Source organism: Anas platyrhynchos, chromosome 14, assembly GCF_047663525.1.
Source record: "Anas platyrhynchos isolate ZD024472 breed Pekin duck chromosome 14, IASCAAS_PekinDuck_T2T, whole genome shotgun sequence".
Lineage (NCBI taxonomy): Eukaryota > Metazoa > Chordata > Aves > Anseriformes > Anatidae > Anas > Anas platyrhynchos.
This window is the reverse complement of record NC_092600.1, coordinates 5,872,075-5,932,203: the sequence shown is the minus strand read 5'-3', so window position 1 is coordinate 5,932,203 and position 60,129 is coordinate 5,872,075. Positions and strand designations below refer to the sequence as shown.

At 58.6% G+C, this 60,129-nt stretch overlaps 4 protein-coding genes across 11 annotated transcripts; 2 read left to right on the top strand and 2 right to left on the bottom strand.

Moving 5' to 3' along the window:
• Window positions 1-5,044: 5,044 nt before the first annotated feature.
• Window positions 5,045-22,369, bottom strand: NDST1 (N-deacetylase and N-sulfotransferase 1). 2 transcript variants are annotated; one of them, XM_072023359.1, is made up of 15 exons: window positions 22,221-22,369; window positions 13,471-14,392; window positions 12,647-13,129; window positions 12,280-12,367; window positions 11,883-12,037; window positions 10,639-10,824; window positions 10,257-10,385; window positions 9,939-10,121; window positions 9,530-9,626; window positions 9,263-9,386; window positions 8,899-9,073; window positions 8,509-8,679; window positions 7,806-7,915; window positions 7,147-7,249; window positions 5,045-6,978 (listed from the first exon to the last, which is right to left on the bottom strand). In XM_072023359.1, exons 2-15 carry the CDS (start codon window positions 13,978-13,980, stop codon window positions 6,859-6,861), a joined length of 2,634 nt encoding a protein of 877 aa, XP_071879460.1. In that variant the 5' UTR covers window positions 13,981-14,392; window positions 22,221-22,369; the 3' UTR covers window positions 5,045-6,858. The 2 variants fall into 2 exon arrangements, with proteins under 2 accessions (XP_071879460.1, XP_071879461.1); XM_072023360.1 differs by lacking the exon at window positions 22,221-22,369 and adding an exon at window positions 14,709-14,729.
• A 6,187-nt stretch (window positions 22,370-28,556) lies between these two features.
• Window positions 28,557-31,527, top strand: RPS14 (ribosomal protein S14). Its single transcript, XM_027468563.3, has 5 exons — window positions 28,557-28,697; window positions 29,880-30,030; window positions 30,334-30,495; window positions 30,701-30,777; window positions 31,416-31,527. The coding sequence occupies exons 2-5, from the start codon at window positions 29,882-29,884 to the stop codon at window positions 31,481-31,483; spliced, it is 456 nt and encodes a 151-aa protein (XP_027324364.1). The 5' UTR covers window positions 28,557-28,697; window positions 29,880-29,881; the 3' UTR covers window positions 31,484-31,527.
• A 4,495-nt stretch (window positions 31,528-36,022) lies between these two features.
• Window positions 36,023-40,223, top strand: CD74 (CD74 molecule). Of its 2 annotated transcripts, XM_038186398.2 has the most exons (9): window positions 36,023-36,182; window positions 37,441-37,616; window positions 37,828-37,919; window positions 38,009-38,071; window positions 38,260-38,355; window positions 38,487-38,577; window positions 39,090-39,278; window positions 39,518-39,589; window positions 39,749-40,223. In XM_038186398.2, the coding sequence occupies exons 1-9, from the start codon at window positions 36,112-36,114 to the stop codon at window positions 39,754-39,756; spliced, it is 858 nt and encodes a 285-aa protein (XP_038042326.2). In that variant the 5' UTR covers window positions 36,023-36,111; the 3' UTR covers window positions 39,757-40,223. The 2 variants fall into 2 exon arrangements, with proteins under 2 accessions (XP_038042326.2, XP_038042327.2); XM_038186399.2 differs by lacking the exon at window positions 39,090-39,278.
• A 660-nt stretch (window positions 40,224-40,883) lies between these two features.
• TCOF1 (treacle ribosome biogenesis factor 1) lies at window positions 40,884-59,821 on the bottom strand. Of its 6 annotated transcripts, XM_072023355.1 has the most exons (18): window positions 59,648-59,821; window positions 58,919-58,974; window positions 56,769-56,911; window positions 56,052-56,158; window positions 55,433-55,793; window positions 54,544-54,644; window positions 53,825-54,049; window positions 52,921-53,190; window positions 49,097-49,265; window positions 48,783-48,943; window positions 47,093-47,251; window positions 46,467-46,713; window positions 46,150-46,235; window positions 45,190-45,409; window positions 43,778-44,338; window positions 42,296-42,396; window positions 41,884-41,923; window positions 41,351-41,442 (listed from the first exon to the last, which is right to left on the bottom strand). In XM_072023355.1, exons 1-17 carry the CDS (start codon window positions 59,756-59,758, stop codon window positions 41,888-41,890), a joined length of 3,114 nt encoding a protein of 1,037 aa, XP_071879456.1. In that variant the 5' UTR covers window positions 59,759-59,821; the 3' UTR covers window positions 41,351-41,442; window positions 41,884-41,887. The 6 variants fall into 6 exon arrangements, with proteins under 6 accessions (XP_071879457.1, XP_071879458.1, XP_038042323.2 ...); XM_072023356.1 differs by having other exon boundaries at window positions 40,884-41,923; window positions 46,150-46,232; XM_072023357.1 differs by having other exon boundaries at window positions 40,884-41,923; window positions 56,052-56,155.
• Window positions 59,822-60,129: the final 308 nt, after the last annotated feature.

Below are 60,129 nucleotides of genomic sequence, written 5' to 3'. Positions count from 1 at the left end.
GCGAGGGGGCTGTGGAGCCCCCGGGTGCGCACTGGCGAGGCGGGGAGGAAACCAGAGCACAAAAATGCGATAACCAGACGCGAGCCCCGGCCCTGGCGCGGCGCTGCTCCCGCCGCCGCGGGTCAGCCCCGCAGACTGTTTATGGAAAAGCCCGAGTTTAGCGCGAAATCCATCTCCCGCTTCCTGTTGATCGCCGGCAGCCAAGCGCCGCGCTCGCCAAGGGCTGCAGCGGCGCAGGGGGGGAGCTGGGTGAATGAGGGAGGGGGGCGCCGAGAGCAGGGCAGCACCGAGCCCCCCGCAGGTCCTGCTGTGGGGAGGACTGGGGGGCACTGGGAGCTCAGGACAAAGGCTCTGAGATGCCTGGGGGGGCCGGGCAGCCCCCCAGCAGCGGGTGCCTCGCAGCGAGGAGCCTGCAGTGCCAAGGGCGTGCGCCCAGGGCCAGCACCGCCACTGCCGAGGTTGTCCCAGGCAGGAGCGGAGCCAAGCGGGGCCGAGCTGCGGATGCTGCTTGCTGCCTGAGTCATCGGCCGTGGCCAGCCCGGAGGAATGGAGCGAGGCAGAGCCGGGCCTGAAATCCTGAAATCTGGCCTCTTTTTCTCAGAATCCATGCGAAGAGGATGGGAAAAACGCTGGGGGAAGGGGAAGCACCGAATGCGCCAGGCTGCTCAAATCTCCCGTCCTTCAAAGAGCCCCGACTGGAGATAGGGGCAAAGGTGGGGGGCTCCAGCTGATGGGGACAGCCATGGGGAGACCCCTACCCTCACCACGGGGCTCCAGAGACCCCCCAGTGCCCCCTGCTGCTCCCCACGGGGGCCGTGAGCGGGAGGGGGCCGGCAGCCGGGTTGGGGAGCGGGGTGCTCATGTGGCCACCAGCTGCTTGGAAAGCATTCCCTGGCTCCAGGTCAGAAGTACAGATTTTTATAATTATTAGCCCTCGGTAATTTACCATAAAATATTTATTCTGGCTCACTCCGAGGCGTTTGAATCGTGTTGGGTCTGCGTGTGCATGTGGAGGCTGGGTGCTCTGCTCCCAGCCCCGAGGAACACGCACGGGGCTGTGTGTGGCCCCGGGCAGAGACCCCCAGCAGCAGCCCGGGGTGGGGTCCAGCCCCCCCTTCCCGGTCCTATATGTCCCATATCCTCTCCCCATTTCCACAGGGCCCCCTGCAGCCCATCCTGGACCCACAGCAGCTGTGGGAACACCTCCTTCTCTGCTGGCCTTGGGGACAGCGTGTGGCAGGGCTGTGGCTTCGCACACGGCCAGGACCCCGCAGCGGGGTGCCCGTGTGGCACCGGGTAGGGGAGCAGCGAAGGGGCAACGAGGAGAAACCAGCCCAGGAAGGCTGCTGGGGGCACAGGGTGGGGTGGGGATGGTGGGGAGGGACGAGGTGGGGAGGGGCCGTGTGTCCCCCCCCAGCTGGAGGTGAAGCACAGCGTGGGCTGCCGAGTGCGCCTGGGTGGTCGCTGGGGCAGGGCTGGGGGCGTCGGGCTTTGGGGATGGGCTGGGGGGTCTGGGGGGGCTGAGAGGTGCTGAACCCGCTGTTTGGGGCAGGGGGGACGTCCCCCAGCACCCCTCCTGGCAGGATGGGGCCCCACGGGCAGGCGCAGCTCTGTGAGCCCCCGCGGTGCGCGGGGAGGGACTGGAGGGGAAACTCAACCCAGATGTGCGACAGCGGGAAAACCTCGGCGATGCCCTGCCTGCACCTAGGGCTGGACGTGCCTCTGGGCAGCCCTGCCTCCAGCTGCAGCTTCGCCTCCCTCGCTCCCCGGGTGCCCCGCCGAGGAGCCGGGGGTGCTATGCTGCGGAGGAGGTGGAGAGGGACCCGTGGGGATGCTCCGAGCCTTGGGAGCAGGCAGCAGGGATGCGAGCAGCCCCTGGTTAGGGGATGACGCACGGAGATGGGTGTTTGGGGTTTGGTTCTGCAGGCCAGCAGTGCTGGCTGGGTGACCAGGTCGGCCCCACAGTGTTCCCTGCCTAGCAGACAGCCGGGCACGGGACGCCGTGCGCTCTCCTGCTGCCTTCCTGCATTATTAAAGCAGCATCTCCTACCAGCCCATATCTTTTTCGATGGGCACTGCACCTCCCAGGAGGCTCCCGGCTCTGGCTGTGCCAGAAGGTGCAGGGAGCACCCACGGCACCTGGCGCAGGGACACCTCGCCCCCAAAAAACCCTCTCGTGCCCTGTGCCGGCGGTGCAGGACGCAGCCCCCAGTGCAGGAAAAAATCCGTGGACATTTTTCAGATACCAGGCTCCGGCGTCGCTTTATAGGACATGTAACTACGTCACTTGGAGTCACGGGACATCAGAAGAAATATTTTGCATGGCTCTCATTCAAGGAGAGGCTCTTCTTTAATCACCCTCTCTAAACAAGCCCAGCCTCACTGTAGGTCCCCTGGAAAGCTCTCCAGGCACCGGGCACCTTCCGATGGCTTCTTCCCTGGGATGTTTGGGTCCAGGCATGGGACCTGGGGCCCCACGGGAGGCTTTGGGATGGAGCTGAGAGCGGGGCTGCCCCGGAGCTGATGCTCCAAGTGGGTCCCTGATGCTCCAGGGTGCCCCTATTGCGCCCTGCGAGGGAGCAGCTGCCGTGGCTGTGCCCGCTGCAGGGCTGCAGCCCGGGCAGGTTTGCTCTTGCCCTGCTCGATGCTTCCACGCAGCTCCGGAGGCCGGTTCCTGGTGGCAGTCACTCTCATTTCCACCAACCGCGGGCTCTGCAAAGCTTGATTTCAAAGCTGGCACAGCAGCACATCCACCCCGGCCCCCTGCACCCCTGTGCCGGCTCGAGGTGCTACAAAGCCCATCCCCAGCCCCTGCCTTCCCCCTCGCCCCCCAACGAGGCTCGGCAAGACACGTTTATGGGTTTTTCTAACTCAAGCAAGGCTGTGAAGCTGCAAACTCCCTCCTTTAGGAGCGGGACGTTAAGGCTCTCCCTCCCCGGGCTGTGCACCGTGCAGCTGAGCCGCGCTCCCTGGTAGCAGATGGGGGAGCAGGGGGCCATAAATCACCCAGCTCGCCAGCCCTCTGATCAGGCAGAACTCCCGGGCAGAAACCCGGGAATCTCACGGCTTCTCCCTCTCCTCCTGCAGCTCCCGCTCCCCCTCGAGAACCTTCCGCGGGAGCTTTTGGAGCCGGGCTCCTCCGTCCCCTCCTGCCAAGCCCCGCTCCTGGCGGCCAGAACGGCAGCACGGGGCTGTCGGGAGCACTGCGCTTCTCCCGGCCAGAGCCTGGCCCCAACGCGGCTCTGCCGAGGCCGTGGGGTGCCCGGCACCGTGTACCAGTTTTTTGGGCACCGCTCCTGCAGCGGGGATCCTCCGGAGCACCCCTGTGCACCCCCGAGCACCCAGGGAGGATGCGGGATGCACCACGGCACGGCCAGGGGATGCGTCAGGACGCGGGGATGTGCCAGGCACGGCTCAGGGTGGCCTCGTGGAGGGCCTGAAGCCCCATGTGGCTCACCGAGGGCATCGAGTGCCCGCAGGGGGAGGCTGGAGCACCTCCGGGTGCAGCGGTGCTGGGTCCCCCAAAACGCTGGCCGGGGCTCCCGCTTCTCCCCGCAGCGCCCCGCCAGCCCCAGCCGCTCCAGCCCCTGGCCCCTGCCCAGCCCGGCCCAGATTTCGCCTCGTTTGCACATTTTCCACAGACGCAGGAGCTGGAAAACACCCCCGGTGCCAAAGGGCCAGGGGAGGTCGGAGCCTTCCTCCTGCCTGCTGCCCTCCTCCTCCTCTTCCTCACCCACACGCTGGGGCTGCTGCAAGGAGCTGAGCCCCGAGGCGCATCCCACGACGCCCCAGCCGCCCCGTCCAGCTCCTGACCCCGTTAATTAACAAGCAATTAACTCCGGGCAGCAGCTGGTCCCACCTGCAGCAGGCTGGGTGAGGCGGGGGGGTGCACAGCCCCAAGCTGGCAGGGGACAGGGGGACCTCGTGCCAACACTGGGGCTGGGCCACCTTCTCCAGAGCAGGTCCATTTTGGGGAGAAAACCCCAGGGAACGGGCACAGGGCGCGTGGCTGGGATTTGCTCCAGCACAGCCGAAAATTAAAACCCTAAAGCAGAGCGGGCAGCCCCGGGGCAGGCGGTGGCCCCCTCCACTCCGGCCCCGCACATCGTTTGTCACTCGGACAGGTTCAAACAAACCCCACCGCTGCCCGGCTGGGATTAATTAGGCTCCGGCTACGTTTCCTCCAGCTTTCTGCAGGGGCCAGGGAGGAGGGGGAAGGCAGCAGCCAGGCGGGCTGGCTCTGTAGGAAAAAAGGCCAGTGGGCTCCCCAGATGGAGCCCCCAAAGCCCCAGCGCTTATGGCCGTGAAGCTGTGCTGTGCGGGGCAGGGTTTTGGGGTCCGGGGCAGGATTTTGGGGCACTGCAAGCTGTGCCCTACCCCTGCCCAGGGGCTGCTGCAGCCGTCTCTGCCCGGTGTGTGCATCATCAGCACCCCAAAAACCGTGTTGTGCCCCAATTTGGGAGCAGGGGGAGCACAGGGTGGTCCCAGCTCAGGGGACACGAGGCTGGGGAAGGGGACAGGGCTGCGGGTGCTCGCTGCGGGCTGTGCAGCGCGGCCGGGTCCAGCGCTAGACGGCTGCTGCCACCTCGTGCATGGAGCCGTGAGGCTGCTCCCAAATCCACCTCTTTCCTCCCCAAATCCTCCCCAAGCCCTCGGGCTGCCTGGGGCCATAACCACCAAAGCAGATCTGTGCCATGGGAATGGGACCGGGTCCAAAAGGGCCGGGTGCCACCTCCCAGCACCCCCAGCCTCCATCCGAGCACCGGGGACCCCCACGGGGCCCAGACCTCAAGGAAAACGAGGACGGGGGCCTCACTCCCTTCCTGCTTATGCTTGGGGGAAAAAAGGGACACGAGGCCCCGCGAGCCCCAGCACAGCCCTGGCTCCCCCCGCCTCCCCCAGCCCCTACACGGGTGCTGCTCCTGCCCAGCACCCCAAAAAAGCTCCAACCCCAGGCAGAAATTTTGGAAACCAGGAGCTCTCCTGGAAACGCAGGACGTCTCCTTCCAGCCAGAAGAGCAGGGAACGAGGCACAAGCAGCGGCTAAAACCAGCGCACCCCCTTTTATTTTTATTAGCAGTTCATCAGGACCTTACAGCAGTGACTGGCACGCTCTGAACGCAACCCCGGGGACGGGCTTGGACGGAGCCGAGGAGGGGCAGAGCGGCCCCTGCAGAGCTTCATGCACAAAGAAAAGGTTTGGGGGCCCCACAGGGAGCAGGGCTCCATCCTCCAAAATGTGAAATGAGGGGGGAAGAGCCCCACGGTTCTGCTGCTCTCCCCTCACTGCCTGCATTTGGCTGGGTGCTGGGCACGGCGGGGGCTGGCTCGGGTCCCCAGCACCCCAAATTCATCCGTGCGACCCCAAATATCCCTGGGGCTGCAGACAGCACGCATCCTTCCCTCCTCCCCATCCTCTCCCGTACCTTTGGATGCTCCTCCGGCGATGCTGTGCTGCCCGGGAGGGGGGCAGGCAGCCCCCTGGTCCCCACGGGAAGGGGGTGCCCGCGCTGCGCCCCAAAACCAGGCAGTTTGGGGCCGCACAGCACCCAAATCCCCCCCCTGCACCCCAGCTGCTCCCTGCCCCAGCCTTTGGCACACGCATCCCGGAGAGGCCACGAGGAAATAATTGAGGCCCTTCCCCACAGCAGCCCAGTATGGCTCAGTGGTGGCACTGGTGCACGCGCACACACACACACACACACACTCACAGCCTGGTGCACGCTCACAGCCAGGGATGGGGACGGGGACGGGGACACGCTGGCAAACCCCGCTGCTGAGAGGTGGCAGCAGACACCCAGACACACGGATGGGGGGTGAGGGAGAGGCAGAAGCGGGGCTGCAGCTCCTGCACGTCACCGCTGCAGTCTGGAGACACGGCTGTGGTTGGGAAACCTGCCCCAGACCACCCCCACCCCCCCAATTTTGTCCCCGTCGCGTGTAACAGCCGAGACCACGTAAAACCCTCGGGGTTCAGGTACAAATTCTGGCACCGAATTAAAACAAAACGAGAACGAAACGAGCCCTCCCCTCCCGCCCCCCCCCCCCCCCACGCCCCGATGTTATTAAAATACTTTTAGCTTTTAATATTCAAGAGGTTCCAAGTTCTCAGCATCCTTCCGACTGAAGTTATCTCAAAGTCTGCCTTGTCCCGCAGGCCGCCGGGCGCCTCGGGGCTGTACCACAGGAACCACCACAGGTGTAAAACACCTCGGGCAGGGGCTGCGAGCACCCCGCACCCTTTTTCTGCTCCACAGCGGTGCCCCCGCACTGCTCACGGACCGGGAGGAGGAGGAGGAGAGTGAAAACGAACAGAGACGACCAAGGAAACAGCATCCGAGTCCGTGAAACAAAACGACGCCTTTCTTCCCGATTTTTAGAGCTGGGTTTGGGGGGAATTCCAGAAAATCCCCGATTCCTGCCGTGAGGGGCAGGGTCACTTCGTGTGTCGGCTCTCCAGCAGCTCCTCTCCTCTGCTCCAGCTCAGCACCAGTCACCTCCAGCACGCCCGGAGCTGCTCCTCCATCACCTCCCGAGGAGGCACAGCAGCTCTGCCACCACTCGCAGGCCCAGGGGACTCAGGGCCAGTTTTGGGCTGAGAAAGGAGGAATTTGTGCCGATTCCCAGTTTCTCCCATCAGAGCGGGACGGGAAAGGACCTCACCACCAGGCCCCGGAATTAAAAAGGAAGAAAACAAGAAACAAAACGGCCGTGGGGCAGGCGGAGAGGCGGCGGTGCTGGGCCAGGAGCCCGGTGCCCAGGCAGCCCCGCTCGGGGGGCTGCGGGGGTGCTGCGGGGGTCCCCTGGAAGGCCGCAGCTGGATATTGCTCAGGGCCGTGTTGGTGCTGGGGGCGGCAGCTACCTGGTGCTCTGCAGCTCCTCCCGCAGCCAGGTGGGCAGCACCTGCCCCATTTTGTACAGGAGCTTGGAGAGCTCGATGTTATGGTCCCGGTAATAGTCCCGCAGGAAGGCTCGCGACTGCAAGGGGAGGAGAAGGTGGAGGAGGGTTAACGGGACGGGACGATGCACCCAGACCCGACCCCAGCACCCAGCAGGGCCCTGCCCCATCCCAGCTTCCCCCCTGATGCGTGTTTCAGGCACAGCACCAGCAAAAGCACCGTCCCGGGAGGCTTTCTGCGTACTCACATCCGAATCCATCTCGGGGTACTTCCTCCCTTTGCTCTTCCCCAAGCATTTGGTTTTCCCTCCTTCCAGCAGCTGACACCAGAAGCCTTTCTTTGGGTCAAACCTGAGAACGGAGAGCTCTGCCTCACCCAGGGCTCCCAGGGCTGGTGGCAAGCCCCGCTGCCCGGCTGCTGCTCTGGAGCCTCGTTGTAATTAGCAGCCCAGCTAACAGCTCATTAACGACCAACTTGTACAACAGGTTTTCCCTACAGCCGGACAAAAATGCATTTCTTACTTACACTGCCCTACTGCAAGGAAGCACGGGAGCTGCGTGGGCTTTTGGCTGGTATTTGCTGTGCCCTCCAGCCCTGGACACCCTCAGCACCCCGCAGAACTTTGACCCACACTCAGGGTGGCCAGACATGCAGGCCAGAGCAGCACAGAGGTAAATTATTGTGTTTTTCTAGGAGCTCTGAAGGGTTCTGCTTCCTGTGGAGGACTTCGGTGTCTGAAAGTATCTTCGGTGTCTGCTCCAAGCTCCCAGGGGCCGGGTGCTGCCCCGGGACAGCTCTGTGCTCCCGTTTCCCCGAATTTACGGGAGCAACGCCCTGCTCCGTGCCCTGGGGAACAGCAGGTTCCCTCTCCAGGCCGAGGGAGGGATTGCTCAGGGCGGGACTTACGCCAGGGTTTTGTGGTAATCGATGAAGTTGGTCACCCCGAGGAATTTCTGGACTGTTTCCATCACTTTGGCAGGTTCTGTTCGGAGCAGCTTGCCGTCCAGGACAAGAATCTGCGAGGAAGAAGGCAGGGCTGTGAGGTTTCCACCTCCCGCTGGCTCCCAGCCCTGCTCTCCTGAGGCGTAACAACGCCTGCTCCTCTCTTCTTCAACACTTCCCCGAGTGTTTTGCCACCTCAGAGCCAAATCTGCCATGAGTCTGCGCAGCCTCCCCTTTTGAATGCCAAGGGTGAACATGTCCAAGTGCTCACTTACCTTGGCTGCTGGAAAATTAAACGCAAATAAAAGTCAGAGCCAGGATCTACCCAGGACAAGATGAGAGCTTCAGCTCAGGGCTGTCCAACCCACAGCCAGCCGGGATTACATTACAGCAATTATGCCAGAAGCAGACAGCTAACAGGCTTCGTAAGGTTGAACGATGATGGAAAAATCATTCAGGAGCTGGGCAGCATCGCCTGACGCGGCCCGTACACCGCCAGCAGCACACTCTCCCTCCCCACGCAGGTCACAGCAGGGTCGGGATCTAGCCCCGATTACCCCTGAGGGCAGCTCGAAGCCAGGAACAGCTTGGCTTGCTATTTTTGTCCCGCTCCAGTGCTGCGGTGAGGCTGGCGGGGTGAGCGGGGTGCCACGGCTGTTGTCCCTACCTGGTTGGCGTGGAAGCTGTTGAGCCAGCGCTCGATGTGCGTGGCGTACCAGCCTGGCACCAGGCAGCGGTTCTGCAGGGCCCGGAGCTTGGCAGCAGCCTCGGGTCCAGCCGTGATCACCTCGTGGAAGGTGTACTTCAGGGCCACCGGGTCGTCGTGGGCTCGCTGGTGCTGTCAAACAAGAGCAAGGCGGGGTTGTTCCCAGAGCAGACACCCGCGGGACCCAAACCCTGAGCCCCACAAAGCGCTGCAGCTCCTGGGTCACCCCTCTTGAGCTTCCCACTCAGCTCGGTGCCAAAAATCAGGGATCCTGGAGCCAGCCCAGGTCCCACACCGAGCTGGGAGGGGGAAGCTCGCAGCCCAGTGGGAGCTGGGGGCGAGGCAGCTCACCTGGTACCAGGAGTAGGCTCGATCTGCAGGGTTGATGAGGATGGTGATGACTTTGGCCTTGGGCAGCAGGGCCGCAGCTCGCCGGGGAGCAACTTCGGAGTCAAAGTAGTTGGCACTTTTTTCAAAGTAGAAATCGGAGGTGGTGTTGGAGGGGATGGGGAAGAACTCCATGTACCTGGGGGACGGCAAGGGGCAGAGCTGTGTGGGATCCGTCCCACCTCGCAGCAACTGGGCTCCCCCAGCCCCTCAGCCGAGAGCCCAGCGGCTGTGAGGGTGATGGGAAACCCCCACAACGATGCTCCTGCTCCCAAAGGGCCCAGCACTCCCAGCTCTGCCCCCGTGGCAGGGAACCACCAGGACCTACCAGTCAATGCCCTTGTGGTAGTTGTGTCCGTTGAAGAACTGGATCTCCTCGAAGGTCTCTGAGCTGGGGTAGTTGCTGCTCAGGTCCGGGTGCATCCCCAAGAAGAGATAAAGGGCAGTTGTTCCTTCAGACAGAGAAAATTGGAGCTGATTTGGGCCAGACCTGCTTTGCTTCGGGTCAGCAGGGCCAAGCGGAGCTCGCTGTGGGGTGCAGGGGACCCGGCACGCCTCTCGGCACGCACACAGCACGGGGGGTGCAGGGAGGTACCTGTTTTTTGGGGCCCGATGATGAGAAGCTTTGGGAAGCGGTCGCAGGTCTTTTCTTTGGACCAAATGTCTTTGTGCCGCTTGTCCTCACAGGGATCCTGAAACAGAGGAGGAAGAGGAGGAAGGTCAGGGATGGCGCGGCCTGGATGGACCCTGCACTGCTACTTGGCTGCTCGGGCAAAGCACTGGGGTTATTTCCAGGCCTGTGGAGCAAATTCTGCCCTGGCACTGCCCGCTGAACCACAGAGAGGTGGAAAAAAAAAACACTTATCCATGGGATCACAGGAAAATGCAGGCTGGGAGGAAGCTGAGGAGGCCATTCAGCCCAACCTCCTGCACAGATCAGGGCAGCTATGCCCCCTTTCCCTCTCCTTGGGGCATCAAACCGGGCTGCTCCCCCTGTTCCCTACCTGCCACAGCGGATCCTTCTCCTCGGAGAAGATCTGGAAGTATTTCTGTGCCAGCTGCACGGGCGGCAGCGTCTGCAGCTTCAGGTTGGTCCAGGAGTTGAGGAAGCGGACCAGGTGCTTGAAGGTGTACAAGCCCAGGCGGTCGTTGCCGTAGTTGGACAGATGGGTCATGAAGATGCTGATCTGAAGAGGAGGGGACGCAGCAGGGCTTAGCAGAGCCTCACCCGCCCTGCACCAACAGGCAGGGTGCCCCGCTCCGGCTGGGATCGTTGGGGACACTGCTTTATGTGCCACTGTCCCCAGGCAGGCAGTACTCACGGGGTTGAGGAGCACGGTCAGGAACAGCTCGCCCCCGTTGATGATTTTGTCCAGCTCGCTGGAGCCCCCCGGGTACTCGTTGTAGAAGATGGTGTGCGTGAAGAGCCCGCAGGTTTGCCGGGGGAGGACCTGGGGTGAGGGAGAGACGTGTCTGGAGCAGGTGGAGGAGCCGGGGCAAGGAAACAAAGCCACACGGCCTCCTCCTGGAGTTTGGGGCTGGATCCCTTTCCTCCTCCCAAACTAGCAAGGGATCCTCGATCCCTCAGCCTCCTCCAGCTGGGGCTGAAGTAGCCAAGCCGCCCAGAAACCACACAGCAAGATTTTGGAGAGGAGAATCTCCTGCAGAGGAGAGAAGCAGCAGAGCTGCAGCCCGGCCACCTACCATGATGCCGTTGTGGATGAAGCCGCGACGGTAGCGAGCGGGTTTCAGGTGGGGGTACTCCTCCGTGCTCGTCACTTTGATCGACCAGACCTGCTTCCAGGCTTCGTACAGCTGCACGTGCACGGGGTAGACACCCGAGTGGTGGGGGGCCACCGCGTACCCCATGTCGGTGGGGATGCCGTGCTCCTGCAGGGGAAGGATCGGGGTCTGGGTGAGCAGGGAGATCCCAAAAACGCAGCCTCCCAGCTCAAACCAGCCTCCCCCCAAGAACTGCCCAGCTCCAAGCACCTGGACTGCAAGCAGGGCAGGCTGTACCCGTGCACCCTCTCTAAACCAGGGCAGTTTCCAGAAAAAGGGGGTCCAGGAGCAGACACGCTGGGTGGACACTTGCTGCTCCTGGACTTTCCTCACCTCTGCCATCTCAGCATTGAGGCCAGCACCAGCAAAGCTCACCAGTGGAGACCGAGCAGCCAAAGCTACACAGGGCTGCAGCGCTGGTGTGCAGCAGGAGATATAAAGCAACGTGGAAATTTTAAGCTGGACACTATGCCCATCTCTTTCGGTGCAAGTCGAGATGGTCCAATCCCTCTCTTTAATTAAGCACCTCTAATTAACAGACAGGGAATTCAGGTTGGCCTGAAGAGCTGTCTCTCAGGCCATAGGACCCAATTTGTTATTACTGGGTCTGCCCTTACTGGGCTTGGATTGACGACGGTCATGAGCAGCTCAGTTGATCACAGCATGACTTGGTGTCAACGTTGCCTCTATCCAGGCCCGATAAAGGTTTTTCCAGGAGGACAGACGATCCCCAGCCAAGCCAAAGGTCAGAGCCTGCCCTTAGAAAGCCAGCGAGTCCCTCAACACCTCGGCCTGCAGAGGGAGTTCCTCGCAGCCGGCGCCTCCCCGACGCAGCCGCGCTGACCCCGCTCCAGGATGCCACAGGGGCCAGCGTCAGGGCAGCAGCAAACCACACCGTGCTCAACAGAAACCTCAGGCTTGGGTGAAGTCCAAGGCACAAACCCAAGCAGCTGCTTCCCTCCGTTGCCCTCTGGGTGTGATCTCTGCCTTCCCACTAACGCTGCCCCAGGGCAGGCAGCGGTGCTGGCCATGTGTGCGCAGCTGCAGCCACGCAGGGAGCACCGTGGGGACACCTCCACAGCCCAGCCTACAAAAGCTCTTTGTAACCCCTCGCCCCATCCCGTTCCCGGCCCCATAAGCGCCCCCGCCGGCGGCGTCTTACTCACGACAGCGAATTTCTTGTTTAGGGTCATCTGCTCGGCCAGAACCGACTGGTTGTGGAAGAGGTGTGGCTGCATGTGGCTCCACATGTGCGGGAACCACCAGAACTCCTTCACGTAGGACAGCAGCAGGTCGTCGCCTTCGTCCTCGGCGTCAGTACCTGCGGGGATGACACTTGCTGTCACTGCAGGGTACACAGGGCTGAAGGGAACCCTGGAAATGGGCAGGGAGCAGCTCAGACGGAGATAGGGAATGGGTACGGGGTCCTAGCATGGGGTGCCAGCTGCAAGGGGTGCTCTAGGGGGAGTAGAAAGGCTCCTGGACTGCGGTGGTGTCGTGCAGCCCCTCTCCCCTCCTTTTTGGATTGGGATTTTTGGATTCACAAGCCCTCGGCCTCCTCACCTGTGTGGAAGAATTTCCCTGAGTATCCCAAGTTGAAGGTGAAGTTGGGGATGTGGGTGCGCAGCTCGTTCTGCGTGTCGAACAGCGCCTGCGAGGGGGGGGAGAGAGCACAACAACCTCAGCCAGGGGCAGCAGGGCACAGCCTCACCACCAAACCTGCAGCAAAGCGGGGCAAAAACCTTCACCCCTGAAAGCCCTGAGAAGGCTGCAGCGGCAGCACTCCAGGAAAGGGGTTCGCAGGGGCCAGAGGATGCTCTGAGAGCAGAAAAAAGTCATCCCCAGAGCCAGGAGCATCCCAGAACAAGCACAAAAAGCTCCCCAGCCCCACTCAGCCCCCGCCCATCCAGCCAGGACGTAAGAGCAGCACCTTGACGTCTTCCACCTTCATGCGGGTGCCCTCCTTGCCCACGAAGATGTCGTCGATGTCCACCAGGATGTAGCGGTCGAGGGGCAGCGAGAGCCTCTTGCCCGTCAGGAAGGAGACGGCGTCGACAAAGACCAGCTTGTGCAGCCAGAAGCTGAGGTTGTTGCCGAAAAGCACCCTCTGGATGCCGTCGTGGAGGCCCAGGTCCTGCATCACCGTGGTGTGCAGCGCCGCGTCCACGCTCATGTGGGGGATGGACTCGGCCGACTTGGTTTTGGCCAGGAGGACGGGCTCGTAGGTGGAGTGGTTGGACTGGAAGACGGTCCAGTCCTCGCCGGGCAGCACGCCCTTCTCCACCTCGCTGGGCCGCGTGGTGTACAGCAGGGGCGACTTGGGGTTGATGCTGCAGTCCTTCAGCGCCAGGTTGGAGTGGAGGAAGAGGGGGAAGCCCTTCAGCTGCGCGCTCAGCAGGCTGTTCTCGTTGGCCTGCCGGGGGGAGAGACGGGTGAAATGAGACAGGGCAGAGACGGGGAGGCTGGGGAGAAGGGCGTTTGGAGAGCCGAGCGCCACGTAGCTTTGCTTTTTGTTATTTCTAGGCTTTTTTTCTCGGCCTGGCTCTGCAGGGGGCTCCTGCCCACCCCAGGCGTGTTCCCTCACCCTGTGCCCTTGCCAGATCCCTCCCCTCTCGTCTCCCTCACCTGCAACCATCTGCAAAGCTGCCTTTCCCACCCCCTGCAGTGCCTCAACAGCGCAGGGGGACCTGCAGAGGGACAGCCCCGGGGCAAACTCATCCCAAAACCAACACCCTGCTGGCTCTGGCCCCGCACCTTGAAGAAGCCGATGATGCCCACGCCGTACTCCACGCAGTACTTGTCCAGCAGCTCCCGGTTCCAGGCGTCCAGGTTGACGTACTTGAGGATGTTCTCATAAATGATGAGGGCGAAGCGCCCGCGGTCCTTGTCAGTCAGCGTGGGCATGTCCCCCTTCCCCGGGGCGATCTCTGTCCTGTATTTGAAGCGGCTCGATTCCAAAATAGCCACGATCTCCTGGCCCAGCTGCGAGTAGAGGCTCTCCACGAACACCAGCACCAAGGGGTCCGTGCGGGAGGAATCGGCCACCTTCAGGGCCTTCAGCGGCAGCAAGCGGGAAGGGGCGACCTTGGGTTCATCGCAGTCCGGCCCCGGCACGTCCCCAGAGGGCTCCAAGCCCCTTTTCCAGCCATATAAATAATAGGCCGAGACGAAAACGCTCAGCAGGCAGAAGGCGAAGAGCAGCAGCAGCACCACCTGGGGAGACACCTGGCGGATACCCCTCCGCGCCCTCGCCAGCACGCTCATCCTTGCATCCACGGGCGAGTCGGGGCCCCCAAAAGCCCTGCCCGCTCCCCTCCCCTCTCCAGCCCCAGGGGAGGGGAAGAGACGTCCACCACCGCCGCGATACGAAAAGGAGCCGAAGGAGCTGGAGCAAGGCGACTAAGAATAAATTAAAAAGCCCCGCGGGGCGCCCGTGCGCGCGCAGGCTCTCTCCCCTCCGGCAGCCCGGCGTCCCTCGCCGCCCGCTTCATGTCACCATGGCAGAGGCGCCGAGGGTCCCCGTGGCCAGCCGAAATCCCGGCGGCAGCGGCCGCGGCCCCGCAGCAGCAGCTCCATGGGCTCAGAGGGGCGAGGGGGCGGCGGGCGGCCTCGGCGCGGCGCTGGGCGGGCGGGCGCCCATGGCGGCTCCCCGGGGCTCCCGGTTCCGCGCGCTGTCCTGCAAGAGAGAAAAAAGGGGTGAGAGGACAAAGAGGGGGGCACGGTGAGCGCAGCCCTGTGATTTGGAGGTGGTTTAGGCAGGCGTGAGGCTCCGGCAGCTCCCTTGGAGAGGTGCCGGCGTGCTGGGGCTTGCAGTGAAAGCGCCTCGAGCGTGCAGCGGGGCCGGGATGCTCACGTGCCGCGAGGTCCCGGTGTTGGTGGGGGCACCGGGGGGTCCCCAGCAGCCCCAAACTCAGCTCCGGGATCCGGCTGAGCCTTTCTACCACGCAGCAGTGCCGCTCCTCCCTTCCCTGCTGCGAGCACGTGGCCCACACCCTTTTATTCTGTGCCGGTCGGGTCCCTCGGCACGCGCCGTGCCCGCTTTCTCCCCGCTTTATGGCACTCAGCGAGAGCCCGGCTGCTCCAGGAATGAAGCAGGAGCAGGGAAACCAAGCGCCCCTTTTAGATCCTGCGGGACCCCGAGCACCAGGAGGGGGAGGCTGGAGGCACAGAGCTGGCAGCGGGGCGAGCAGGGAGGCCAGGGGCTGGTACAGGGATGAAAGAGCCCCTCTGGACGGCCAGGACCCCGCTGCCCTCCTCGCCCCACACGTCCCCGAGCCGCAGCCCCCTTCCAGGCACGGCCGGTGGCAGGGGAGGGCTGAGGGCAGGCAGCCAGGCGCCGCGGGCAGATCCCACCAAGGTCAGCAAGACAAAGCCGAGGGGAAGGCGAAGGCGAGCGGGGGCGTCCCCGTGGAGCCAAAGCGACCTTGGGAATTGTTCTTTTTTTTTTCCCCTTTCCCTGTAAAAGGGCTGCTTAAAAAAAGAGGAGGAAAAAAGGAATAGACACCACTGATTCTGGCACCGATCCTGATTCTGGCAGGGCATTTCAGGGGGAAAAAAGAATAAAAAACAGGTGGTGGGGATGATGCAAAGCCCCGCTGCCAGGCAGAGCTCCCCACGAGGAGCTCGAGGGGTGTCGGGGCCACGCACAGCTCCGGGCCGAGCCCCTTCCCCGAGGGAGCAGGCTGGGGGCGCAGCCAGGCCGGGCTGGGCAGGGGGCAGACGAAGCTAATCCGGGCGGTAACGGGATTAAACGTGGCCAGCTGAACGGGGATTACACGCTGGGGCTTTGCGGGGTAATCCTGTCATTCCTGCCCTTACCTGCTGCAAGGGCTGCCCCGCACCCGGGCTGCTCCCCAAACCTCCCGGAAATGGGAGAATGAAAGAAAATAAAAAAACCTGAAGTTTTGGGGGAAAAAAACAGCACCCAAACATGGGGCAGCGAGGGAAAGGGGTGGACACAGGGACACAGAGGGCACGGAGCTCACCCTTTACCCTACAGAGGGAAGCGCCAAGCCGAATGCCTCCCTCCTGGCCCCGAAACACTGCTGGCGCTAAAAATACCCTGCGAGGGCTTTTCTCTCCTTCATTTCCCCCCAGTTTCAAAATAAACAATCCAATGACACCCTTGCCTCTCTCCTGCCTCCTCGGGGAGCAAGGCTGCCCCGCACCCGAGCCCCCAGCCCCGGTGTCCCGGGGGTCTGGGAGCCGCAGGAATCCCGCTGCCTCCTCCCCAGGGAGCTAAATGGGAAGAGAATATGAAACTTAATGGAAAAAGTCGTTAATAAAGATGATTTTGTCGCCTGGATTTATTTCTCCTGTTACTTGCAGCCACCAGGAGTAACCCAGCAAGGGAGGGGAGGATGCAGAGCTGCCGGGTTCGTGTTTGGGAGCACGGCACTGTCAGATCCCACTGCCAGCCTGCCGTGGGTTTAGGTCCAAGACCAGGAGTTGTTCCGCACACCAACGGTTTTGCTCTATTTTTCTAAAAAAAAAGAAGAAACAAAACCGAAAGAGTAAAATAGGAAAACAAAAAATAATCAAAAGAGCTGGCAAGGGGACAGCGGGAGCTAAACTTCCTCTTAACCTGGTTCTCAGAAGCTGCTCAGGTGCCTCCTGCAACCCACGGTGGTTATTGAAGAGACAGCAGCCAAAAACCCTGCAGCCCCAGCCCCACGGGTAGGGGCACAGCCCAGAACAAAGCCCGGGCACCGTGGCACAGAGCAGGGCTAAACCAGAAAGGACCACAAGAGGAAGGGCTGTGAAAACACCTCCGTCCCTTTGAATTTTGAAGGGCAGAGCTAAAAAAGGGGAAGAGGGAGAAGAAAAACGTTCCCCCACGCGGGGAGCACCCGCTTGGCAGCTGGCTTAGCGCCGGTGCTCGTAATCCGGGAGGCTGACAAACAGCATCAGCATCACGGCAGCCTGTGATTTACCGGGGGTGCCACGGCTCCGGCCACAGGTACAAGCAGCACGGATCGAGGGGGTGCAGGAGCCCTGACCTCAAATAAATCAGCTGGCCCGGCACGGAGGGGGGGAGCTCTGAAAGGAGGGAGTGATGTGGCCGAGGGGGGGCCAAATCTCCCCCGTGCCTCCCTTGCATGGCTTCGGGAAGGGCTGCAGGGGAGGCAGTGAGCACCGATCTTCCTAGGGGGCAGCCCCCAGCCCCACAAGGGCAAGGACCCCGTGCCCAGACCCCAATCCCAGCAGCTCGCAGGCCCCATCGCTCAGACAACCCGCGGAGATGTTCCCCAAACATCCCACCCGCCCCACCAGCACCCTTCGGAGGCCCTGCCCCCCCAGGGACCCTTCTCCCTTCTGTCCCCCCAGATTTTGGGATGGGGACGTGGCCCCAGGCTCCCGGATCCCGCAGCAGGGCCGGCACATGGGATAAGCACCGCACTCCCGCACGTAAGCGAGCCCGCGGGGTTAAGCCTGGCTGGACGAGGATTTAGGGGCAGGACATTAATTGCATTGCTCAGCTCAGCAATTTGCAAATGCTTCTGCCCCTCCAACGCCTCTGTTTGCCCCCCCACAGGCCCTGGGGTCTCGCACAGCCCCACGGGCACCCCAAGGTGATTCTGGGGGGTTGGAATTGGGTGATCTTTAAGGTCCCTTCCAGCCCAAGGACACCACGTGGAGATTTGGGGTCTGAACCCAGCTCCAGGAGCCCAAGGCCAGGCTAGAATCGGGGCTCCCCCAGAAAGGCTGGGGAGCTCTGTAGGTTCCTCCTCCTGGCGTGGATTTTTTGCCCTTGAAGCCTCAGGAACGCCTGCACTCATGAGGAACCTGCGTTAGGAAGGGGAGCCTGGGGAATTCGCCCCAACCCTAATTGAAAGAGACGCTTAACGAGGAGAGTTTCTTTTGTCTGTTAATTGAAACGGGTTCTGACTGACAAAACTCTCCGTGAATTTTAAGTGGGTGCACGGGGGAAGGAAAAATCCCCTCGATGAATCAGATTTTACTGCTTTGAAATGCGCCGTGTCCGCTCTCCTGCTTCTCCAAGAGTCCAAGAGCCTTTCTGGATGAGCAGGGTCTGAATTTCAAGCACCTTCAAGAAGAGAAAGGACTAAAGGAAAATAATCTTATGTGAATTTTTAGATTTTCCTGGGAGCAGGCAAGGAGTCACACTGCACTGTCACCTGCTATGAGGACACCAACCCCAAAAAACACCAATTAAACCCCCTCCAATGCCAACTTTTGCTATTTCCAGCGCTGCTTGACCAGGTTTTCCCTGGTCCTACTGCAAATTGAAGAGGAGGGAGGGCTCAGCTCATGGTCTGCACAGCTTCTCCCCCACAAGCTGCCCCTTCCTCGCAGAGCTTTTGGGGATGCTCCCTCCGGTCTCTATCCGCCCTGCAGCCAGGGGCAGCCTCTGAAGGGCCGGGGAAGCTCCAAGGAAGGCTGTGGCTCCCCAAATCCAGCCCCTCGGGGCAGGCTGGAGGGACGCTGCCTGGCCCAAGGTCGGGGGCCAGCCCAGGCAGAGGTCGGATCTTTTATTAGACCAATGGAGGCAGTTGGGAAAGCTGGCACGGCCGGGGCACGCGGGCATTCCTCCGGCCCCACAGCACATCTGCTTTTTCCTAAAGGTATTAGCCGGGCTAATAAAAGACATTACCTCTCCGCCCAAACTTTGCCACCCTTAAAATGTAGCAGAGGCGGCCGCGGTGCCCACCAGCCCAGGAGAAACACAAACAGAGCCCGGGAGCAGGTGCAGAGCACAGGGGGCACTTGCGGGATTTATTTCCAGCCTCTCACCCACCCCTGGTAAAGCCCAATTTGTCCCCCGTAAGCGCAGCATCGGGGCTGCAGGTCCCCAGGCTGCACGAACCCAGCAGGATTCCCACGTGCAACCTGTTGCATCAGCTCTGCCTCGTCCTCCTCCTCTTCAGGGGCTCCGAGCAAACGCACGAGGAGTGATCCCACCCGCAGCATCCCGCTGCTGCCTCCACCTGCCCCACGCTCACCCCAAAGCAGCCGCCCACCCCAGCCCACCCCAGCACCCCTCGCTGCCCAGCCTGCAGGCTCAGGCAGGATTTTACGGCTGCGGATCGATTCGCCTCCTGCCAGCCCTGCCATTCCAGTCGATGGCTTTTTGCAGGGAAACAAAAATGAATCACCAGCTGCCCTCTCCTTCCAGCCGCGCCGTGACTCACCCAGCCTCGCCAGGGGTCCGGCGGTGGCGACGGCGGCTCCGCTCCTCCATGCACCAGGACGGGCACAGCGAGGGCGTGCGGGGGGCCCAACACACACGCAGTCCTCGTGAGGAGGCACTCGGGGATCCTGTCTTCACCCGGGGGCCCCAAAGTCTGCGACAGGCCCTGAGAAAGCAGCAGCTGACGTCCCCTCCGCCCTGACCCCACGACACGACTCCCTGCCTCCTCCTGCTCCGAAACCACCTGCACGCATGGGTCAGGCACCGTAAAAATGGAAAAGGCAAGAGCAGCACTGCACCACCTCCTGGCACTGGAGGAGCCCAGGAGGAGGCCTGAGGTCCAGAAGGTCCAGCAGGGCTAACCACACACCATAGACTGGGAACCGCAACCCTCTGTGGCCATAAAGTCATCGCAAGATGAAGGACCCCGATATTTTGCTTCTCCCTGCCTTCAGTCCTACCGTAATTCCAGCAAGATCTACGTCACCAGCCTCTCTGCAAGAGATTTAAATATATATAATATATATACACACATGGAAGGCACAATCCCCTCCCAGCCAGCCCCCTACAAACAGCCCCCGCACCGAGCCCAGCCGCTGGGGACTCGCACGCCCCCTGCTAGCACCTTGCTACCTGGCTCCCCCTTTCCGTGACCTCCTCCGCTGAAGAGGCAGCCCAAAATACCATTTGCAAGGAGAAGGAACTTGAAGGAGCTGACACGAGGCCGTTAAGCAAGCAGAAAGTGTTTGCCTCGTGCCGGGGAGGAGGGTGGAAGGCGCCTTCCCTCGCCGTGCGCCGCTGGCAGAGGCACCCCCACAGCCGGTGCCACCTCTGCAGCTCGGCGGCGCGATATTTCACCAGGACACAGCACTGAGAAAAATAATATTAATCATTCTCCCTTCGCTCCAGCCTAGTTTCTGACTTGTGAGGCATCTTTCTTGCTTCTGCTGTTGCCGTTACCACCAACAGCACGTTAAAATCCGCCCCGCTTTACAGCACTGACAGCTCGACGCCGAAAGAAAAAGGAAGGAACGAGCCCACCTCTAACAGGCAGCCTGTTGGGCTGGGATGGGTTTCCCATCCCCACCTCAAACAGACACAAAACGGAGCCACCAGCTCCCCAAAGACACAGGAAATGGGGAAAGAGGGGAAACACGCAGCGTGTCGGAGCCCTGCCAGCACCGCCCGTGCCCCGCCGCAGCCAGGGGATGCAGCACGGGGGGGATCTGCCGGCTGCAGCCCGCAGGTGGGCTCGCACAGACAGTGGGATGGGGTCTTGGGGTGAAGTGTACCCACACACTGATGCGTGTACACTGATGCGGTACACAAAGGGACATCCCATACAAACATCGCTGCTGCCACCTTCGTCATTCCCCGTGCTCACACGGGCGGAGAGAAGATGCTCGGCCACCCCGCCAGAGGCCAGCGAGGATTTTTTTTTTCCTGTCCTGTCACGCCACGCACGTTTTTTGCTATTGTTTAATTTCCTTCTTCTTCTCCACCCACGGCAAGATCCCTCAGAAGCGAGGAGCTTATTTCCTATCGAATTCCTCCCGGCTGTTGGATTTGGAAAACACCCCCTTCCTCCGCCGTGCTCCCCGCACGCGCGGCCAGCGGGAGCAGGCACGGAGCTCACTCAGCTCCCTGCTCGCGCCTCAGCCCCAAATGAGCCAGCTCAGCCCCGGTAAAACACACACACTGCTGAGGCTGAAGGAACCAAGATGCTGCTTTGTTGCAGGAAGAGCTGCTGGTTCAGGGCAGAGCTGCTGGTTCAAGGCTGCTGCTGACAAAGCGCTGGCTCCCCAAGCCTGTGAGTGCAGGTAGTGTGAGGACCCAGCAGGGACGTGGGGAGGGAAAGCCCCTGCTCGCAGGAGAACCCCAGCCCGCCAGGAGGGGTGAGCTGACCCTACACATCCCCAGCAGCAGCCTCGGAGAGAAGCAAAGCCTTCCAGGTGACAGCAGTGGCCAAGCTGCACGGCTTCGGCACCGCTGGGAACCCCGGGCTGTCCCCCAGCGAGAGGGGACAACCTGTCTGCACAAAGGCAAAGGCGGAGACAAAAACCAAAAGATTTTTGGGCAGGAAAGAATACAGCTACGCATTAAAGCTCCGGGAGTTCACTCCTGGCTGACTAAATACCAGGATCTCCTCTAGAGGGGATTATAAGGTGCTTTCTGGAGACTCCAGCCAGAACAGCAAAGCCGCGCCAAGTGCCAGGAGTGGACCATTACGGCGCTTCTTGGCTGCGCTGTCTGGATCTCCTTTAATCCTTTATTATTTTTAATTAACGTCGCTTATGCTCTTCGGGAGTGGGGACACCGCAGGCCTCACAACCCACGCCTTTCGTGCCCACGTTGCAGCTCGGCTCTGACCTCTCCCAGTGCCGGTTTGCATCATCCCCTGGTACCGCACAGAGGTCAGGAGCCCTTCGGAGCCTGATGCCCGATGCTGCGGAGCGAAGGCATTCGTATCCACCCTGCACAGCTCGTCCTGCTCCCTCTGCTCTTCCACAGCCCCCAGTGCGGCACACTGGGGATGGAAAGCTTGGGGGACCCCGAGGGATGCGAGGCCTGATGGAGCCAGGAGCTTGCAGAGCCGTGAAGTTGCGCAGGGGGTGGTGGGTTTGGGGAAAGCAAGCCCTGCTCCTCCTCACTCCCTGTTAGCTCCGTGAGCCGGGCAGCAGCAGGAGGACAGGAGGAGAGCCCAGACACCCAAACACAGGCACCTGTGTTGTGTCGTGGCAGTGAATTGCCCCCCAAACAGAGGGGCAATTCCCATGGGGGCTCCATGAGCCCCACAGCTTGGCCGGGCGCTGGCTGCAAGGGGCAGAGAGGTGATGGCGGTGGGCACCTGCTGGGAGCGCGGCTGTGGGACGGAGACGTGTGGGGCCGGGCTGCGGGGCTGTGCTGAGAGACCGGGGGGCTTCCAGGCACGGTCCCACGATGGGGAGAAGCACAGCACACCAGGACCAGGACCAGCACCGGGACCAGGACCGGGACTGGGACCAGGACCAGGATCAGGATCAGGACCAGAACCGGGTCCAGGACCAGGACCAGCACCGGGACCAGGACTGGGACTGGGACCAGGACCGGGTCCAGCACCAGGATCAGGACCAGGACCAGGACCAGAACCAGGACCAAGACCAGGACCAAGACCAGGACCAGCAGCACCGGGTCCCCTCGGCCTCTCCAGCTGGGAGCCCCGGAGCCCCACCACCAGCAGCACCAGGCCGGAGCTCGGCGTCCCCGCGGCCTCGCCGCCCTTTGTCTGCGGGCCCCGCTCCTCCTGCCTGCTGCCTGCCTGCCCCCGTCCCCGTTCCCGTCCCTATTCCCTTCCCCGTCCCCGTCCCCGTACCTGCATGCCCGGCCTCGGGCCCCGCTCCGGCTCCGCTCCGCGCCGCCGCCACCGCCACGGCCCCGCCGCCGCCGCCGCTCGGCTCAGCCCAGCCCGGCGCGGCCCGGCCCGGCCCTGCCCCGCAGCCAGCACCACCCCCGGGCCCGCCTCCCGCAGCCTGCCCCCTGCGGGCCGACAGGGCCGGGGCTGGGGCTGGGGATGGGAATGGGGTCGGGGATGGGGCCCCCGAGGTGTCCGTGCCCTCAGCACGGAGCCCGGCCTCGCCGTTTGTCCCCACACGGTCCCAGTGTGGCGGCGGTCCCCGCGCCGTGGTGCTGGGGGGAGCCGCGCTCAGCCCCCGTCACCTCGAGATACTTCGGCTGTGCCATGATCTCCCCACAAAAAGGTCCCAAAAAGGGTCCCCCAGAGGGTCCCAGACCACCCCCCGGGGCTGGGATGTGTTTGATCCCCTCAGTGAGGGTCCCATCGGGGCCCTTCTCCCACCGCTGCTCCCTGAGGCGAGCGCAGCGGGGTGTGTGAAGGATGCGGCCCCAGCATCAAGTTTGGTGTAATTGGTGTGCCGGGCTGCTGTCTCCCACAAAAAGCCCTTTTATCTTTCTCCATGCACACTCCACGTCACATTTTTGAAGCCGGTTAAGCCCGAGGTCATCCCCATCCTCCTCCCCAGCTGCAAAACCCAGGGCTGATCTCAAAGTGCTGCCTCACGACAAATTCCAGCTCTCCCACCCCAACTCCAAGATGCGCATCTGAGTCAAGGGCTGGCTGCCCCCAGGACCCTTGTGCACACACAGATTGCCTTCATTCCTCAGAGAGGGCTAAAACAGGGGCTGCCAGGGGCTCTGCAGCCACGTGGAGACACAATCCCATCGGGAAGGAGTTTGTGATGGGTGGCACGAGCTGCCCAGGTCCGGCTCGCCAGCACGCACCGTGTGGCTGCAGAGGGCCCCGAGCAGGGCTGTGCCCACCCGTGGTACGAGGACCCTGCTTCCAGGTCGGGGTCAGCCCCTGGGGGCAGCTCATGAGGGGCTGGAGGGATCTTGGGGTGCTGCAGAAGGGCGCGGGGTAGCGTGGGCTCGTCTCAAAGCAGAGGAAATGCGTGGAGCTGGATGAGCTGATTCGGAAACGGAGAAACAAGACAAAGCAGAGGAAGGAACAGCTGGGAGCTCCGCACCCGTCCGACCTATCCCCAAGGCTCTGAGCTCCCATCCTGGATTTTGACGTGTTTGCGTACGACAGGGGAATGCCTTGCCAAGGCGTTTCAAAGCAATGCTGAGAACAAAACACCTTCTCTGAGATCTCCCTACATCCGTTCCAAGGCATGACAGGAGCTCGTGCTGCGCCTGCAGGGCTGTGTCTGCTCCCAGCCCGGCTGGGTGCATTACCCACACCCCGGGGCAGCTGCGGGGGCTGGCCGTGCCCAGCAGGGCATGAAGAAGACCCCACGAGGTTTCGTGTCCAGCCCACGGGGACGAGACGCAGCAGAAGGTCTGTCTGGAGTTTGGCTCTGGCAGCACGCTCCAGGAGAGCTTCCTACTCGACAGGAGGCGAGGAAGCAATTTCAATCAAATGAAACAAGCAGATAAACAAAACAAAACAAAACAAAAAAAAGGAATGAAAGAAAAGGAAATAATAGGGAAGGAGACGCAAAGAATCGCAGACAATTATGACTGCAAATTTTCTAACGCACTCTGAAGCATTCATTGAAGTCAAAGACTCCTTATCCTTAAACATTCCACTTCTCTCACGAGTCTTTTCTCCAAAGATCTCTGAATATCATGCCTAAGCCAAAGTTACTTGAAAGCTCGGAAAATAAAAAGGGACAAACAGGAAATTTTTCAACTGCGAGCTGCTGTAAGGAATATTAAAGGAATTTTTTTTCAGCCTTAAACGATTCGCAAACTCAGCCTGAAAGAGTATCTGCACTAGGAATAGCTTTCTGAGGCCAAGCTAACCTCTGTCAGAGTTTTAGCAGAGGAAACTCATGTACAAATCATCGAACAAAAAGCCAACGATGAGTAATCAAAGGCACACACCAAAATCTAAGGACAACCTCCAGAATCCACAGTCTCCAGTGGTAAAATTTTCCACTGAACACTTACTTTGGAGAAAAAGGAATTTGTTGAACACTCGCTCAGGCATCTGCTAATACAATTTTTTCGAAAAGAATGACCTACTCGCTGGACACAGAAGGCTGCTCATAAATACATTCGTATTTATTAATACCAGTTCCACCGTTTTACATGAATATCAGACAGCTATTTTTTTTCCCTGTGTTCTGTTTGCAAATAGAGTGGAAACCAGTTCCTTTCCTGCATATTTTGACTTGCAGGCTCCTCTTCAGCACATCTGTTGGAAAGAAGTTTAGCAGCTTTCCTCTGCATTGTCTCCAATTTATTAATCAACACCTTCAGCTTCCTACTGAGTTACAGCCAAATTACAGTCCCCTTGAAGTCCATGGCAGCACTTCCACCAACTTCATTAGGACCAGACACCGGCTCTTGAAGTCTCTGCCAATTCCTTAAGTGCTTTAACTTCAGCGTTGGAGATTTCTTTTTTTAATCTTCTTATGCCTGTTTCTGACACATCGTTCTACATGTGTGCATGCACAAACGGCATTTCTAAAACTAAGAAGCCCGATGGCCTTAGAAGTGAAAGGAAAAACTTTTCTTTCATTTTTTAAACCCGTGAATGGCTGCATTCATGGCCCTGAATTTCACTTTATCGGCGTTATTAGAGGAACGATGTCAATGTGAGGGGCCTGGAGCTGTTGCCCACCAGCCCCATGAGAGTCCCAGGCGCAAACCCTGCTCCACACCAGGCAGATGGCAAGAGTTCAGCCTCCAGGAATAACTTCGGCCTCGTCTTCCTCCAGTTTCCGTTTCAAGGCCATCAGTGAGGCCATCGGTCTAGCAGCAGAACGCAGCGAGTGGGAAACCGGGGCTGGTTTCCACCAGGGCCAAAGCCTGGGCAGGATGAGGGATGGAGAGCAGCATTCCCATTTCGGCTCTCAGGCTCCCTTTTTGTTTAGTCACTGGCTGAGTTACGAAATCCACTTGCAGCGTCACCCTGTCTGTGGGTTTCCCATGGGCTGGAGAGGCTACAACCAAGGAGCAGCTGGAATTTTAATTACATGTTTAAGAACTAAATCTGAGGGATTTCTCATAGCAAATACACATCGTCTCTGCCACTGACCTCGCTGTGGCCTGAGCATCCTTCCCACCAGGCTGGAGGACGCAGTCCTTGAGTCCCTGCCGGGTGCCCCTCCTGTGAATCATCCCAGCCTGGGAATGTTCCTGCGTCCTCGGCAGCCTGGTCCTGATGGCATTCAGGCAGCTCCCCTGCAGACACACCAGGACTGGTGCAAAGCCTGGGGCAAAGAGAGAGGGGAGAATTCCTCCCTGGGAGTAGGAAAACCCCATCCCGCAGGGTGCCTTGAGGGATTCGGCCCAGCCTGCTTCCCAGCTGCTCTGGGGCTGTGGGCAGCGTTTAACTGGGAAGCGCTGGGTTGTTGGGGTTTTTTGGAGGTTCATCTGGAGCGCCAGTGGTTGTTTCAGCCTGTCACCCCGCACGTGGAAGCTTGCCCGTTTCCGTGCCTCTGGCTTGCATCTGTTCCACAAGGACATCATCTGCAGGCGGGTGCGAGCCTCGGGGAAGATCAGTGCTGTCTGCCCTGTGCACACACATGGGGCTGCACTGAGCAAGCAGAGAAACAGCAAAAAGGGGAGGAAAGATCCTCAGGGAGGTGAGATTCAAGGCAGGAAAGGCAAAGCAGAGGGAAACCCAGCCCCTCAAATCAGCACCCCTCAAATCTGGGTAAAAATAGGGCACGGAGGAGTCCCTGCCATCGGGATTTGTGTCAGAACAGAGGGCAGGCAAAGGGCAGCAGTGACGGGGGGATCAGCCTTGCCCAGGCCACCAGCCCCGTCCTTCCCCTCGTCAGTCAAATCAACCCGCAGCCGGTGTCACTGGAGCCCCTGGCTGGAATTACAGCAGTCCTGCCAATGTATATTTTAAAAGACTATCACTCAATATTTAAACAGGAAGATCCCTGGTGCAGCAGCAAGCTGCTAATGAAGAGAGGAGCAGGCAGGGTGGCCCACGGAGCTAAGTGGGCTTTATCATTCCTGGGAGGAGGCACAGGGAGGTGCAGGGAAGCCTTACAGAACAAATCTCTTCTCCCTGGAGGGACAAAAAAATTTCAACACCCCAGGATTTCTCAGCCTTCCTAGCCCTCTGCATCAGAAGCAGAAGGCAGCGCTATCCAAGGGGACTCAGCAGCAGACAAATGCGTTTCACTGGCCTCTTTTCATGCCAGAGCAAAAAAGCACCAGGCAAGGCACTAAGGGGATTCAAAAGTTTCCCACCAGCCAGCAGCAAATTCCTTTGTCCAAGCAGAGGCACTGGACCCTCCCTGCAGAAGGGTTTTCGGGCCTTCAGATTGTGCAATCCCTCCGGTGGAACAATTACACGGAGCCTCCCTCAGACCTCATCTACAGCCATCTGCTTCTCCTCTGCTCCCCTGGTTTCACGGAGGAGGTATTTGGAGAAGCGGGGCAGGATCAGGCCCAAGAAGCGTATTGCAAGTGCTATTAAGTCAGGTTCAATCTGTCTTTTTTTCCAAAGGTCTTTGATGTTTCCCATCTTTACTCTCCTGAGCCCCATTTAAATCAGTTGGTGCTGATTTAAATATTCACTCGCTGGATTGCCTTAATGTAAAACTTTACAAATTTACATTCTATTTGCTGTAGAGGTGTAAGAAGTCTCCCCAGATAATTGTTCCAGGAGGGAGTCCCGGCACCATCATTCACAGCTATAAAGTCTGTGCCACTTACATCAGCCTTCTGACTTCCCAGCAGAGAATTATGTGTATTTAAATATCTCCCATTAGCTCCTAAAGAGAAAATGCTCCAAAGACTTATGCATATTAAAGTGTCTATGTACATCCCCTTACGGGTAAAATTCCTGAACACCTCCTTATAGTCTTATAGCGATGACTTTTCTGTGAGAATGATAGGAAGCATTATGCAACCAGCTCTTAGAGGAGGAAATAAGGCAGACAGTAACAACATTAGGAACCTGCTTGATTCCTGCAGAAATTTGTTAGGACAAAGAAGCACGTACAGCTGGGCTACATTAGCAGGTAAGCCTCATCTAGGAGTCTCCTGGGATCAGGCAGCTGAACAACGAGGTTGAAGGTCTAAGATGTCAGCAGAGATGTTGATTGTAGAGAGTCTTTCTGTTTGGTTTTCTTTAACGGGTCAGGCAAGGTCGCTGCACATTAAGCTAGGGCTTTAAGGTCTTAATCGGAAGCCTTGAACTGAGCGGTAGCTGTTCTCCTGGATGAAGACGTTAAGCTTAGACCCGGTGCTGTCAATACCTGGGAGTCTTGCGGGTGGATGGGGTCTTGGTGGAGAAACAGCCCTGCCCTGCAGGACTCCAGGCCTTTCCAGCGTTCTGGAGCAAACGTGTCTGAGCTTCTCCTAGAGCCGATGAACCCGGGCGGCTGTCTGGATCCCACAGGAGATGCAGCTGTGCTCAGCCACCCGCCAGCAGTGCAGGAGGAGCAGCTGGTGCCCGGCCTCTGCCGGGGCCTCCCAGGCGCGGTGCCAGCTCTGCCCGGTGCCAGGGCAGCTGCTGGAGCAGGGGGCCCTGAGGTCCCGTCCCCATGCATGAGCTGCACCAAATCCTCCCGCTGGTTTGTGAAACCGCTTGGGGCATGCGCTTCCAGTATTAAGTGCTCCCCGTCTCATTTATTTTGTTTCACTGAAGTATGTTATACGGGGGGCACTTGCCACATGGCTATGCTACATTTAAACAGAACTTCGATGCGTGCACAAAGCCCAGCGGAAAGCTCTGCACTGCGGCTTCTGCTTCAGGATGGCTTCTGTTGGTGAAACCAGGTTAAAACGGAGACCTGACGGCCTCCTGGGACAACGGGATGGAGGAGCTGAAGCAGGGCCGGTGGCCATTTGAGACAGCCCTCGTAGCCTGCACACTTGGCACACACACCGACCCATGCCACCACAGCTGGGCCGTGTGGCGCCATTGTGTAGTGCTTAGGAAGACGTTTAATGACGGCAAAACGCCGCCCAATGGCACCGAGAAAGGCCCTGAGGGACCGCATCCCTCTGAAGCGTGGCGCCGCCATCTTGGGGAGGGGACAGCTGCGAGGCGACCGCCGCCATCTTGAAGGCGGCGGGGTGGGGATGGGGGGGGTGCGCCGCCATCTTGAGGAGGGCGGTGCCGTTTGAGGCGGGCGCCGCCATGTTGGGGAGGGGCACACTGAGCGGCGAGAGCCGCCATCTTGAGCAGGTCAACCCCGGTGGGTGCGGGCGCCGCCATCTTGAGGAGGTCAGCCGCGGCGCGCGGGCGGAAGCCGGCCTCCCGCCGCCATCCCTTCCGGCTGAGCGCGGCCCCTTCCGCCCCCCTCGCGCTGCCACTTCCTTTCCAGCGGCGGCCGCCGGAGCAGACGGGCGGGTGAGTGCGGGCCGCCCGCCGCCATCCGACAACATCCGATAACATCCGCCTGTCCGCGGCTCCCCCCGGTCCCTCCCCAGCTCCCCCGCTCGCCGCCCGCTTGCCCGGCCCCGGGGCTGCCCGAGGGAGGCGGTCCCGGCGGAGCGCGGCGCTAGGCCGCGGCCGAGCCGGGGGCTGGCGTAGGTGGGCGGCCGGCGGAGGGCCGGGGTAGCGGGAGGGGCACGGCACGGCCAGCCTGGAGGAAGGGGAGAAGGGCTGGGGGTCTGGGGGCTGCACTGGGTCTGGTGGCGGCTTCTTAGGGCCTCCTGGGTGCCGGGTCCACGTCCAGTGTGTGCTCAGTGCGGTGCTGAGCAGCAGGCGCGTTGCTCTGGGGCAGAGCCTGGCGAAAACTGCCCGTGGCTTGGTGCTTGCTTTGCTTGGGGAAGCGAGTGCTGCTGGGCTCTACGAGCCTGTGAGCAGTGGAGTTGCTTTGGGACAGTAATGTTGATGCAGCCTTTCACTGGGCATGCCAGAAAAATTTGTTGGAGTGGCCCTGTAGTGGCTTTTTAGACCTTGATTTAACAGGGTTACGTGCTGTTCCTAAGTAAACAGGAGGCCGCCAGGCTAAGGTTTGTGGATAAAAGTAGGTCATGCCTTGAGTTCATTTTCTTAATGAACTCACTATATTTATCTCTGCTGCAAAGCACCTGCTGTAGCTGGTGTTTGGCAAGAGAGGACAACAGGGAACCATCACTTTGTGCTTCAGGAGCAGAGGTGTGGGATCACCAAGCACCTAACTAAACATACTTGATTGCTCCATTTGCCACCATCCACGTGAGGTGTAGGCTTTAAAGGCAGAAGCACCAGCAGCTTGAGACCCCTCTAAGCAGTTGTGGGTGCTGGCCTGCTTGCCAGCATACAGCAAAGCTGTAAATACTTGTTTGGTTTTCATTATTATTATTATTATTATTATTATTATTATTATTATTATTATTATTATTATTATTATTATTATTATTTATTAAGATGTCCAATTATACCTCAAAATTGCCAGATGCATTTTGCCATCAGGAACTCAGTTGTCCTGCTTTGTAGGAGGTTGCAATTGCAGAGCAGCTCATAAAATCCTTTAAGAGAATGCTGAGAAATCCACCATCACGCATATTTCATGTACTAATGTGTTATTTTGTTGTTTTTGTTCAGAAATGGCACCCCGTAAGGGCAAGGAGAAGAAGGAAGAACAGGTCATCAGCTTGGGACCTCAGGTGGCTGAAGGAGAGAACGTGTTCGGCGTCTGCCACATCTTCGCTTCCTTCAATGACACTTTTGTCCACGTAACTGATCTCTCTGGCAAGTGAGTATTGCACACGGGTCTCCTCGCTGCTGTACCTGGCTTTCTCAATATTGAAAACAAAGATTGTATTTGGCAAGAAGATCCACGGCAGTCCTCGAGAAGCTATAAGATAAGATGCTTTGTGTTTGCGATCATAGATGTCTGGCTGCGCACCTCTGTGGTGAATACTGTGCTTGAGGCACTGCAGAGTGGCTTACTGATCCAGCAGCGTGTCAAAATGGCTCGTTCCATCACCACGCTGAAGCTGGTTTGCAGGAAGGAGAGGGAAACTGCTTTTTTCTGAATGTGTTTTCTTTTTTTCAGGGAAACCATCTGCCGTGTGACTGGTGGCATGAAGGTGAAGGCTGACAGAGATGAGTCCTCTCCCTACGCAGCTATGCTGGCAGCTCAGGATGTCGCCCAGAGGTGCAAGGAGCTGGGCATCACTGCCCTGCACATTAAGCTGCGGGCAACTGGTGGCAATAGGTACGTTGGAGGGGGTGGGCACTGGTATGCAGAGGGTGTGCCTGGTCTTGGAACCTGTTTGGTTTGGGTCTGAGACAGGAGGAAGGTGAGTTCCAGTACTGGGACATTCTGAAGCGAGGAAACTGATTTTTTAAATTAATTGTTTGTGAATTGTGTTCGGCTTGTGAATCTTTAAGAGACTGATGGCTGCGATTCTCCCTTCCAGGACCAAGACTCCCGGTCCTGGTGCCCAGTCAGCCCTGAGAGCTCTGGCCCGATCCGGGATGAAGATCGGCCGTATCGGTGAGTGATGGAGGCACGTGGCACCGTGTGTCAGTGTGGGGCCTCGCTGCTAAAGTAAAGTTTTGAGGAATTATTAAGCAGAAGGAGCTCTGGGCCTACATGCCACAGGGTTCTTTAATTGAAGACTCACCAGGAGGTGGCGTGAGTTGGCTCCGGATTCCAAGTGGTTGGCTCCGTGATGGGCCTGTGCTGTAACTGCTTGTGCCAGAGCTGTTGGGTTACCTGGAAGTACCGTGCTGGTCGTAGTCATTACTTACTCATTCTTAAACTGAGTTCCTCAAACTGTTTGAGGGAGAATCCTGAACTTTGTAGGGGAATTGCAAGATGCAGTAGTGCCGGCTGCCCTGAAAGTCACACTGTGTGCAGTCTGTTTCGTTAGAAGTGCTTGGTTTAGGTGGGCAGGAAGATGGGGATTTCTGCATCCTTGGCATTAAAATCCTCGGGTACCAGCATTTGGTGATTTCACGGATATTTTACCTCCCACGGACTGCTCTGCCAGTGTGTGGCTTCTACAACAGCTGCTTGCCAGGGTGCAGGATGTTGGGGCTGACTGCTTGGGGTGGGTGGCTTTGCCCAGTTGTTTTTTTGAGGTTCCTCTGGAAGCTAACTGCTTGTTTTTTATTTCTTTGCTCCCGCAGAGGATGTCACTCCCATCCCCTCGGACAGTACTCGCAGAAAGGGTGGTCGCCGTGGACGTCGTCTGTAAACAATGCTGCACCTTTCATTATTAAAGCTCTCTTACAAACCTTTTCTCTGTGTGTTTGCTTGCTGAGGCGTGCTCAGAAGTTGAGCAGCTTTAGTCTGATGACAGCCACAACAGAGGTGCTGTGTGTGCTTGAACGTACACCAGAAAAGCTTCTAAAAGCACTGAAATTACAGCTCCCTCAGCTGCTCTGCTGATGCGTTCATGCTGCCAGATGTATTTCAGAAAAATGACTCCTCACTTCCCGGCTGTGCCCCGCTTCCTGCGCTGATGTTTACCTTACACTGAACATGCTGCCATCACGTGGAATAAATGCCCGTTTCCACCTCTTAAAATATTCTCTTCGCAGCTCTCCAAGCTTTTAAATTACTTGTTTTTGTCACTTCCTTGGCTATAGAAAGATTCAGACCAAGGGAAGGTGTGTGGGCATAGGGAGAAGTACAGTTTAAGATGGCTGAATTCCTGTATGCTCACGGTGTCAAGCTGATGGTTAAAATAGTGGCTTCTGCCTTTCAGGAGATGAAATTGTCAAAATTCCTCCTGTGAGATGGTGACTACAGCCCTAATACTGCGCAGTGCCTGCGGTGACATGGGTCAGTCTTGTGCTTTCCTGTGGGAGGGCAGGGCAGCACGCAGCAGGCAGCTTATTTCAGAGGCAGGTAGAGCCTGCCATGCTTCTCAGCTGCAATTCCATGCTCTGCAGTGGGAGTCTGTCTTGGCGATGAGCGAGCACTTCTAAAACGGTTGTCCAGGAATACTTACAGCCAGGTTTAAGTGATGGTAGCTGTGTCTTAATCAGGATTGATGAAAACAGAATTTTTAGCACAGTTCCACGGCAAATCTAAATCATTGTATAAATGATGCTGTGTGGCCTACAAATGAAGCTGGAAGGCAGTGTCTTGAGATCCTGGGCCCTTGGACACCATCTGTCTCAAGATCCTCATGTCTGAGAACTTCACTCCTTTCCTGCAGGCTTTCCCACACCTTTGTATCTTAAAATACTTCACAGGATTCCTTCACCCACCCACCTCCCTCGTTACCAGAACGGATACCTTGACCAGCAGCTTTGTCGGAGGGGCTCTGCTTTCAAAGCAGGCTCTGTTCCAGTGAGGCCACTCGCCCCAAACGAGATCCAGGGCGCATTGCTCCTGCCGAGCTCCGTTTTCAGCTCCCCAGCTCTAGCAGTAAAAGGGGATGTAAGTCGGTGGAGGAAATGAGACTGATCTGAAGCCGTGGCGCGCCTCACTTTCTGTAGTTAAAAAAGCTTGGATGCTTGTGGTTTCGGAGTTAGTCACGATCTCTTCGAGGTGTCCCTGCTGTGGAAAAGAAAGCTACGCTTGTCAGCGAGCTAACGAGCGGTGGGTTTTCTGCAAGCTGTTGCTTAATACATGACTTCCCGTTTGTGTGGAAAAAAAAATCTCTGCCTGGGCCCATGTTCCTAAGCCAGCATTTCTCTTGGCATAGCCGGGGTGTTTTGTTTGTAATTTTATACGCGGCTGTGGAAAACTTTAGAAATAAACTTTCCCTTCTGCCTTAAAAGTGCATTATTGCAGTTTAAATAGCCATTTTCCTGTACTCTAAGTGTTCTTTGAACTTTGTGTGGAGAAATTGCTGAAAAAAATGAAGCCAGCGGTGGTTTGTTCAGGCAGCACGGAGCTGAATGTAGCCTGGTGCTGAGGAGGGGACGGGGCAGAGCTGTGCGAGAGCAGGGAGCTGCGTGGCACCACAGCTGCACTCTGTGCGATCCTTATTAAAAAAAATAATCCTAAATACAGTTAAACCTTGTTGTTTTGGTGTTACTCTGTCCACAGTGATGTTAATTGGGTGGCTTCGGGAGGTGGGTGTTTGGGGAAAGCTCTGGGAAGCACAGCCGCCATGCGGGGAGCTCAGAGAAAAGGGAAGGTGTGCTCTGAGAGCAGCTTTGGGTCTGCCTGGCTGAGCCCTCCCACGCAGGAGGGTCAGGGCTGGCTGCAGGGTTGTGTCCCCACAGGACCGGGGGCTGTAACCCCAATTCATGCCTCTTTTTTCTCCACCAGTTGCTCGAGCAGCTGCTGAGCCCTTCCTTGGTGAGCCAGGGGCTCCTGCTGCACCGAGCACGGTGCGTGGGCTGGACGCTTAATGGCAAACTGTTTTATTTTTTCAGCTGATCTGACGTCTTCGGAACAACCTCCCGCAGCAGCGTGAAGTCCCCCAGAAGAGAAAACAGCAAATGAGGAAGAGAAAGGGGAGAGCCGGCCTGTGGTGGGAGCACAGGGCCCGGGGCCCAGCGGGGCCTCCTGGAAAGGCCTCATGCGCTTTGTGCCCCTTCCTGCCCCTGTCGAGCTGGTTTATCTCGTGCAGTCATGTGTGAATCCGCCAGTCCTGTAAAAATACCCCCAAAAACAGAGCCGAGAGGTGGCAGGCACGTGGCAGCGATGGGTTTGTGTTCGCTGGTGGCTCCCAGGGCCCTGTGAGAGCCCCCGGCTCTGTGCCTGCTGCCAGAACCAAGCCCTGTCAGGGGAGCGTCCCCGGGGATATTTCCACCAACATTTCTGAAATAAAGGCTCTGAGGCCTGGGTCAAGGCCTTGGGGCAGCACACAAGTGGGAACCAAGCCCCCAGACTGCTCCTTATCCCAGATGTCAAAGTGGCTCGGTTTGCCCCCCAAAAATACAGCCGGTTCCCCAGCCCCTGTAACAGTGTCACAGCTCTCACAGGTGGCATAAAGCAGAGCTGTGCTGACTGGTTTTGGGAGGTTTTGGGAGGGATTTGGGATGGTCTCAGTCCACGGCCTGGTTCTGGATGCCCGTGGGCAGGACCGTGGGGCGGATAGCTCCGGGTGAGTGCTCCTGCGGGTGGACAGGGCCCTGGGGCTGGGGGGAATGTGGGGCTGGGGGCTGCACCCTGCTGGTGGGGGCCGGGCACAGCCCTGAGGCGATGGAAGAGACACTGGGGAAAATAAATAAATAAATAAATAAATAAATAAGTAAGTAAGTAAGTAAGTAAGTAAGTAAGTAAGTAAAAGGCTGAAAGCTGCTAAAGGGAAGGTCGCCATCTTCCTAGGAAAACCGGTAACTTACTTCTGCAAAACTTCAAATGCCACAGCCACGTGTGCACAGTAGAAGTTTTTTTTTTTTTTTTTTTTTTTTTTTTTAATTTTTATTTTTAATTAAAACCCTGCGTGCAGAGCCGGGGCTGATGCAGTGCTGAAAGCCCCACGGGGGGCTCGGTGCCAGGGGCAGGCCCGGCTCAGGGCTCGGTTGCACCCTCTCCCCCTGTGGCTCCTGGCCCGCAGCACGGGGCAGAGCTCCATGAAATCGCTGCTTTCGCTTTCCAAATTCCTGTTCTCTCTCCCCACTTCCCCCTTCGGGCCAAAAGCTGTGGTGGAGGCACGGCCCTGGGGCTGGGGGCTCGCAGCCCCGCTCCCCCTGCACCCAGCGAGGGGCCGAGGAAACCAAATTCCCTGGGCTGGGTGCGGGGAGGGCCGGAGGTGTTACCGGGTGGTTTTATGGGATTTTTTCCCTTTTGAATGCCCAGGGTGTGTTGCTGGTTTCTACAGACGTGCTAAAGAGTTGCTTGCCCTCAGAGCAGTAGAGGTTCTTCATTAATCTTCATTAATTAATGCCTGCCTCTGGGGCCGGTGCAAGGGGGCTTCTGCGAGCCCCAGTCCTTGGGGGTGACTCCGGTTATTCCCCAGGCCACATTTCTCAGCTGCCTGGCTGAGATTTTTATTTTTATTTTTTCAGTGCAGTCCCTGCTGGCACAGAAGTCAAGGAAATGGGAATATTTGCTAAAGACCCCCTCTTGTCCTCGTCCCAGCATCACAACTTCATGCAGCAGGAGCCGCGCGCCGAGTGCTGCCCGGTGACTGGTGACACCTTCATCGCCACCCCTTTAATTTCGTTCCCAGTTCTGCTCTCCCTGCCTGCAGCCCTGCTGGGTCCTAACTCTGGGGCCGTGGAGCTGTAGGGCCGTGCTCCTGCTGTAAAATCCCTCTGTAAAATCACCAGCAGTGTGCAGGGACGGGGGCTGCACGGCCCCATTGTGGTGTGTGTGGGGGACAATTTGTGGGGCTGCTCCTCCTCCCTCGGCTTTGGGGTGGGGGTTTGGGGTGGGGGCTGCTCATGGGCACCCCAAACCCACCACAGGCAGGGTGTGAGGGCTTGGGAACACCCAGCAGCTCATTAAACAGTGCCCCTCAGCCCCTTTGGTGGCTGGGAGCCCTCCCCAACGCACCCCACATCCTACTTTCCCCATCCTATACCCTGTACCCCACACCCCATCCCCGACCCCTGGGGACCCCAGAGCCCCGTGGTGCTGTGCCGGGTGTCACGGCATGGTGGTGGGACTGGAGGCGATGCCCGACGTGGTGGCAGTGAGATATTTGGGATGGGAGCGAGATATTTGGGATTGCACCCAGCTGCAATATACGGGACGGGACCCGGCATCATCTCTGTACCCGAGACCTTCTGAGCAAAGCTCTGCCTGGCAACAGCTGATGCGGGTGCCAGCAGCCAATGGGGCTTTTTTTTTCCTGCCCCCCCCGCCGGGGGTGGCAGTGGGGGGGTGCCCTGGGGGGGTATTTCCAGCCCTGGCCCCCCCCAGGGTTCTCATTTCCCCATCGGGTTTGGGTTCGGTGCCGACGGTGCAGCCATGGCCGAAGAGCAGCGGGACCTCATCTCCGACCGCGGCAGTGGGGTGGTCCCCATGGGGGACACCCAAAGGTGCTGGGGGGGTCCCAGAGGGGGGGCACGGGGGGACAGAGGGGCTGTGGGGCAGTTGGGGTCACGCTGGGGGGCTAAATGGGGTGAGGCTGAGCGAAGGTGACTGCGACGTGGCCATGGGGTGGAAGGGGTCACGGCATGGATATGGAGCAGCATGGTGTGGTTATGGGGTGGGGGTGGATTGGGGGCCAAGGGGGGGTCACGGAGGGTTTTTTGGGGTGATTGGGGCATGGGGTGGGTATGGGGTGGGTGGGTTCACGGTGTGGTGGTGGAGCAGCGGGGTCATGGCGTGGCTGCAGGGTGGCTGGGGGCACGGCGTGGCTGTGGGGCCGAGAGCTTCATGTGCTGGTTGTGGGGTTTGGGGGGGGGCACGACGTGGCTGTGGGGTGTGGGGGGGTCCTGTCCAGGCTGTGGGGTGTGTGGGGGGGTCCTGTCCTGGCTGTGGGGCAGGTTCCCATCCCGGTTATAAGGGCGGGCAGGTTCCCCTCTGGTTATAGGGCGGACGAGGGCACAGCATGGCCCCACAGCCCCATGGGGCCACCGCCATGCCCCAGCCAGCCCCCCCTCCCAACCTCCTTGCCCCCCCAATTTAACACCCCCAGCCAATGAAAAATCCAGGAGCGGTGACATCATCGGTCACCAGGCAGACAGCCTGGCAGCGGGGCCAGATCCCAACATGTGCAGGGAGCACCCTTGGGTGCTGCACCCCGCAGGGCACGGGCGGCTCCCTGGGGCAGGACATGGTCCAGGAGGGCTCGGGGCCAGGCCACGTAGCCATTTTCTGCCTTTTTTTGCTTTTTTTTTTGGCTTCTGTGTGCAATCCCAACACCGCACCCCGGGCACGCGTCCAGGCTGTGGAGAGCGGGGGCTTCGCTCCTCTGCTCTCTCCAAATTTTGTACTAATTAATAAATAAATCAGGGCGTGTTTTCTGACCCCTGGGACCAGCCAGGCTTCGGGCGGCCTCACCACCCCACGTAGGGCTGTACCCCAGACACCCCAGCCCCGCGGGTGCCCCCACGTGTCCCCACCACGGTTTCAGTTCCCGGTGCGCGGCGGCCACCCGAGCGCAGCCAAATCGCTCGTGCAGCACCCGGGGGGGGGGTTGCATTTGTCTGGGTGCGAGCGAGCTCCTCGGAGTGAGATTTGGGGATGGTTTGGGGACAGTGGGGACCACAGGGCTCCTCCATTGGGCATTGGGAAGGGATTTGGCAATGCGCACCGCGATTGTGACCGGGTCCCCCCCCCCGTGTCCCGCAGGTCTGCCTTTGGGCGCAGAGCCGCCCTGTCCACGCTGTCCATCCTGGTGGCCCTGCTGATCGCCGGCCAGGCCGTCACCATCTACTTCGTGTACCAGCAGAGCGGGCAGATCAGCAAGCTGACCAGGACCTCCCAAAACCTGCAGCTGGAAGCGTTGCAGCGCAAGCTGCCCAAGAGTCAGTACCCCCCTGGGCATCGCCGTGATGGGGGGGGGACGGGGAGAGGCACCGGGTCCTGCTCTGCCACCAAAGGCAGGAGACAGCGAGGGCTTGGTGGTCCCTGGGGGTGTGGGGATTGCCCTAGGACCACCTGGAGCCAGGGGATTAAAACGGGGGGGTCCCAGCGAGGGGCTGTGCCCTGCTCCTCACACCGCTCCCCCCTCGGCAGGCAGCAAGTCCGCCGGCAACATGAAGATGTCGATGGTGAACACCCCCCTGGCCATGAGGGTCCTGCCTCTCGCCCCCTCCCTAGACGACACGGTAAGCCACGCTGCGGCCACATGCCCCAAACTGTGCGGGGCTCAGAGCCCCCCCCGGTGCTCACCCCCACCTCTGCTTCCCTTCCCCAGCCCGTGAAGGACATGGGGCCCCCCAGCAACAAGACCGAGGACCAAGTCAGGCACCTGCTGCTGGTAAGCTGCCCCGGGAGCCCCACCGAGCCCCACGATGAGGCGATGGGACCCTTTTGCCAGCTCTGCTGGCTGGGACTGGGATTTCCTTGGGCTCCTGGAGCTCCTGGGTTTGGTGGTGGAAGCCGGGCTTCCTCCCACCCCATCCCCGTGTTCTCCTCCCTCTGTCTCACCCCGCGTGCCCTCTGCAGCAGGCAGACCCGAAGAAGATGTTCCCGGAGCTGAAGGACAGCCTGCTGGGCAACCTCAAGAGCCTGAAGAAGACCATGACCGACGCGGACTGGAAGGTCAGTGCCGGTCTCTGTCCTCCTGCCCTTCCCTCGCTGCCATGGCCTGGGGGGGGGCAGCATAAATCCTGCTGGAACCGGGGCTGGGGACCCTGGGCAGCCCCCAGTTAACGCTGCTCCCCTCTCCACAGTCCTTCGAGTCCTGGATGCACAAGTGGCTGCTGTTCGAGATGGCCAAAAGCCCCAAGCCGGACGAGCGTAAAGCCATCCCGGCGGAGAAAGGTAACCGGGGTGGGGGCCCTGAGCTTGTGGGGGGTTAGGGCTGACCCCAAAGGCAGCTGCACCCCCTGTCCCCTGCCTCCTGACCTCTTCCTCCTGCGGTCAGCCTCCCTTTGGAGGCCCCTGGGGAGAAAAAGCAAGGCTGAAAAGCCAGAGCAGCGCCCGGACCCCTCGGGGTTTGGTTACCCCGGGGCTTCAGGGGGATCACTGGGGGGGGGTAAAATTAATTAGCTGCTTCAGGGAGCTCGCTGAAGTTAATTAGCTGCTCGAGGCAGATCTCTAAAATTAATTAGCTGCTTCTAGATGAGGAGGCAGGGTCACGGTGCTTGCTCCCACCAGGGGAAACGGGTTTCCTTGGGGAAATCCCAGCGAGGCCACGCTCCCGAGTGCTGCTGCTTCCCCAAATGGGCTCGCCCCGCTGCCTGCCCCCTGCTGCAGCCCTTTGGGCTCCCGGGGGGTAGCAGAGCCCGAGGGAGCAGCTCACGGCTCCTGTTTTTTTTTTTTTATTGCCCTAGTGCAAACTAAGTGCCAGGCAGAGGCCAATTTCGGTGGTGTCCATCCGGGTCGCTTCCGCCCCGAGTGCGATGAGAACGGGGACTACCTGCCCAAGCAGTGCCACGCCGGCACGGGCTACTGCTGGTGCTGCTACAAAAACGGCACCAAGATTGAGGGCACGGCCACCCGGGGAGAGCTGGACTGCTCGGGTAGGTGGCGGGGCGAGCAGCATGCCCAGCTCACGGTCAGGGAGAGGCAGCCAGGGAGAGGAGAGGGAGAGCACGGGGCTGGCACCCGTCCCCTCGACTCCTGGTGCCCTGGGAGCTGAGGAATTGCATGAATCTTCCCCAAAATATAATTAAAGCCCCTTGCGCCGTGCTGCCGAGCCCCCGGGGTGCTGGGTGAGGCTGTGGGGGCTCCACGCTGAGCTGCTGCTGTCCCCCTGCAGGGGCTGCACTGACGGAGCCCGACGAGATGATCTTCTCCGGGGTGGACATGCTCAAGCTGGGCGCTGAGAAAGGTAAGATAAAGGGGTGGGCTTCGGGGATACGGGTATGGGAGGGGATGGGGACACGGGGCTGGGTTTCGAGGGGTCCTGCGCTGCTGGGGGGCACCGTGGGGATAAAAGGGGCAGAGAGGGCTCAGTGCTGATCCCTCCTTTCTCTTTCTCTCCTAACAGCCAAGTAGAAGAGGACACCTGCAGCTGCCCACACGGCTTTCAGCACTCCAGCTCGTTTTTTTTTTTTTGCTCTATCCCCTTTCTGCTCTTCCCTCGCTTTCCCAAACACCCCCGGGCACTCCTTCCCCGTGATCACTTACCCTCCCCTGCTCCAGGGCCTGGCCTGGGGTTGATGAGAGTTGGCTGGGGCTGTCCCCAGGATAAATGCTACAGAGGAAACGTTTCCTAAAACTGGAGGTGGAGCAGGCTGGAAGCATTTTCAGCCGCAGCAGATCCCCAGTCCCTTCCCCTGTTGCTGGTGGGGTACGAGCTGCAGTGAGGGCGTTGTGTGAAGGACACCAGCTGGTTCCCAGCCCTGTGCCTGGCCCCCAGGGCACTTCTCCCCCAGCCCAGGCTCTGCGATTGCTCCTGCTGAAGATCGAGCCACTAACGCCTGCTTTCTTAGCCTGAACAAACATTAAACGCAGCAAAACCACCTCCACCAGCTTCTTAACTAAAATCTGTAGGTAGGGGCTCTACTAAAGCTTCCTATTTCTCGTGTTTTATTTTTTAATACTCAGTTTTGTAGGGATAGGTGCTCACCTTCAGCTTCTCCCTTCAGGGTGGGGATCAGCAGCAGGAGGTAGCAGTGGGAATGGGAGCCAGGCCTGGAGGCAGAGGGGCTTTTAATCTTCCTGACCGATCTGATACTTCCTTGATAAATGATGTCACAAGCTAATTATTTCAAATAAACTTTTGAATAAGAAAGCCTCAGAAGCAAGCAGCCCCAGAGCTGGGTACTTGCCCTAACGAAGACTTCAGGAAAAGAAAACTGCAGGGCCCCTGCGGGCACACTGGTACACAGCACATTCCTTACCCCACTTGTCCAGTGGCCCCTGCCCAGCTCTGGGGACTGAAATCACCTTCAAAAGCATTTGGGTGGGGGGTTAAGGGGGGTGCAAGGAGAGCTCCCTGCTGTGCCCACGCCTCACACGTGCTGAGGGTGGCAGCCAGCAGAGCCCACATCCAGCCTGCACGGCCTGGGAAGGAACAAGAGGGGGCTGGTCCTTCCTTCCCCACCTCCAAAACCCCACAGGGTTACCCCCCGACCAAAGGGCTCCTCGCACCTCTTCCCTCAGACACACCTGAAGCCAAGTCTGACCGTTCCTTTTATTTTGTATTCCATAAAAAAAGGAAAAAAATATACATATGCAGCCTTAGCTGAGAACAGCTGCTGGAAGCAGCTGCTCAGTGCAACTCCCGGGATACGATAACCATTCCCAGCAGGGTTAGAATAAAAACTAAACCGAAACAGCTCTCTTCCATGGGCAGCAAAAGGACTGACACCACGAGTCATGGAAGGGAAAAAGAGAGAGTAAAAGTTTCTTCTCCTAAAAATAGAGCTCTGTGAGGAGAAAGAGATGGCCGGGTGTCAACCAGGAGGGAAGCAGCCTACGCGAGCTGGGTCTTCTCTGGTCAAACTGCCTCCCTCGGAGCAGTTCTGGTGCAGCTGGGGAGGGCAATAAACGCAGCTCTGGGCCCCAGCAGGACAGGAGGAGGCAGAAAGTTACACTGCTCTGCTCTAAAAGTCACAGTTAAAAGAAGTTATAAATTATTGTTTAAAAAAAAAAAAGTCGGAATTCTCCCGATGAGCTTCCTGTCCGCTCTTCTGTTTGATCTTCACCCATAAATCCTTAATCACAGGGCCGCGGTACCTTTGGGGAGAGGATTTAAAAGAGTTAGGGATGGGGAAGGAGAGGAACAGCCTTACAGCTGAGCAGAGCCAGGGCAGATCCATCTGGTCCACTTCCAGCCGGCCAGAGCTTCGCCAGCTGATCCACATCGCTCTGCCAAGCTCCCTGTGGTCAGCGCGGACACCGCGAGGCTGGTGACAGGGGACAGCAACGCCTCGGCTGGACGTCCACTTAGTTCTCAGCAGCTAGAGACGAGGTCAAGCACATCCAGAGGCCAGCACACTTCTACGTGGCTTTCCTGACACTGCTCCGCTCCCTGGCTCTCTAGCATAGGGCCGGCTGGGCTCACAGAGGGTGCTCAGGGGACACACTGTCTTCCCAAGGCTGGCCCAGGAGGACTGAATTTGGCCAAGGTTACCGCCGCTCAGAGGGACCGACTGAGAGCTCCCCCGGGCCATGTACCTTCTCACAACATGCCTTCAGGCTCGGATGTTTTCTTCTTCTGAAAAAAGGAAAGGGTGGGAGACAAATCAGTACCGCCCGCACCACAAATAAAGGGCCAAGCAGAGCCATGAGCCAAAATCCTCAGCTCACAGCTCTACAGGGACACAGCTGGAATAAGGAACACCCCTTTGCCTCCCTCTGCCCCCTCTCCTAGCCCTTGGGATGGGATGGAACGGCCCCAAAAGCCCTCAGGAGTTCCCCTTTCTGCTGAAAACCCCTAGATAGAAGTAACTGCAGCCACCCCGTACCGACAGGAGGCCAGGACATGGCTCTGCTCCTCTCCAGCCTCACGCACGGCAGGCAGGAGCATCACGAGCCCTCCTCAGAGCAGCTCTCCCCCACACTGCCCCAGCCTGGGCGTCGCACTTACCTTCTTCTTCTTCTTCTTCTGAATGTCAGCAGAGCCGTCTGCTGGCAGCTCCCCTTCTGCAGACCCCTTTTTGCTCTTCTTTTCTTTCCCACTCTTTTTTTCTGGGAGAGGGAAACAAAAGTCAGCTGAGACCTCCAAGAGGGGACACGGAACGGCGGGAGCTCTCTGCTGAGAAGGGGACACCCCTGGTGTGTTTCTGGTCACATCCAAACCCCAGCAGTACCTCGGGGTGAGGGCAGAGCCCAGGCCTGTTTCCCCAACACCCTTGGGCCAGGGTACTTTAATCCCACCACGCAGAATTCAGCAGGCTGCCTCTCTCTTCCCACCTCCTGCTGCTGAGGAACTACTCAGCTCTGGATGCTGGGCACGTGCCAGAAAGCAGAGCACAGGGAGCTACCAGCAGATGGACACAGCTCAGCACAGCCAAGAGGCTGCAGGGCACCTCTGTGCACCTCCACGAGGGCTGACGGACAGGTCTGCCTCCTCCAAAAGGAAGGAGAACAGAGCAGGAACCCTAGATCTGGCCCACCCCTTCCATCTTCTCTCTCTGTCTCTCATAAGGAAGGAAGCAGCCCGCAGCAGCTAGCACCGAACCAGCTAGGATTTGCAAATGCAGGCTGTACTGCAATGGGAAAGAAAAAAAGGTCACTGCATTAGGGCAGCAAACTGCATCAGAGACACAGGCAGGAGAGGCAGGAAATGCTTAACTGGGAGTAATAAGCAGGAGGCTGCTGCCTTCTTCCCCTTTCTCCAAGGGTTTGAAAGCAGAAGAAACAACGCCGAGACAGATCTGGTTGAGCCACTCGCTTTTAGGCAGCTCCAACACAGAGCCCCGTGCATACAGGCAGCGGGCTTCCTCTGCCCTGCTCGGAGCAAGTCAGTCCCTCGGGAGGTAACAGCAACCTGCCACGGTTCCCCTTCACTCTCAGTGCACGTCAGAGGGGCCGGGGCTGGTTTATCAGAGCTGTTCTGCATCGCTGGCAGAGCAGGCAGAGAACAGCTTCGAGGTCTGGTGGCTTACACCTGGTGAGAACTCTCCCCGAGCCCGGTGGGCTGCAGGTGGAGGCAGAGAGGCCTCAGGAGGTTCAGCACAGGCTTGATTCCAACTTCTGCCAGCCCTGTTAAAGGCCAGGAAAGGAAAATGCCCTGGTGGGACAGGTCATGCCCCAGAAGACACACTGGGACATCAGCTCGCCCTGCAAGGATCAGTAAGGACCTGCTGCAGTTCCTACCAGGCTGGATGCAGGACAGGAGTGCCCAGCTTGCTCCCTGCAACGTGACCCAGTGCCAAAAGTGCAGAAAATTCAGTGGAGTGGGGAGTGAGGGACCTGGCATTGGCTTTGGGGGGGCAGGAGGGAAGCAGATGAAGCTAGTAACAAGGTGGGTGCTGCTTACAAGGTCCTGCACCAGAGGCTGAACACGCAGCAGCTGCACAAACCATGCTGCAAACGCAGCCCCAGGCGACAGCATACAGGTACTCACTTTTACTTGTTTTTTTCTTCTCCTTGCTGCCTGTCTGCTTCCCCAGGTCATCAGCTTTCTTCTTCTTCTTTTTGGGTACTTCTTCATTAGCTTGTTCTTTCCGCTTCTTTTCCTTAGGCTGCCCAACGGCCCCTTCATCTCCTGGCAGTTTCCGCTTCTGCGACGCTTTCTGCTTCTTGTTCTCTTTGTCTTTGCTCTTCGATGTTTTCACAGCCTTGCCTGCCGCAGAGGAAGCTTTCTTCTTTTCCTTTTTTTCCTTTTTCTCCTTTTTCTTCTTCTTTTTCTCTTCCCGCCCTCCCAACGTTTGCAGTGCTGGAATTTTGGCAGCTACGGTGTCACTTTCACTCCCCGAGCTCGAATCCTCTGCCTGTGGGACGGAGAGCAGCGTGCCTGGCACGGGGGTCACAGGCGTCCCTTTTGCCCCGACATCGTTCTCTTTCACAGCCAGGGCTTTCTTGACCGGGGAAGGTTTGAGGTTGGTATAACCTGGCTCCATTTTTCCTGCCACCTTCTCTTTGTTGGAGGCTCCTGGGGCTTCCTGTCCTGGAGTGGGGTTGGTTTCTGCAGGAACAGTGATAAGAGAGAGATAACTTTGGGAGCATTCATCACACAGAATGCAGTCAGCAGAAAAGGGAAATGTGCATTTGAGGAGGAATACCCGGTTCTTTCCCCAAAAGCACAGATCTGCTGGCCATCCCTTACCAAAAGGCTGGAGAAAGATGCCTTAGCCTGCCATCAGATTTTTGGGAAGTGGGTAACAACAGCCCCAACATCCTGGCCACATCCCAGGAGAAGGGGGACCAGGGCAGGGGGAACAGCAACAGCAGAAGGGCGAGCACAGAGCGCTCCGTCCCAGAACACTGCAGCCAGCCAGTCAGGGGCTCCCCGAGGTGGAAGGGGTGCAGCAAACCAAACTGGGAGGCAGGGAAATGGCACGATGTTTTGCTTCTCCGCAGGTCTTCCTGCTCACTTACCTCCTCTGCCCTCCAGGAACAGCGCCCAGAAAAACCCCAGGGGTGCTGGCACTGCAGGGATGTTCTCCAGGCAGCGTTTGAACTTTCCCTACAAGCCCTCCCCAGCACAGCACAGCAATGCACTTAAGTTTTCAGCGAGAGCCCTGCCTGCTTCCTGCTTTAATTACCACAGTCAAAGCAGAGCTTGGAAAAGGCAGGGACACAGAGCAGCAGGAGCACAGAGCACGCTCTCGCGACGCAGCCAGCGCAGGAGGGGAGCTTGGGGAGGAGATGACAGCGCCGTGGCCAGGGAGAGCCAGCAGACGGCAGCAGCACTCCACGCTGCGCTCTGCAGCAGAGCTGCAATGGGAGCAGGCCCCTGTCCCAGTGTCACACGGCCGTGCCAGCACAGCTTTGCTCCCAGGCCAAGCAGATTCCGGGCTCTGCCAAGGGACCCACCTGCTCTGTGGTTTGCAGACACCTGCTCCACGTCTGTTTCCGAGTCGCTGCTGTCGCTGTCAGCTGGGGCTGCTCTCACAGGGACCTTGGCGAGGGAATTAGCGGCAGGCACGGCTGCTTTTCGTTGCCCTGCTTTGCTCACAGGCTGGGGGGGAGCTGTCTTTGGTGCCTGAGGTGCTGCCGGGGTGCTGGAGGGGCCCGGATAGCCTGCGAGGAGGGACTGAAACAGCACAGACACGCTGAGGAGGAGTCGTAGCAGGGCAGCCTCCCTCCCACCGGGCACACACCTGCCTTTTCTGCTACTGCCCCCGCACCCCAAGCAAAGAGCCCCCTTTGGCCACCTGCAGAGCCATCCTACATGGTTCAGCCAGCCCTGCAGAGAGGCCACGGCAAGGCCGGGCTGCCAGGAGAGGGGGCAGCACTGCTGGACCCTGGCTGAGGCTGCAGCAGCCAGAGCTGACAGTGACAGGGTCTTTCCTTTGTTCTCGCCCAGCAAAGCAGCCACGGGGGAGGCTCCTGGCCATTAGCGGGCACCCACGCACAGCTAATGCACTGCAGATGTGCTGCACGCCCTGCACGTTACTTACAAAGAGAATTTAATGGCTTGGACACGGGTTAAGTTACAAATAAAAGGGGGGAAAAATCCTGCAGCTATTGGCACCGTGCGCCAGCTCTTCTGTTTTAACTCTTGCACGGCACCACCTCCTCCATCTCCTGCAGGGGAAGGTGCCACGAGCCCTCAGCACGAGGCCTGGCTGCCCGGGGAAGCATTCCAGATTCAGAGAGCTGCTTCTTCCCACATCAAACGGCCTTACTCACAGCGCTGCACCAGGGAGCCCCCACTCCCCTGCTGGCAAACCCACTCAGCACCCATTTGCTCTGGCTGAGAACTCGCTCAGCCCTCTCCCTTCCACCCAGGAGTCAGTGGTGAGACAGGAGAGGACCCCAGCCCGCCCGTACCTGTGACACTGCCTCCTCTTCCTCGCTGGAGTCTGAGGAAGAGCTGTGGCCTGGCTCAGTCCCTCCTGCTTTCTGCAGCACGCCTGCTGGAGGAGCAGAATTCATCCCATTAAACCTTCCCCTGCCACCTGGGGCTGAGTTCAGTTACCCGGTACACGGGGACTGCCACCAAGAGGCTTCTGCCTCTAAAGGGGAGCACTCAGCACAGCTGGAGAGAAAGAAACTGCGCTCCAGCTGTGACATGAAGGTGACACCTCCCAGCTGTCCCACCCCAGCCTGCCCAGCAGCACCGAGAGCATCACCCTGGGAGAACTGACCAGGTTTAGGGGGCTGCTTGGGCGTCTCCTCCTCGCTGTCGGAGGAGCTGCTGCTGTCCGAGCTCTCCTCTGCCTTGCTGGGGGGTGCAGCCTGGCTCAGCCTGGAGTCCTGTGCTGGCTGCGGGCCTGGCTTCTTCGACTTGTCCGTGGGGCTCCTCAGCACCGGAGGAGGCTGCAGGGCAGCAGCGTTGGCTGCAGGAGCTTTCCCTGGGGAGGCCGTCTGCTTTAGGCAAGGAGGAGGAAGGGCCTAAGGAGAGGAAGATGGAATGCATTGCCAGGGAGCTGCACAAAGCAGCCCAGGGCAGCTGGGCTCGGACCACCTCAGCCCTCCTTCAGTTCCACATCACATCAAAGAGAGCCCAAAAGCTCTCACGTAGGGCGCAGAGAACCTGTTTTCCCCCTGACCCACAGGTGAAGCAGGGAGCTGTGGCCAAGCAGACAGCTCCCGACTCCTTCCAGTGTGATAACAGTGGTTGAAAAATAGAGCAGTCCCTGCTCCCCCATCTCCTCCCCGAACAAGCTCCCACAGCAGGGGACGCGGCTCCAGCCTCAGGCTCCAGCACACCCACCCCATCCGCCCACCTCTCCCCAGGGGAGCTCCCCACATTCATCTCCCCTGCCGTTACCTCTCCCACCACCGTGCTGCTCCCCGAGCTCTCAGGCACCCTGCACAGCGGAGGGACAGCAGGCGTTTTTGTCCCCTTCCCAGAAGGGGACGGGGCAACAGCCTTGGCAGCTGCTGTGCTGGAAGCCGTGCTTGGTCTGATGTTCTGCTGGGACAGGCTCTGAAATAGATGGGAGAGAAAATCAGGACAGAGCGTTACTCGGAGGGAAAAAGAGAAACACACAGCAATCCACCGCTAGCTCCTGAGCCCTTCCATCATCTTCAGCACAGCCCTAATGCTCAGATTTTTTTCCCTTTACTATCACACGTTGAGGGTTAGCTGGCTACAGACACAAAGCAAGGACACCAACTACAGGGCAAACGTGCCTTCGGGTCCTCAAACAAGCCACGGATTAGAGAGCAAATTAACAAGAAGCAGTTGTGTTTCCTCACACTTGGAGCCAACTAAACGTAAGAGGGGTTAAAAATAGAAGAGCCAGGGGCACAGAACTCAGACACTGACACGAATGCCAGCAGAGGAGGGAGCAGGAACGAGGGAGTGCTCAGCCTCCTGCTCCGTGTTACAAACGAGGCTTAGCGAGCAGCCCTCCTCATCTCTGAGGAGCTGGGCCTTGGTGGGCTGACATTTCTCACGCAACATCTGGCCTTCAGGAAGGCAGGCAGTGCTCCACAAGACAGAGAGCCGCCAACCTGACACGAGCTCTCCGCCGTCCTGCACAGAACTCGAGTTACAGCAACTGCGTTAGTTTATAGTCTTGGTATTTTAAACAAGCTTTAAGCAAGGACTTTTTAGGCTGGCTGCCTTCCCACCAGCTGGGGAAGAGGCAGCCTTTCCATTGGTCCTAGAGCTGGGCCAACACGGGGAAGGGTTTCCTTCAACGCACGTAATCCCTCTCTCCCAGCAAGGGTACTGGCCAGAAAGGGGATGCGTGTGTGCAGACGTGTGCAGGACAAGAAGTGCACTTGGCTTGTGGCACCAGCCCCTGCAGAGCAGCCAAGCCCCCACCATGTAGGATTGGCAGCCACGCTCCTCAGTCAAAGCTTTCTCGTGCTTTTTTCTTGGGCTCAAGCTACAGCAGAGCTGCAGGGACACACAAACTGGCTTCATGCAGAGGGAGCTCAGGCCCTAGACCGAATTACAAAGCTGGGATCAGCTCCACACCCACTCAGGAGTGTCTTCTGAACGGATACGGGGTCACCTCCACTCTAAAGTAGTGGTCTGCCTCCTCCTCCGGCTGCAGGGCAGCACAACTGCCGTGCCACTTCAGAAGAGCTCCTTCCAGCCTCCCGAGGCTTGGTCAGCAGGAGTCCAGAGAGCTCCAGCTGTTGGAGGAACCAGCAGGTGGGTTGTCTCAGAGCTCCCCTGCCCATGGAAAATTCCGCCTGAGAGGTTTTTGACTTCTTTTCCAGCGTGCTTAACTCCCTCAAGTAGGGCCAAGGGGACAGAGGAGGCCTAGGCTGAGGCTTGCACAACCAGTCACCTTCCTGCCAAAATATTCACACCCTCCGCCGCTCTCACAGACAGCAGCAAGCTTGCTGACACGTGCACGCAGAGAAGGGGTCACTGAGACCCGGGGGTACTGCCAAGAAACCCTCCTCCAGCTGACAGGAGGTTCCCTGTCACCCACCCAACTGCTGCCTCCTGTGCTACCTCCCAAGAGCCCCCACCGGGCAGGTCGGCAGCTCTTTACCTGCGTGGGGGGAACCACTTCCTCATCCGAGTCCGACTCCTCGCTGGAATCATCGCTGCTGTCCACAGGAGGAGGGGCTGGGGCTGGCAGCGGGGCTGGCGTGGGAGCTGGGGCCTTCTTCACACTCGTTGGCTGGGGCACGGCGTTGGTTTTCGCTGCAGGGGAAGAAAAACAGATCGTCAGCACAAGCAGAGGTTGCTCTCCTCCAGAAGGGGAACTGTTACTAACAGGTTGGGCAGCTCCACGTGCAGGGCAGAAGAGGAAAGCACAGAGATGGATGTGAGGGATCCCGGCCACTACCAGAGACTCACCAGCCTGCGGAGGCTGCGGCTGTGCCGCCGGGGACTCCTCCTCGCTGTCAGACGAGTCGCTGCTCCCGCTCTCCGAGGTCGGGCTTTTCAAAGTGCTTCCCGCTGCCTTCTCGGGCACCCCGGCTTTTGCCTGGCTCAGGTTGGGAACGGGCCCAGGCTGTTCTGTTAACCTCTTAACCAAAAAGAAACACAGGGAAAGAAAAACGGTGTCAGTAAAGGCATTGTTGAGGGGTTTAAGTGCAGTTTCAGCTCCAGCAGGGTTTTGTCTAACCCTAACAGCTGTGACCAACACCCACTCCATCCTCAGGAGTGCCACGACTGGAAGTGGCTTCAGTCACTGCCTTTAGCAGAACCTAAAAATCCTAACGGGATTTCTATGTTGTTTAAGGATGTGCCTTGCACAGCTCCATCCACACCCAGATGCCCCAGGACGGGCCGCGAGGTGGTTCCCAAGCAGCCAGTGCGTCAGCACGAGGCAGCCACAGCTACGGCAGTGCCAGGCACACAACTGGGGGTGAACTGGGGGAGCTGCTCACTTCCCAGCCCCTCTCCCAGTTTGGGTAGAGGGCCGCAGACCTCTCTCCTGCACCCCGCTGAAGGCCAGCAGCAGCAGAGGGAGAGAGAATGCTCCCTGTGAGAGCTGGAAGCTGCACCAGGCGCAGAAATGCTGCAGGCTGGCAGCGCTCTGCGCCCACTCAGTTTACTCCACTCATCGCTCAGCTCCGGGCTGTTCTGCCAGGGCGGGCAGGCCCCATCCCACCCCGCACGTGACAGCAGCCGGCTTCGGTGCCATCTGAGGGCCCAGGAGCTGCTGCAAGTTGGTGAGGACGGATTCCTGCCCTGCCACACAGCCCCTGCCACCCCCATTTCCCAATCCCATGGTGCTGCAGAGCCCACGCCTGCTCTCAGCCCCGCAGCAGAGGGCCAGAAGCCCCCCGACAGCCGTGGTCCATCCGAGGGCTGCTCCTGGCCAGCAGCCCAGCAGGCTCCCGGGAGGCCAGATCTTATCATGCTGCCTGGCACAGCCCCACCGAGGACTGCCACCGGGGCAGTGTTTATCATCCCCCAGCCAAACGCCAAACAGACAACAGCATCTGCATGTTTATCCCATTACGGAACAGCCCGCGGAGCAAGCCAAGCACATTTTGACTCTGCTTAGAGAAACAGAAACCTCCACGAGCACTTGGGGAGGGGGGGGGGCTGCAAACCTCGCTCGGCTGTTTTGTTTTGATACCAGTGAGTCACTATCTCCAGGAGAGAGGCCAGATTTGCAACGCTGAAGAAAGAGAGCTAGTTGAAGCAGAAATGAGACTTCAAATGGTCCACTCAAATGCACGAGCTCCTCTCCCTCTCCTTCCCAAGCAGTGCAAGGGGAAAATCTCCCAAGATCCAGCCCCACTAACTCACTTTTAAGACCTTCACAGCATCAGGACTGGGTTATCCTTCTCCTTGGCTGCATGGCATGAGGACTGCTTGCTTGTCTAACTTAAGAGATTGGAGAAAAGCTACAGAAGAGCTGTGCAGAAGCATGCTGGCACAGAAAGAGCAGCACAGCATACACAGAGAAACCACCCTGAGCTTTTCTACAGCCTCGGGACTCCTCAGATCTTCCTGGAGGGAGTCCAAGGTCCCTCCATCCACCTCATCTCGGTCCCTGCCAGGCAGCTGCCACTTCCCATGGCGAGGCTCCAGACGGGATCAGGCCAGCAGCGTGGCTTCAACTCCACCCTGGGAGCAGGGTGACAGAGGAGGGGGGGGTTGTGACAGCTTCGAGTCACAGGTACTGGAGTAACTCTGAGAAGAGGAAAATAACTGGAGAGGAAATCATCCTTCCTGCTCCCTCTGCAGCCCCCGAGGCAGGAGCTGCCTGCAGCTAGGTACAAGTGATGACTCAGCTCCTGCACAACCCATCTGCCACCCGGGGCCGTTGGCATCATGCAGCGCTGCATGGCAGGAGGGGACAGCGACGCCAGGCCACGTAGGGATCACACTCTGTGGCTGCCCGTGCAGGGGGAAACACTGCCAGGGCATCAGGGCTGGGGCCAGCAGCTCAGCCGTGTCACAACGTGTCACTGCCACCTGCAAAGAGCAGCAGCAGGAGTCAGGAGAGAGGCAGGGACTGTCTCACGGGAGATTTGGCTCTCTCCCTCTGGTCCAAGACAAAAAGTTGCAGGCACAACTACCAGCATGGCCCTGGGATGCTGGAGGATGACAGAGGTTCCCAACACGTGCATCTTGTGCCCAGTCCTGCTGAGCTGAAACAAGCCTGTCCACGGAAGGCCTAGAGTGCCAACTGTGGCTCACCACGTCCAGAAGAGGGGAAGCAGAGCAGAGCTAACATTTCCAGAAGAAAGGCCGCTCACAGCATCGTTAAGGTCATTCTGCGCTGTCCCTCTCCAACAGCCTCCTCCCCAAAAATATGCAAACACCTTGTCAACTTCTCTGAGTCTTCAGGGGTAAACATACCAATTAAGCAGTTCAATTTAGGCATGATGTTCATTTTAATTGTGCTAATCCACCCCCACAGGGAAAGACGAAGCAGCTTCCAACGCTCTGTATCTGTTTGGATCTTGCACAGGAGCCAGAGGAAGTTGCAGGATGCAGTAAGTCAGTGGTTAGCATATGCCCAAGTAGCAGATGGTGAGGATGAGCTAAGAAGAGTTTGACTGGGAGGACAGGACCGTGGACACAGCTAAGCTAATGGTTTAATCTTCAGCCTTCGCTTGAGGTCTCTGCCTGCAGGCTGCTAACACGGGAAGAAAAGGCCAGTTTGGTAAAAATAAGAGCTCCCCTAGTGACCAGGTCTTCCTCGCTGACTGCATTTGGTGAGGGGTAAGAGCCAGTCTGCAGGAGGGAAGATGCCCATGTGGTTAAATAGACCCTGCAAGACAGTCACCTGCTGCTGCCAGCTTCAAATCAGCACTGGGGGAAAACAAACCCACCCTAGCACGCTCCACACCTACAGCCCTGCTAGGATGGACGAGCCTCAAGAGATTTAGAATGAGCCCCCCCGGTCCAGCTAGCAGAATAGCTGCACCTGCCACCCCGAGCTGAATTTTCACATGTAATCACGCAGGAAGAGAGCAGCACGGAGCCAACTGTTCGAGATGCGTCCCCCTCCACCCACCTCGGCAGACCAAGGCTAGGAAGACAAAAAACGCGGAGCCTCTCTGGCTCCTGCCTGTCAGTACTGTAAGGATGTGTTGACAAAGAGCCTCCCTGCAAGGACACGTGAGGCTCTGCCCCCAGGTTCCCTTCCTCCCCGGCAGATAATAGCTGCCATTTCCAAAACGCTGCTCTCAGAGCACTTTCCAAAAGGCCCTGCTGCTGGCAGGCATTGCAGGTCTCCCCACAAAGGACCTGAGGATGCTCTTACAGCTGAGGATGCTTTCACAAAGGGATTTGGTGGTCCAACAAAAGAGAGAGGGATCAAAACAAGCCTCTGCAGGAGAGCCAAGACCATGGCACTGATGACCCCTCACAGAAGGCCCATTTCAGAGGGGCAAGGCACAAGAGGAACGAACCAGTTGATATCAGACTGGTTGGCAAGAAGCACTTGGCTTCTCTTCCCCTCACACAGATTCTCCTGCTGCTGGGATACCAGTCCTCAGCTGAGCTTGCTTGCTGCATTTTCCAACAGCTTTTGCAACTTCCCCCTCAGGAAAGATCTGGAGAACCCTCAGGAGCACAGAATCACCAAGCAGTTAAGATGGAAAAGACCTTCAAGATCATCACATCCAGCCACCAATCCGACCTGATCAGTGGTAGCACCCAGTGGCTTTGCACACCCCAAAGCTCGGGACCGAGCTGCCTGCAGTACCACCCACCTTCTGGCTGACAGGCACAGGCAGATCCTCCTCTTCGCTGCTCGAGGAGTCAGTGCTCTCCTCCGGCTTTATGCTTTCAGCAGGCTTTGCGGGAGCAGCAGTCCTTCCCGGCAGGGTTTTAGCCTGCTTTGGCACTGCTGGTTTTGGGGCTGGCTTCCCCTGGGACAGCGGAAGGGGTTTTGCTGGAGCTGCTTTGCTGGCGAGCGATGCTGCTGGTGTGGTTTTCACTGGGGGTGGGATGGCCTGGGAGGGTTTTGGAGGTGGCTTCGTCTGGAGAAGACAAGAGCAGTGTAAGAAAGCAAATCCCGTATTAGCATAATTCATTTCCTCAGACCGTAATCAAGGCAAGATTTCAGAGCCCCCTGGGAAAGGCAAATGCTGACAGATTAGCAACTGGCAGGAAAGACGAGGCATCCTTTCAACCAGCTGGCTGGGGATACTTTCCCAAGATGAGAAAATAAGACCAGACACTTCTCATCGGCCTTCTGGTACTACAGTCACCTCCAGTGAGGTAAAGGAGCAGCACTCTCCACAGGAGGGAAGCTAAGCTGCACGACGGTTTGCCAAATTAGATGCTATTTATTGCAATTTATAGCTGAGAGGCAAATCCAACCATGACAACTTGCCTCTTCAGATGGGAAAAGAACTGCTGAGTGTATATATACATAGATATATATATATATTTTTTAAATTCAAAAGGACTGGTGGATTTTGTTATTTTTTAAAGGTTTGATTAAAGCTCAAAGACATTCAGGTGCCTTTAAACACCCTTCCCCCTCACGCCTCTTCCCTCCCACCCCCGAGATGACTTTGCTATACACGAGATCCGTTCACAAAATCCTCCTCCCGCTGCAACTCCCAGCCTCGGCGAGGCAAACATGGAGAGAGCCTCGGAGAGACGCACTTGGGGTCCTGCTGGAGGTTTCTCCTCTTCGCTGTCTGAGGAGTCGCTGCTCTCCGAGCTGTCCTCAGGCTTCACGGCCCCAGGAAACGTCGTTGGGGTGGGCTTGGCCTGGCTCGGTGGCACTGCTGTTGGCCTCGCTGCGCTCTTCTTGGCGGGCGCTGCAGCAGCAGGTGGGCTTTTCACGGGCGTTGCGTTAACCTGCGCTGCTTTCACAGCTGGCTTTGCCTGGGAACGGGAAGAACAGGAGAAGCAGGTAACATCTTACAGGTTCGGGGGAGAAGAAACTGGCTGAGAGCTGCAGCTACGTGGAATCTGTTTTATGCAAGGCCTCTGTGCTGAGTTTGAGCAGGAAAAGCTTGTTCAGGCTCAAAGGCTGTGGAGCAGCTGAGCCAAGCTGCTTTTTCTAAAAGACTGCCTGCCCTGTCTGCCTTCCTCCTGAGTGTCACATCTATGGAGTTGTGCTTAATCACCTCCTACAGATCAAAGGGTCTCCCCCCCACTCCAGGCACTGGGAGGAACTGGAACGGAGTGGTTGCTGCTGGCAGAGAGGCTAGCGCAGCTCCCAGCCATGCAGCACGTTTCTATGGGCTTAGATTTGGGCATTTCACGCACCCCGGGGAAGAGATGTTCTCAGACTACAGCTCTGCAGCATCTTCTCTCCCCTTCAAGGGAAGGCAAATGATTTCCTAGGCACAAGGACCCTGGGTTGGAGAGGTTACCTGGACTGCTGGAGTGGCAAGCTCCTCCTCCTCAGATGTCTCATCGCTTGATTCCTCACTGCTGCTGCTGCTCTCTGCGGCCCCAGCTGCCTGCTTCGGTTCTGCATCAGAAGAAAGGAGCTGTTACAGCTGCTGCCCGCGCTGAGCTCCCTGAGCATGATGCTAATGCGGCTTTTGAAGTCAGAAAAACAAATCAAGCAGCAGAGAGAAGCTAAGGGGATTTGCAGGGAAGAGGGCCCAGTCTTGCCAAAAGCATCAGCTGCCTGCTGGGAACAGCTTCTCCAGACAAATGTTTAGCCACAAACACCGCTCCCCAGGTGCAGGCTGAGATGGGAAATCCCTTCCTGGGCACTCTGACCCCGTGGGGAGCTGCCCAGCCACACACAGCTTCCTGCAGCGACACCCTGCTGGACCTCCTCTGGGAAAGAGCCAAGAGCAGGACAATTTGCAGAGCTTCTGCAATCTATTCCTCAGTCCCAAAACAAGCGCTCTTCAAAGCGGTAAAAGAGATTTCCCTAAAGACTTAAAAGAAAAAAGAGAAGATGCTGAAGTTCCTGTCTAGAAAGCCAGAAGCGTCTACAGGATTAGTGCTGCACCTCCTCCAGATATGCTGCGCTCGCCTCCAGCCTTGTGGTGCTGGATGCTGCCAGAGATGCACACAAAAAACTCCTCAGCACAGGATCTGCTGCTCAGAGCGGAAGCAAACACGCTGGATTCATCCAGCAGAGCCCCAGAGCTGCCTGCTTCGCATTCCTGCAGCCTCCCCAGGAGCAAGCACTGCTCCGAGCTTCCCAGCAGGGAAAAAGCGACACCCTGACGGCACGGCTCACACCTGACCTGCAGCAAAGCCGCAGCACGCGTGCGCTCGCTCTGCCCGCAGGCTCCTTACCCACTTTGGGGGCTGGGGGCTTCGCAGCAGGAGCCTCCTTTTCCTCCTCACTGTCTGACGAGGAGCTGCTGCTGCCACTGCTGCTGCTGGAGCTGGAGCTTTCGGCTGCTTTGATTGTTACCGGTGCTTTGCTTTGCCCTCCTTTGCTCACGGCTGTTGCAGCCTGCGCGGGCTTCCCAGGACCGGGCTGTTTCTGCCCAGCTTTGGCCGGAGATGCAGCCGGTGCACTGGGCTGCTGCTTATTCAAGCCCACAGTTCTGTTTGCAGCAGAGGGCAGCGCTGCTTTGCCCGCTGGAGCACTGGGTTTGTGAGGAGAATGCAGCGAGTTGGCAGCTTTGCCGCTCTCCACAGCTGGTGGCAACTAAAGGAAAGAAAATAAATGAGAAGCCCATAGATATACGAGGGGATAAACTGGGCACAACAAACCTTAAACAGCAACCTTGCAGCTGGGCAAGCCGTAACACTTAAGAGACAGCTAAGGAAGGCTTCTACCAGCACAGAAGGGCCATTTAAATATGGATCTACCCCAGCCCACACTTCTGTACAGGGCAAAGAACGTGGGCCAGCCCTGGCCTCAGAGTACTGTTAGCATTCAAAGCCAAGGCGAGCAGCCTCTTACCTTAACTGCTCCTTTTCCAGCTGGCATTTCTTCTTCTGACGAGGAGTCGTCATCTTCACTGCTTTCTGCACTCACTGCTGAGTTCGTGACCAGGGAACGGCTGGCTGCTGCACAGAGAGGCACCAGGAAATCAGGGCAGAGCCTCTGACATCAGAACCAGCCCCGGTGTGCAGCAGGGCTCCAGCAGGCAGCTGCCCTGCTCCTGGCACCCCGTCCTGCCCACAACCAAGGCAAGAAACTGGCCAGGACCTGCACACTGCCAGGGGCTGGTCTGCAGCAGATGGGACTGAGCCAAAACACCGCAGATACACGTTTTTTTGTTGTTAGGCTGCACAAGCCAATGCCTCCCACATCAGCTGTACCAGAACTACCCAGAGCAACAAAAAAAAGCCCTTCCCTCACCCATAAATCAGGCCACCCTCTGCTGGCCAGCCGGGACGTGCTGGAAGGTGCCCCGCAGCGGGCAGTGTGAGATCCCCAAGGCTTCACCCCAGCTGCAACACCCATTCCTTCCCTTCCCAACGAATCCTAACAGGTTTTCGCTGGCTTCGGCAGACATCTGTGCTCCTCAAAAAACGCTACACGCGAAGGGGGTGACAAATCTGTTGTCCTATTTTCATACGAGCACGAGGGAATAGCCATCGTTTGGAGAGCAAATCGGACTGCTCTTACACAACCCTCTGCTGCTACCCTGCCAGGGAGCTGGCAGGCTCCTACCGTTCACGGGTTTTATCTTCTCTTTCTCGTCCTCTTCTTTCTCTGAGCTCTCCGAGCTGCTCACGGGATCAGGAACTCTGATCTTCTCTGGGATGGCTGCCTCGTCATCGCTCACCTTCCTTCTCCTGGCATTCGAGGGAGTTCTGAGGGAACAGAATGCGTGTCAAAAAGGGGAATGATGAACAAGTTGGAATATTTGTTCAATCCACCCTCAGGCCAGGCTCAACCCTGAGGACAAGTAGTGTCATTCAGAAGTGAGCCTAAAGGCTGCAAAACCATTTGAACTTGGGCGCACAGACCAAAAGGAGGTAAGGGTCAGGCTACAGACAGGTTTATGAAAGGAAGTGCCTGGCCCTAGAGCAGATGTGGTGAAAGAAAGGGAGGGAAAGGCCACAGACAATCATTTAACTCCTAAGCTGTTTAAGTGGATTAAAACATTAAGCTGGAGAAAGATGCTCCCAGGCTCGGAATCCTACCTGTACCAGCCGGACAGATGACATGGCTAAAGTTCTCTCTAAAGTTACTTTTCAAATGAAGGCACGGGTAAAACCTTAGCTTTATTGGGAGGGTAACACTGGCTGGGCACATGTCTGTGTGATTCACACATGCAGCATTTCTAAGCTGGTAAAACCCCTTAAACACACGTAACTGTCAGAGGCAGAAAACAAACAAACAAACCACTTTTGTGCCAGTTATATTATTTTTGCCTTATTTTATTTGTTGATCTGATTTAAAAAGAAGTCCAGTTCACAATCTGACCAGGAAAGATGGTGCTTCCTGTGAGAGTGTTTCAGCTGTGCAGGGCTACTTGTTTAAGCCGAGCCAGACCCAAGGCAGATCTGCTGTTACAAAGTCCCGTTAACTACTCCAGTTATCCTTTTATTTTTTTACTCCAATTACCCTTTTTTACTTTAATAAAACCCAGGGAACCCAAGCTACACAGGCAGGCAGCACAACCAGCTCTGCAGTGGCTGGTAATGGGACAGAAGCTGCTGTGAGGATTTGTCACGTGCAACCAGGGGTCTGAATACAGGGTGTAGGAGGGCAGCAGTGCAGCAGCTTGGAGCTCCTGAGGCCAGCAGCGCTCTGCCTGCTCCTCCTGCACCCCGTGCTGGGCTTCCCCACCACACCCAGGCACCTCTGCAACCTTCCCTGCCCGCCCAGCACACTAAACACAGCCCTGGAGGGAGGCCACTCCTTAATAACTGCAAATCCCTACTGTTAGCTTGGCTTTGAAAGAGTTCTGCAGGAAAGCAGCGAGGACAGGCTCAGTTAGATGGGTAAGAGTCAGGGCACAGAGTCTGAGGTTGGGCATTTCGGGGCCAAAAGCCTCTGAAGTGACAAAAAAAATGAGAACCACAGCTCACCCACACGGCTAAGCGGGGCAAATTCTGCACAAACCAAACCACTACGGGTGGAACCACGAGACACGAGTGCCACCAGAGACCGAGGAATCAAACACACCACGAATGCCCCGCCACCCCCCAGGTTTCAAAGTAATAAATAATGCACGGGAGGGGTTGCAGCAGCCCCTAGGACAACTGTCACAGAGTAAGCTCAGCATCAATGGCCAGGCCGAGGAGAACAAGAGCTCCTCACCACAGGCAGAGCCCCCAGCTGGCTCAGCACCACTGCACCCGGGCACCCAGAGCACGGGGTAGGCGCAGATTCACTGCAGGCAGGGCGCTCCGTGGGAGAACTGCACAGGAAGGCATCGGGCTGAGCATGCAGGGGCTTGAACGGGCAGGGTGAAAGCAGCAGCTGGAGCCAAGCCGAGGTTTAAGGCCCTGTAAGAGCCCCGAACACCTCAGATTCTGCTCACGTTCTCTGCGTGGCTGGGGCTGATCTCCCCGTACAACACGTGGCTTTAAAAAGAAAGTGAAACAGGGCTGGGGGGGAGATCCTGGCAGTGCAGCGTGCCTCTGACACCCCCACAACACTCTGGTATCAACCTCCATGAGCAAGAAGCACCTCCGGCTTCTGAGAGCTACGTAAAAGCTTGTCCCTAATCTAGGGAAACTTTATCAGACACCTTCTGAACCGACCCGCCTGACAGCAGGGGCTCGGAGGAGAGCACGTGGAGGGAAACCCCTATAAATCACTGCATGTGTAGCACGGGCCGGCCGCCAGCAGCTCCGCTCCCCACTTACTTCTCCCAGTGGGTGAAGATCTCCTCCAGAGAGGTGGCCAGGGAAGGCAGCAGCTTCTGGAGGGGGCAGAGAGCAAGCGTCAGGTGTTGGGGCCCCCTGGGCACCCTGTAGGGGGGCAGCACCCACTGCCTGCCCTGAGACCTCCTCCCAGAGACCCCCCCCCCCTCCAGAGACCCCTCCTCAGAACTCCCCTCAAGCTATCTCCTAGAGACCTCCCCCTCTCTACACCCCCTTCCACAGACAGCCACCCCAGACCTTGCCCCCTCAAGACCTCCCCCCCAACCCCCTCCCCACAAACATCCTCCCAGAGACTCCCCCCTCCAAAAACCCTCCCCCAGAGACCCCCCAGCTTCCCCTTGCAGACCACTCCCCTCCAGACCCCCTTCTGTAGCCCCCGCCCCCCAGACCTTCCCCTTCCAAGACCCCCTATACACCCCCTCTCCACCGACCCCCCCAGACCCCTCCCCAGAGCCCCCCCTTCCAGAAACCCCTCCCCAGAGACCCCCCCCTCCAGAGACCCCCCCCCAAGCTTCCCCCTGCAGACCTCCCCCCCTCTAGACCCCCTTTTATAAACCTCCCCCCTCAGACCTCCCCCCCCAGCCCCCTCCCCAGAGCCCCCCCCCGAGGCCTCCCCCTCAGGTCTCCCCCTCAGGCCTCCCCCCCTTAGGCCCAGGCCCCCCCCAAGGCCTCCGCTCTCCCAGAGCCCCCCCCAGCCGCCCCCCCCGTTACCTGCCCGAGCTGTGCCTGCAGCTCCCGCGCCGCCCTGGCGTACCCAGCCCTCAGCAGGTGCTGGTGGATGAGGGCCAGCAGCTCCCGCCGCCCGCCCGCCGCCGCCGCCATGGCGCGGCCCTCGCTCCCCCTCAGGCCCCCTGGCGCCGCGTGCCGCGCTCCGTTGCGTCACTTCCGCTTCCCCCGCCGCGGTGCCCGCCGGGGGATGTAGTCCTCGGGGGTACAGAGCGCTATGGGGGCGCGGTGCCTGCTGGGAAGTGTAGTGCTGGGGGAGAGGGGTTGGGAGGAGGCGCGGGGCTTGCTGGGAAATGTAGTGCGGGGGGCTGGGGGCAGGACCCCAGGGGCCTGGAATCACCAACACGGACATTAACCATATCGCTGAGTTCTACACCTAAACATCTCTTAAACACCTCCACATTCAACATATAAATGTATTTAAAGACCCCCAGGGATGGTGACTCCACCACCTCCCTGGGCAGCCC

What these genes read in the sequence shown, in the direction of transcription:
- RPS14 (XM_027468563.3), top strand. Translation starts at nt 29,882, where the DNA reads ATGGCACCCCGTAAGGGCAAGGAGAAGAAGGAAGAACAGGTCATCAGC. An exon ending in GTAACTGATCTCTCTGGCAA is followed by an intron (nt 30,031 to 30,333) that starts GTGAGTATTGCA and finishes TCTTTTTTTCAG; the next exon opens with GGAAACCATCTGCCGTGTGA. An exon ending in GATGAAGATCGGCCGTATCG is followed by an intron (nt 30,778 to 31,415) that starts GTGAGTGATGGA and finishes TTGCTCCCGCAG; the next exon opens with AGGATGTCACTCCCATCCCC.
- TCOF1 (XM_072023355.1), bottom strand. Translation starts at nt 59,758, where the DNA reads ATGGCGGCGGCGGCGGGCGGGCGGCGGGAGCTGCTGGCCCTCATCCAC. An exon ending in CTGGAAAAGGAGCAGTTAAG is followed by an intron (nt 55,794 to 56,051) that starts GTAAGAGGCTGC and finishes TCTTTCCTTTAG; the next exon opens with TTGCCACCAGCTGTGGAGAG. An exon ending in AAGTGGTTCCCCCCACGCAG is followed by an intron (nt 47,252 to 48,782) that starts GTAAAGAGCTGC and finishes CATCTATTTCAG; the next exon opens with AGCCTGTCCCAGCAGAACAT.
- CD74 (XM_038186398.2), top strand. Translation starts at nt 36,112, where the DNA reads ATGGCCGAAGAGCAGCGGGACCTCATCTCCGACCGCGGCAGTGGGGTG. An exon ending in CCCATGGGGGACACCCAAAG is followed by an intron (nt 36,183 to 37,440) that starts GTGCTGGGGGGG and finishes CGTGTCCCGCAG; the next exon opens with GTCTGCCTTTGGGCGCAGAG. An exon ending in AAGTCAGGCACCTGCTGCTG is followed by an intron (nt 38,072 to 38,259) that starts GTAAGCTGCCCC and finishes TGCCCTCTGCAG; the next exon opens with CAGGCAGACCCGAAGAAGAT.
- NDST1 (XM_072023359.1), bottom strand. Translation starts at nt 13,980, where the DNA reads ATGAGCGTGCTGGCGAGGGCGCGGAGGGGTATCCGCCAGGTGTCTCCC. An exon ending in AGGGAAATTCTTCCACACAG is followed by an intron (nt 12,038 to 12,279) that starts GTGAGGAGGCCG and finishes TCATCCCCGCAG; the next exon opens with GTACTGACGCCGAGGACGAA. An exon ending in TCATCCACAACGGCATCATG is followed by an intron (nt 10,386 to 10,638) that starts GTAGGTGGCCGG and finishes CCCTCACCCCAG; the next exon opens with GTCCTCCCCCGGCAAACCTG.